Source organism: Macaca thibetana, chromosome 3, assembly GCF_024542745.1.
Source record: "Macaca thibetana thibetana isolate TM-01 chromosome 3, ASM2454274v1, whole genome shotgun sequence".
NCBI classification, from domain to species: Eukaryota; Metazoa; Chordata; class Mammalia; order Primates; family Cercopithecidae; genus Macaca; species Macaca thibetana.
The window spans coordinates 90,132,975-90,205,063 of NC_065580.1; the positions used below are offsets into that span (position 1 = coordinate 90,132,975).

A 72,089-nucleotide genomic window follows, 5' to 3' on the forward strand; every position below is an offset into this window, starting at 1 on the left:
GAGTAAACAGTTCTGTCTCTCTGGCATTCCAAATACCACTGGGGTATGAAAAAAAAACTCCTGTAGCTAGCTCGGTGTCTGCTCAAATGGCCACCCAGTTTCGTGCTTGAAACCCAGGGCCCTGGTGGTGCAGGTACCTAAGGGAATCTCCTGGTCTGTGAGTTGTGAAGACCACGGGAAAAGTGTGGTATCTGGGCCAGAATGCACAATTCCTCACAGCACAATCCCTCATGGCTTTCCTTGTCTAGGGGAGGGATTTCCCCGACCCCTTGCACTTCTCCAGGTGAGGCAACACCCCACCCTGCTTCTGCTCACCCTCCGTGGGCTGCACCCACTGTCTAAGCAGTACCATTGAGATGAGCCAGGGATCTCAGTTGGAAATGCAGAAATCACCTGCCTTCTGCATTGATCTCGCTGGGAGCTGCAAACCAGAGCTGTTCCTATTCGGCTATCTTCCCCATGAATCTATTATTACATTTTAATAAATAATGAAATAATTATACAACTCACCATAATGTAGAATCAGTGGGAGCCTGAGCTTGTTTTCCTGCAACTAGGCAGTCCCATCTGTGAGTGATGGGAGACAGTGGCAGATCTTCAGGCATTAGCTTCTCATAAGGAGTATATAACCTAGATCCCTTGCATATGCAATTCACAATAGGGTTCACCCTCCCAAAAGAATCTAATGCCTTTGCTGATCTGACAGGAGGCGGAGCTCAGACAGTAATGTGCATAATGGGGAGTGGCTGTAAATAAATACAGATGAAGCTTTGCTGGTTCACCACTGCTCACCACCTGCTGTGTGGCCTTTCCTAACAGGTCACTGGCGCTGGTCTATGGCCAGGGGGTTGGAGACCTCTGAGATAGAAGGATTGTGTATTATTGTTGCATTGCTGTGCTTAATTGTATTTTAAATAGCAAAATAGTATGTCTGGAATTGATTCCTTCTGGTGGGTTCTTGGTCTTGCTGACTTCAAGAATGAAGTCGCAGACGCTTGCAGTGAGTGTTACAGTTCTTAAAGATGGTGTTTCTGGAGTTTGTTCCTTCAGATGTGTCCGGAGTTTCTTCCTTCCAGTGAGTTTGTGCTCTCACTGACTTTAGGAGTGAAGCTGCAGACCTTTGCAGTGAGTGTTACAGCTCTTAAAGGTGGCACATCCGGAATTGTTTGCTCTTCCTGGTGGGTTCGTGGTCTTGCTGACTTCAGGAATGAAGCCGCAGACCCTTGCAGTGAGTGTTACAGTTCTTAAATGTGGTCTGGACCCAAAGAGTGAGCAGCAGCAAGATTTATTGTGAAGAATGAAAGAACAAAGCTTCCACAGCATGGAAGGGTACCCAAGAGGGTTGCCACTGCTGGCTGGAGTGGCCAGCTTTTATTTCCTTATTTGTCCCCACCCATGTCCTGCTGATGGGTCAATTTTACAGAGCGCTGATTAGTCCGTTTTGCAGAGTGCTGATTGGTGTGTTTTTACAGAGTGCTGATTGGTGCGTTTACAATCCTTTAGCTAGACACAGAGCTTTGATTGGTGCGTTTTTACAGAGTGCTGATTGGTGCATTTACAGTCCTTTAGCTAGACACAGAGTGCTGATTGATGTGTTTTTACAGAGTGCTGATTGATGTACTTACAATCCTTTAGCTAGACACAGAGTGCTGATTGGTGCATTTACAGTCCTCTAGCTAAACAGAAAAGTCCTCCAAGTCCCCACTTGACCCAGGAAGTCCAGCTGGCTTCACGTCTCAATAGCACACTCCTTATTTACTTTCCTAAGGTGAGTCACTTGGTAAAAACTCCTTTTTTAATACCAATGATGCTGGATTCCAATATTATTGCTTTTATATCAGAGATTCTTAAATGGAGACACATGTCTATCTAAAGAACTTATTCATAACCTAAGGCAATGGATTGATAGTGATGAAAAAATTAACTGAATTACCAAACTAGTGGCCTCTGAGGACCATTTTATTTGTTCCATACAATTATATAAAAATTTGGCTCATTTGTAACTTTTAAAGATTGAAGATTTCACTGAAAATCAGATTCTCAATTTATTTTGAAGGATCACATATCTTTAAAGGCTGAGTTTTGCATGCATTACGCAGAGGCAGCAATCAGTTAGAATTAAGTGGCCCCCTTTTGCCACTGAGTCCCCAGTCCTCACTGTAGTTCCCTGTTCTGCCTGCTTGACTCATTCACATTGCCTGTCCCCAATGGTGTTTGAATTCGTGACATCCAATATAGTCTTATCTTTATAATACTTACTAATAGATCATATTTTTCACCTTCATTGAGGTGTAATGAACAAATTGAAATGATATATATTTAAGAGGTATTATATATCATTTAAATGGTATATATCATGTAATCACATATATATGTTAAATGATCTATGAATATAAATATATATTTAAATGATATATAAATATAAATATGTATTTAAATGATATATATAATTTAAAAATGATATATATTACATATATAAAACTTGACATTTAGATATACCTATAGGCTGTGAAATGATCACCACTTTCAAGCTATTTGGTAAAAACATTTAAGGTCTATCCTTCTAGTAAACTTCACGTATACAATGCAGCACAGAGATGAATGGTAGTTACCAAGGTCTGTGGGCTGGGGAAAATGGGAAGATGCTGGTCAAAGGGTACGAAGTTTCATTTATGCGAGATGAATAACTTCTGGAGGGCTAATGTGCAACATGGTGACTATAGTTACCAACTGACCACTTTTTAAAGGTTGAATCAATTCAGATGAATGACTGATATAAATAATACCAGTTTTGGTTTTGTTTTATTCTCTCTCTCTCATCTAATTAATGGATGTTCATAATTGTGTTCTTACTGTTCAATAAATTTGAGGAATGGCTAAAATAGTTAAATCATTATCTGGAGGTTAATCTTTAAGTAGGTCCTTTATTTGTTAAGAGATAGCCTTTCATGTAAACTTAAAAGACCATATTCTTAAAAAAAAAAAAAAAAAAAGGGCTTCCAGTTAAATATATTGTCCTAGGATTTCTAAGTAAAAGTTATTGAGAAAGTTATGGACTGCAGTATTATATAAAATTTTGGAAAATTCATATATTGTAAGTAGTAATGATGATAAAAATTTAACATAGAAAGAATGAATTAGAGTAGAAAAAACTAGAAAACCTATATAAAGCAAATCAGTCATAGGTGAAAAACATAAAAGATGTTTTATAAAATGACTTACAGTTCATTTTATGAATATGCTACTTTTCTGAGTTCTTTTGAAAAAAAAACCAGCCTTGGATATAATGCTTTAGAATTTGTAAAACGTAGCCACATATATTTCATCTTTATTTTTTTATTTTTTATTTTTTTGAGACATAGTCTCGCTTTGTTGCCCAGACTCGAGTGCAGTGGCACGATCTTGGCTCACTGTAACCTCTGACTCACAGGCTCAGGTGATTCTCCCATCTTAGCCTCCTGAGTAGCTGGGACTACAGGCATGCGCTACCACCTTCACCTAATTTTTGTATTTTTAGTAGAGATGGGGTTTTACCATATTGGCCAGGCCTTTCTCAAACTCCTGGCCTCAAGCAATCAGCCTGCCTTGGCCTCCCAAGGTGCTGGGCTTACAGGTATAAGCCATTGTATCTGGCCTATTTTATCATTTAATTTTAAAAACACATTTGTATAAAATGGCCAAGAAATAATTTTCCCTTTTTCAAGATGCAGAAACTGAGTCTCAGATATGTTTTGAATTGCTTGCTAGAAGTCACACAACTAGTTAATAGTAGAGCCAGACCTAGAACTCTGTTCTGACTTTCAATCCAGAGGTCTTTCAACTACATTACCCAGGCCTTCAATTTGCAATAGACTCTTTCCCAAAGTAACACAGGAATAAAATGTCTAGTCCCAAAGGTGCTACAATGTTAAAATATGAGATGTGATTTAAATTAATTGTCACGTTCTGTGGTAAAGAAATGAAAATATTATTCAAGTTTAACCTTTGAGAGAAATTCAAATAAACTCCGCCAAATACTTGGGGAAAATTCCGCAAACTACTCCATGGAAGGTGAATTAAACTTAGCCAAACCATCAGCAATGTCCTTCTACTGTTCAAAGTGGTAGCCATACCGCTGTGGTACTTTGTATGCCATTTCTAGGAATGTATTTTTGTATCATTCTTAACTTGCAGTCATGGTTTGCTAAGAAATATCTTGTCCATTTTTTAATTGCTTGAGCAAATGGAGAGAAAACAAGTTTTGCAGAAGTCAGACTAACAGTCTCCTTAGATTTCCTGGTTCTCACGTCTTTTATGAATTGACTAGTATAAATGAGCAGTCACCACAAAAATGTATTGCATCTATTCCCACTCTTTCATGATCTTAAGACCTATGTTGTCGAGTACAGTGGATAAGAGTTTGTCTTCTAAGATCAGACGTTTCTAGGTTAAAAACCCAACTTTCTGTTTTCCAGCTGTGTGGGTAAGTTGCTTAATCATTTTAAAATTCCTCCATTTATTTCTTTCAAAATATTTATTGAATGCACACCATATGCTATGAAATATGTTAGATGCTAAAGACATGACAGTAAACAAAAAAGACAAAAATTTGTGCTCATGGAGTTTATATTTTAGTGCCTCAATAACACTGAATATAAAATGGAGATAAAAATGATATTTCATTTCCTGGATAATTCCTGGGATTTTATAAAATTAGTCAGGCTAGATGTACAGTTGTGCACATTAAAGGCTCTACTGTCCACCTTAAGCATGTTGGAGAAGGGATTCAAGTCCAGTATACCTTCCTATGTAATTAAGCTATGGCCCTTACTCACCTGTAGGAAGTAAAACAAATGGCGAAAACCCATAAAGGAAAATATGCTATAAATGAAAAATGTTAATTCATCCTTTCCCTATTTTTTTAAACTTTGATATTGATATCTTTTTTTTTTTTTTTTTTTTTTTACTTATAGAACAGTTGTAACAGTAGTACAGAGAATTTTAGTATACCCTTCACCCAACTTCCCTACATTAATATCTTGATTACCCATAGCAAATTAACAAAACCAAGAAATTAGCATTGATAAAATACATTAACCAAACTGCAGACTTTATAGTATAGGCCAGTTTTGTTGTGGTGGTGGTTGTTTTTTTGTTCGTTTTACTAGTGTCCTCCTTTTATTTCAAGATCCAATCCTGGGTGCCATATTGTACTTAATTGTCATGTTTATTTCCTAAATCTGTTTCAATCTGTGTCAGCTCATCATTTATTCTTTATGTTTCATGAGCTTGACAAATTTGAAGAGTACTGGTCAGGTAGAATGTTTCTCAATTTGGCTTTGAATTTTTACTAATAAATTAGATTGAAGTTGTACATTTTGGTAAGTGTAACAGAAGTAATGTAATCGCAGAGTATCATGTGAAGGGGTACAATATATTGATATGACTTACTTCTAGCAATGTTAATCTTGATAACTTGGTTACGAAGCTGTCTGCGGGTATCTCCCTTGCAATTTAGAAATACCTTAGTGGTAGATATTTCTAAATTTCAAAGGTTATACTTTGAGATAATACCTTGAGACTACGCAAATACCGTTTTTCCTCAAGCTTTTGCTCGCTAATTTTAGCATCCATTGGTAGAAATTGCTTGCAACAATTGTCATTGTTTTCTAATGGTGATCATTACGATGGCCTTATCCTTTCTACAGTTATAATTGGAATTCTTCTGTAAGAATGAACTATCTCTTCTATTTCATTTGTTTATTGGTTGAATTATGATTAGCTTTGGATATTTATGTATGTGAGGTATTTATTTTATATAATAGTTATAATCCAGTAATATTTCACTTACTTTTGCCCAGTTAATTCCAGTTTTGGCCACTGGGGAATATTTTCAGCTTGGCTCCTGCGACATTTTGACATAAGCCTTTCCTTTTCTGAGTACATCCTTATGTCCTGGCACCACAAGATGCTTTTGTTATAAAGAGAGGCAATCAGAGATCCTTTAAGAATGTAATACACGTAAAGCTTTTGTGTATTTTTTTAAAAGCTAAAACCAGGAAAATATTATCTTCTGAGACTGTCACAGACAGATGAATGTCAATGAATGTCTCTGTTCCAATATTGTACCAAACATTTACCTGTTTTCATGCTAAGTTAATCCTGTTGAAGAATCTGAGTATTCCTATTACTGCACTTTATGTAAGAATGATGGCTTAAGTATGTCTGTAAACATTGGCATTGGAATAATTTCTGAACTCCATTTTCCTCCCTGACTTGGTGGGGATATCATTGCATCCAATGTGCAGCAATGTGTATTTTGGTACATAAAATGAATGAGGGGAACTTTATTCACTTGATGTTGCTCACTAACACTCCTTAGTTCTGCTGGATCAGGAAGTGTGAGGTCAAGCCAAATAAAATGCTATTTCCAGAAGTCTGTGAGTGGACTTGTTGGCTCTGTTGTATCTTAAGAGAATGAGAAAAACACACCCACTCTGCAGAAGGGAGGCTTTAGTGTGATTTGCCTGTAGTCTGTATCTTCTTCTAGAACAGAGGTCAGGCAAGCTACAATCTGTGGGCCAAATCTAGTCAGCTGCCTGTTTTTTATAGCCCTCAAACTGTTTGTTACATTTTTCAAATGGTAATATTTTATAGTAATATGAGTCCCTACATAATATCCAGAATTTTCCTCTTGGCTCTCAAAGCCTACTATTCTACTCTCTGGCCCTTTAAGAAAATCTTTGCTGGTTTCTGTTCTAAAAGAAGTCATCCCTCCTTGCTTTGCACATGCTATTTCCTGTGCCTGAAATACTCTCCTCTGCTTTGCCCACTTGACTGATGCCTCCTTGTCCTTTAAACATCAACCCCAATAGTCCCTATTCTGCCATCTTTTCCTGACCTAACACATAGAGTCAAATGTCTGTCTTCTGACCACCTTTGCTGTGTACCTGTGGTGTTAAGGCATTTCTCTTTTCTAATTCAGTGGTGTGCTGGAACCAGCTGGTAAGAGCCAATTATATGCATCTCTTCTCAACTCCACATTCAGTGATATCACACTCATGTGTTGAAATTGACCACAGTGAGAATATTTATACCATGGAAATTGGCAAACACCACAAACCAGGGATTCTGCCTTCTCATAGAGAGTAGAGCATTTAATGTTACTAGCACATTGCTATTTATCACACTGGTTTTTGTTTATTTGATTTTTATTTTTTTTTCTGACTCTTCCAGCAGATTCTCAGCTACTTAAGGAATGAGTCTGAATTTTGTTAATCTTTTGTACCTTATAGTGCCTTAAATAGAACAGGCAATTCATACTCCTTGAAGTAATAAGAAATTAATTGAGGAATGAATGTTGTATATCTGGAAAACATTCTGTTCTATAATTACTTGTAAATCCAAGGAATAATAATTTAAGGACTTGAAACTATATAAATCAGAGACTTTTACTTAAAATAACTGTATTTCAAAGCCTAAATTTAAAAATTAATGACAAAAGACATTCAAATAGGAAAAGAAGTCAAACTAGCTCTCTTCAATGATGATATGCTTCTGTATGAATCCCCAAAGACTCCACCAGAAGGCTTCTAGAACAGATAAATTACTTCAGTAAAGTTTCAGGATACAAATTCAATGTACAAAAATCAGTAGCACTTCTATATACCAATAGTGTTCAGGCTGAGGGTCAACTCAAGAATGAAATCCCATTTACAATTACCTCCCTTATACACACACAAAATACCTAGGAATACAGCTAACCAAGAGAGTGAAAGATCCCTACAAGGAGAACTACAGAACACTCCTGAAGGAAAACAGAGATGACACAAATAAATGGAAGAATATTCCATGCTCATGGATTGGAAGAATCAGCATTGTTAAAATGGCCATACTGCCCAAAGCAATTTATATATTCAACTCTATTCCTACCAAACTACTAGTGTCATGTTTTACATAACTAGAAACAACTATTCTAAAATTCATATGGAGCCAAAAAAGAGCCCAAATAGTTAAAACAATACTAAGCAAAAAGAGCAAAGGTGAAGGCAGCACACTACCGAACTTCAAACTATCCTATGAGGCTACAGTAACCAAAACCATATAGTCCTGGTGTAAAAACAGACACACAAACCAATGGAACAGGATAAAGAATACAGAAATAAAGCTACATAACTATAAACAACTGATCTACAACAAAGCTGAACAAAAACAAGCAATAAGGAAAGGATTCCCTATTCAACAAATAGTGCTGTGATAACTGGCTATCTATATGCAGAAGAATAAAACTTGACCCTTACCTCTCACCATATGCAAAATTAACTCAAGATGGATTAAAGATTTAAATGTAAGACCTCAAACTATAGAAGTCCTGGAAGAAAACCTAGGAAATGCCATTCTTGACTAAGTCCTTAAAGCCAAAATTGACAAGTGGGATGTAATTAAACTAAAGAGCTTTTAAACAGCAAAAGAAATTATCAATAAACAGAAAACGTATAAAATGGGAGAAAATATTCACAAGCTATGCATCAGACAAAGACCTAATATCCAAAATCTATAAGGAACTTAACTAGCAAAACCCCCAAAGAAACATATTAAAAAATGGGCAAAAGACATGAACAGACACTTCTTTAAAGAAGACATACAGGTGGCCAAAAAATGTTAAAAATAAAAAAAGTTCATCATCAGTAATCATCAGAGAAATGCAAATCAAAATCACAGTGAGATACCATCTCACACCAATTAGAATGGCCGTTATTAAAAGCTAAACACACTGCAGGGTGCAGTGGCTCACACCTGTAATCCCAGCACTTTGGGAGCCTGAGGTGGGCAGATCACCTGAGGTCAAGAGTTCGAGACCAGCAAACTAACAGAAGAACTAACACATTCTCAGCAAACTAACACAAGAACAGAAAACCAAACACCACATGTTCTCACTCATAAGTGGGAGTTGAACAATGAGAACACATGGACACGGGGGGGGGGGGGGCACATCACACACTGGGGCCTGTCAGGAGATGGGGGACTCTGGGAGGGATAGCATTAGAAGAAATACATAATGTAGATGACGGGTTGATGGGTGCAGCAAACCACCATGGTACATGCATACCTATGTAACAAACCTGCACATTCTGCACATGTACCCCAGAACTTAAAGTATAATAAAAATAAAAAAAGTAGAGAAAGTGGGGCACATAATTTACATACAAAGATAGAAAAGTAACAATTAGTTTTGGTCACAGATGAGAACCCAGAGGGAAAAGTCTATTTCTACAAATAAAAATTAGGACGATGAAAGAACTGAAACTGGAAAACGGTGCACCTATGTCTAAATGCAATATCCGAATCTTCCCACAATGAATGGTTTGAAACCCACAATTACTTTTCACTTTGTTTTGTGCATAGTCTCATCAACTGAGAAAACTTTACAGAATTTATATAAAATGTGTGTGTATATATGGGGGGGTGTGTGTGTGTGTGTACACACATTTCCCCTGCTCACTCCAGCTAATGACACACAATCTGCTTTCCAGAAAGGCATTCTCTCATTCCTCCCATCAATGCAAATGACTGGCTGGTCTGTGATGAGTAATGATTTTTCATTTCCTATTGCATTCAAAATAATAATGAATAAGACTGGTAAATATATAGACTGCCTTTATATTTGTATGACTTATTCAACATTATGAAAAAACATCTGGAATATGCATTGTTCACGGTTAAATAAAATTGCTTTCCAGTTTTAAATACAGAATCATTTTTGTAGTCCCAATACTCATAAGTGCTACTAAAACTATTTTGTAAGTGCAGTCCCAAAATCTTCAAGAAGTTCAATAGTCCATGCTGTCTCAAAGCAAATGACAGGCATCCAAGTGATGGTGTTGCCAAGGCAAGAGGGTTGTATTTGGCTCCTCTATTTGAATGACAATCTAGCTACTGTGAAAACCTGGGGATTTGACTTCTGTTATAATTGGATCAGATCTTTCCAGCAGCTCCTTCAAGGGGATATTAGTTTCATATGGAACCTGCAGTTCTTCCAATTTAAGGCTTTGATCGTACAAATAAATGTTGAAATGCTGATTCTGATCCTGTCAGGCTAATAGAATTGGTGACTGGATTTGTATTCAACTGTGTTGAAGACACAAGGGAGTGGGCAAATAACTAAATAGCCCATTTACTGAGAAGGCACGGTGATGATGAAAAGATGGTCCAAGATTAAGATTTGCAGGAGATTTGCTTTTATTACTAAATTAATAGGCAGCCTGTATTATCATAAGATCTGAAGTTGCTACTGAGCTGTGAATGATCAAACTGCAGATTTCTTGAGGAAATGTTTTGCAGTGTTAACAACCTTCTGGAGATATCTGTCCCATCGTTATTCTTTATCCACCCTGTGGTTAAGGCTGATGCATCTGAAAAGTATGTGGAATCTTCTTTCAAAATGTATTATATTTGATGACTGTGCTGCAGCATATAAGTATCCCATTCAGGATGTATTTAAAATTAAACATGACATTTTACTTTTAAAAAGAAACATGCTTTTTTATTTCAGAATACTTACAGATTTATAGAAAAGTTTCAAGGATAGTATAGAGGTTGCTTGTACCCTACACTCAATTTCTCCTGTTTTTAACATCTTACATTGTTTCATACGTTTGTCACAAATAATCAATATTAAGGCATAATTATTAACTAAAAGTTGTTCCTCATTCAGATTTTCTTAGATTTTAGTTAATGTCCTTCTTCTCTTCCAAGATACCATTCTGGATACCACATTATATTTAGTTTTCATGTCTCCTTCGGCTCCTCTTGGCTCTGATTTTTTCTCAGACTTTCCTTATTTTTGATGACTTGACAGTTTTGAGGAGTACTGGTAAGACATTTTACCAGGAGACTGGTAAGAATGTCCCTCAATTTGTTGATTTTTTTTTTTGTGATTCCACTGGGGCTGTGGATTTGTGGGAGGAAGACCACAGAAATAAGCTTGACATGCATTTGCTAGATGAGGCAGACCATATTAAAATTGTCCATTGTAAAGTTAATTCTTCTTTCCCCTCTTTTCATATTGGACTGTGGAAAGAAGTCACTCTGTATACAGCCTACACATAAAGACTGGAGGTATAGGAAGTTACATTCCACATCTTTGAGTGGGGGTATATCTGCTTTATTAGAGATATTAAAATTATATAGAATTTTTCTGCAGATAAAATTTGTTTATTCTCTTCCATTTATTTATTTATTTTTATTCTATCACTATAGACTCATGGATATTTATTTTGTGACCTAATATAGCATTGTCTATTCTGTTCTTCAAATTGTGTCAGCTTTGGCCATTAGGATCTCTTTTAGTTATCTCTATGTGTATTTGACATACCTCACCTGCATCATTTTGTTGTGTTTTATTCTGCTTCCACTGCTTGCTTATTTTTTGGCACAACAAGATCATCCAAGCTCTTTTTTTAAAATATTTTCTGAATATAAAAAAGTCATCCATGGCTTGGGATTTAATTATCAAAATTAAATTGCAGTCAAGATTTCAACAATCTGCAGTCACGTTTTAATCTCCATTGCTCATCAATGTAAACTGTATTTGTAACCACAAAAAAGAAGTTTCTGTGTGATAACAGATTATATTTTTAAATGTTTCTGTCTGGTTACCAAATTAAAAAAAAAAATCTGGCTAACAGATTATTTTAAAACTATTTTTAACTTGGTGGGTTAAAACAATCATAAGTGAATGTGTATTACTCTAATCACCTCTGTTCAAGGCCAAAGGACAAAGTGAGATAAGTCTAATTAGGCTAATTCAGTGAATTATCATCTGATCAAATCACAACTATAAGAAATTATCCCTGGCTAAAAGTGGTGTCAAATTATTCTATGAAATAATTGGGAATATGCCCCGTGGCACAAAAGGCTAGCTGTTTCCAAGGACAGAGTTCCCAAATACCCTGTACTTTAATTTCATGAGTAGGCAAAAAAAAAAAAAGGAGACTGTTCAATGTCCTCAACTTATTTATTACCTGATGGGAAATGGAAAATTAAAAGTGACATTGTGATATTTCACTTGTGAATAGATTAATAGAAGACTTGTATGAAATTCTAAAGAAATATGACAGGAAGCTTTATGAATTTAAAATTTAACTTAAAGAGAATATTAAGGTTCCTTTAAAATTATGTGAAACTACTATTTTGGGCCAGGGGTTGGGGGAGAAGAAACCATAGGCAGTAAATTCCTTCTACTCACTTCTCCTCAGTGTAATCCTGTGGGTTTATCCAGAACATTAGGTACTGGCTGGGAACTTCTGTTGGTAGTCTCATGTTGATGAATCATCTCTTGGGAACATATTTGTCATGATTTAAAAGAAGATACTTGGTGCTTGTTAAGGTTCTTTGACTTTCTTCTTATTTTACTTGTTTTATTTTAAAGGTCAACTTCGTTTATACCTTTAGAATTCTGTTAGGCTAGACTCTATTTTGTCATACCAGTATCATTGATGTTTTTATTTGGAGGGTTGAGTCAGCAGCATTGTTTTAAAAGACCACTTCTGTTTTCCCCCTTGTCCCTTTACATATTTTTTTAAAGTAAGTCAACTAGATCTTAACTTTTTATCTCTCTTTCAATAAAATTTATGCTTTTTCTTTCACTATTTAAAATAAATGTATTTTTCATTGTGTGTTTAATTCTAAATTTCTCTGATATAACAGCTTGAGCTAAAATATAGCTCTTTATTTTTAGAGAATACTTTAGAGTATTTAATAAAATAAAAAGAACTAACTAAAGATAAATCCATGGTATACTATCAGGAATCTACTGGTAACATTTAGTTTTCAGTTATTAATTATTTTATCCCTCCACCCATTTATTTATTGTGCTGAGACCTGTTGTTTCGCAATGATACTGTGTGAAACACTACACTAAAGGAATTTCAGTTAGTACAACTGTGAGGCAATTCTTGCATAAACAAGACAGATAGCTTACTTTCTAATGGAGATTAGCATGAGCATATTTCTAAATGGTAGGATATATTGTGTACCGGATGAGTGATACAAAAACATTCAGTGCTATAGACAGGCAGACAAAGGTTTTGAGATTCAGGCAGTCTGATCAGGTCAGATATACAACATAAAATGGCACTTGACGTAATCCTTAAGGGATAGATTTGAATTTAAAAGATTGAGAAAGAAGCATGGATTCAGGAGTTTATGCATTTACTCATTCATGGGTTTAGAAAGTGTTCAATAAACATTTGAGTGAAGGGCATTCCACTAGTTCTGAAGCACAAGGCAAGATCTTTATTTGAGGAACTGTTGATGATCCAGTTTTTATGAAGAATCAGATTTATGTTACAGTGAAATATGTGGCTAGTATTTGAAGTTGGGTAATGGCCATGTAAGAAGTTGAATGCTAGAGTCAGGAGGAGTCCAAATGTTAATTAGTGGATTTTAACTGATTTTGATCAAGAGATGATGGCAAATTTTACACCTCAAAGAGGGATAAAGAAAGTGATGTTACCAGAGATTTGGTTTATGAAGATTTCTGTCACATTGCTGTAGAAAACAGGGAATTTATGAGAAATGAATAAGAAGCTTCCCAAGGAGTTTCCCAGAGAACTGATAGCATGAAATTTTATCTGATACAAGGAAACAATTTTTACTCATTACCAGCCATACACTAGAAACAGAAAATATGAAGTAAAAACGACCCAGAGTTGGAAAGGAGCTTGTTAGACATGGAAGAAAATGAGGACTAATCTTGGAAAACTCAACAAGAAAAGTATGGAAAGGGAATAAAAAGTGGTGGGTTCAAGGAACTCAAGAGCTTAATGAGGTGGTTTTTGAAAGGAGAAAGGATTGACTTATAGATGTGGCACTATGTGTGTAGTATACTGTGATTGTTAATTTTATATGTCAACTAGGTTATATGGTGTCCAGGTATTTGATCAAATACCAGTCTAGATGTTGCTGTGGATACACTTTTTAGATGTGATTAACGATTAAATCGATAGACTTTGAGTAAAACCAATTACCCACCATAAACTGGATGAGACTCATACTCAGTTGAAGGCCTTAAGACAAATCAATGAGGCTCCCCAAGGAAGAAGAAATTCTGCTAGAGGACATTTGGTTTATTTCATTGTTATAAACAATGTTCCTATAGATATTTCTATGCATGTGTTAGTGTGATGATAGGTTTTCATTTTTCTTGGGTAAATACCCATGAATGAAACTGCTAAATCATGTCTGTTTGTAAAAACATACCAATCTGTTTTCTAATGTGGCTGTCAAATTTTAAATTCCCACCAACAATGTCTGAGAATTCTGATTGCTTCATATTCTTACCAATACTTGGTATTGTCAGTGTTTTTTTTTTTTTTAATTCAACTATTCTATTGTATGTGTAGCAGCATCTTACTATGTAATTGGTTTGCATTTTTCTAATAACTAGCAAAGGTTAGCATTTTATCATGTGCTTATTTGCTATTTGTATACCTTCTTTAGAAAAGCATCTATTCACTATCCAAGTGGTAGCATAATTAGTAATTTTTATTAGTGGTAATATTTATTATTATTACTTAAATATTGAAGCTTCTTTTCTCTAATAGTAATATAGCCACTCCAGCTAAACTATAATTTTTTTGCATGGAACATCTTTTTACATGTTGTACTATCAATTTGTGACTTTGTATTTAAAATACATCTCTCGTTGAAAACATCTACTTGAAATTTTTTTTCTATACAGTCTGACATTCTCTGCCTTTGCTTGAAATATTTATTCAGTTCATGTTTAATATAATAATAGGTAAGGTTGGACTTAGGTTGGACATTTTGCTTTATTCTATTTAACTATTTTGGTTTCTCCATTCATCCTCTATTAGCTTATTTTTTGGTAAACTTTTAGTTTGCCATTTTAACTCTTCTGACACTTAGCTGTGTAACTTTCAGTGTTTGATTACTCTAGGAGTTAAAATATGCATCTGTAACTTAATACAATCTTCAAGTTAGCACTGACTTCATTTCCAATAAAATATAGCAACTTGTCTCTGTATAGCTCCATTTTTTTCTCTTTCTTTTATTATTGACATATATATCATGTTTGTATGCATTATAGAAACAACAATTGAGTGAGTTTTTTTTTTTTGGATTTTAATTATAATATGTTTAAATTAAGGAGAAAAAGAAAATACTTAGGTACACCTACCCAAAATCTTTTATCTATGTATTCATCATTTTGTCCTATGGTTTCTAGTTACCATTTGATGTCCCTTCCTTTCCATCTGATGGAATTTTAAAATTATTTCTTGAAAGGAAGGTCTGTGGCAACAAATTCTGTTCTTATTTTATTTTTCTAAACCTGGAAATGTATTTATTTTGTGATGAATAATTTTGACATAAAATATTTAGTTGACATTTTCTTTTACTTCAGGACTTTTAATATGTTACTATCTCCTGGATTCCATTGTTCTGATAAGTCTGCCTTTAACCTAATTATTGTCTGTCTGTACATGATGAATTGTAGCTGTCTTGTTACTTTTAAAATTTTTGTTTTGTTTTCTTTTAACTTTTGTCTTTTAGGAATTTTATTATAGTATTTCTTTTTTTTATTATAATATTTCTAGGTGTACTTCTCTTTGTATTATCCTACCTGGGGTTTGTTGAGATCCTTGGATCTATAAGTTAATGTTTTTGACCAAATTTGGTAAAGCTCTGGCCATTTCTTTCAAAATAATTTTTCTGCCTCTCTCTTTCTCAACTGCTTTTCCCGGAATTCCAGTTACACATATGTTAGGGTGATTGATATTATCCCAGAGATCTCTGAAGTAATGTTTATTTTTTAACCTTTTCTATTTTATTGGATAAAATAATTTCTATTGGTTTATTTTCAAAGTTATGATTCTTCTGTTATTTCAAATCTATTGGGTTCATTGAGTAATTTTAAAATTTAATTTATTATGCTTTCCAGCTCTAAATTTTCTACTGGGTTCTTTTTTATTCTTTATATTCCTCAGTAGAGATCCTCTGTTTGTTGTCTCATTGTTAAGATATTTCCCTTTAATATTTAAGATATTCTTTCTTTAATTGTTTGAACATACTTATCAGTCCTACTTTAAAGTCTTTGTCTGCTATATCTAATATCCATGCCCACTCAAAGTCAATTTCTTTTTATTTTTTTTCTTAAGTACGCATCACATATTTTTGCTTATTTGCATGTCTGGCATTTTTTGTTTGCAATTAGCATGATAAGTAATATGTGACAGCGACTAGATTTTGTTCTGTTTTTCTTAGGGTTGTTGATTTTTAAAATAATAATCCCATTTTTAGTGTAGTCTTAGATTTACAAAATAATTAAGCAGATATTACAAAGAGTTGCATACATTCATACCCCATTCTCTACCATGACTGTCACAGTTTCCCATGTTACTGACATCTTGCAGTAGGATGGTACATTTGTTATAATTAATGAACCAATGCTGATATACTATTATTAGCTAAAATTCATAGTTTATATTAAGGTCATTCTTTGTGCTGTAAAATTCTACAGGGCTAGGCAAATGCATAATGATATGTATTAACCATTACAGTTTTATACAGGATAGTTTCACCATCCTAAAAAGTACCATGTACTTCATCTACTTATCCTTCTCCTCCCTCGCTGCTGACTGCCACTGATCTGAAAAGATCTGTAAAACTGAGTCATTAAAAATCACAAAATTTTAAAAGTGATCCATTAAATACTGTAAGTGAAAACGATTTCTTTAGTTTTGCCTTTTCAAAAATTTCATATAATTGAAATCATATAGCATGGAGCCTTTTCAGACAGGCTTCTTTCACTTTGCAATATGCATCTAAATTGTTTTCATGTCTTTTCATGGTTTATAGCACATATGTTTTGTGTTGCTTTTATTATTTTTAATTGAAACATAATTTTACATATTTATGGAGTATAACATTTTGTTACATGTATACAATGTACAATGATTAAACCAGTGTAATTAGCATATCCAGCAACTCAAGCATTTATCCTTTTTAATGAAAATATTCAAAATCCACTCTTCTCGCTATATGAAAATAAACAACAAATTGTTAATTATAGTCACCCAATAGTGCTATTGAACACTAGCAGGTTTCTTTTTATTGCTCAATATTTCATTCCATAAATGCACTACAGTCTGTCTTTTCATCCTCTATTATAGAACATCTTGGTTGCTTTAAGTTTTTGGCCTTTATGAATAAGGCTGCTCTAAACATTTATGTGCAGGTTTTTGTGTGGACATAAATTTTCAAAACTGAGTAAATACCTAGGAATATGGTGGCCGGATCATATGGTAAAACTACTTTTAACTTTAAAAGAAACTACCAAACTGTCTTCCAAAATAATCGATCTGCTTGCATTGCTGCCAGCCGCGATTGAGTGTTCTTGTTGCTCAGCATTCTCACTGGCATTTGGTATCATGTTTGTTTGTTTGGTTGTTTGTAGCTTTAGCAACTCTAATGGGTGTGTAATATTTTTTTGTTTATAATTTCTTAAAGATACTTCATATGAGGTATCTTTTCCTATGCTTATATGTCATCTGTATAATTTTCTTTACTGAGTTGTATTCAGATCTTTTGCCCATTCTTAATTGTGTTGTGTGCTTTTGGCTGAGTTTTTGAGTCCTTTGTATATATTTGTGTACAGATTCCTTATCTGATATGTTTTATAAATGATTTCTCTCAGTCTGTGACTTATTTCCTTATTCTCTTAATGAGCAGGAGTTTTTAATTTTAATAACATCTAAATTATCAATTTCTTCTTCCATGAATAGTGCTTTTTGTGTGGTATCTACAAACTCATCACCAAATCTGGTTGCATGAATTTTACCCCATTTTATCTTCCACAAGTATAATAAGTTTGCATTTTGTACTTAGGTTTAAGATCCATTTGAGTTAATTTTTGTGAAAGACATAAGATGCCTATCTGGTTGTTTTTCATTTTGTTTAGTTCTGTTTTGCCTGTGGATGTCCAATTGTTTCAGCACCATTTGTTGAAAAGACTATCCATTGTCTTTTGGAATTGCCATTACTCCTTTGTCAAAGATCAGCTGACTCTATTTTGGTGGGTCTATTTCTGGGCTCTCTATTACATTGATCTATTTGTCCATTCTTTCACCATACCACACTGTTGTGAATATCATAGCTTTATGGTGAACCTTGAAGTTGTTAGTGTCAGTCTTTGGACCTTGTTTTTCTTTGTATTGTGTTAGCTGTTTTGGATCTTTTGCCTTTCCATATAAACCCTAGGTTAAGTTTATTAATATCTACAAAATAACTTGCAGAAATTTTGACTGGGATTGTGATGGTTTTTAATTTATTTGGGGAAGAAATGACATTTTCATGAATCTTTCTTTCCATGAACATAGACTGTCCTTATTTATTTAGATTTTGATTCTTTATTGCATTTTCTAGTTTTTCTCCCATATATCCTGTATATAATTTGTATGATGTGTACATAATTATTTCTTTCTCACTCTCTTTTCTTGGCACTAATATAAATGATACTGTGTTTTAATTATAAATTATAATTGTTCATTGTTAATATATAAGAAAGCAGTTGATTTTGTATATTAACCTTTTATTCTATAACCTTACTGTAATTATGTGTTAAAGTTTTTTGTTTCTGTTAATTGATTAGATTCATCCTGGGAAATCCGTGTTTCCTCTTGTATATAGCTGCATATATCTCCACTCAACATGTTTTAGCTTGATCCCTAGAGGATTGAATATTTTCACATTTAACCAGTGATTTGGGCAGAAACTATGCTGAATCACCTCAAACTTGTAAGGCTTCCACTCTCTGCTAACTGGGCTGTGTAGGTAGAGGAATATATTCAAAGTCACAAGTGACTTGGATTTTACTCATGTCTCAAGAATCTCTTCTACTTTTCATTGGTCAATCACAGGTCTCCCACTTAAGGCATAGTTTAGCAGTCCACCAAACATGTGGAGAGTTGGTTATTTGATGGCTTCTATAACTCTCTCAATTTCAAGATTTCTCCCTTAAATTTCTAATGTTCTGCCTCCCACCCCACATAATACCTGGCCATTATAGTTGCCGATTTTTGCCTCCTATATTCTCTTCTTGAATGAATCTACCAGTGTGGCTAGTAAACCTTTGTGTCATCAAGCTTGAACTGTGTGAACCATAACTCACCACTTATAAAGCTACAGTTTTTACTGTCTGAGTTTGGGTGGTAGTGGTGGATGGAGGTCGGTGGTATTTTGAGCATCCCTGAGTAAGAAGCCCACAGATATTCCACTGGTTTCCTCCAATGTAGTAGCAGTTTTGTTTGTCTGTTTTTTTTTTTTTTTTTTTAAATAGTCTCACTCTTGTCCTCCAGGCTGGAGTGCAGTAGTGTGATATCGGCTCACTGCAACTTTGATCTCCCGGGTTCAAGTGATTCTTATGCCGCAGCCTCCTGAGTAGCTGGGATTACACGTGCCTGCCACCACACCCAGCTAAATTTTTTGTATTTTTAGTAGAGACAGGGTTTCGCCATGTTGGCCAGGCTGGTCTTGAACTCCTGACCTCAAGTGACCCACCCGCCTCAGCCTCCCAAAGTGCTGAGATTACAGGCATGAGCCACGACACTGACAATAGCAGTTTTTAAAGAGTAAACACGTATCTCATTTTGTTGTATGCCTTTGATCATGTTGCAGTACCCAGAAATATGTATTTATCTATTTGTTTCTATTTTGTGATATTTTATTCTAACTTTTTGTGGTGGAGAATGGCTTAACTTCCTTAGACAGCCGTTTTTGGAGGCCTATCACCTGAAGTTACTCATGAGAAAATATCAGACAAACCCAAACATCATCGCTCCTGCATTAAATATACTTGTTCCCTGTGGGTGGTGTTAGTTAACTGCTTCCCAGATAAAGAACTAGTAAAATAGCTTCAGATTAGGCAGAGATGTTTAATGATAATATGTGTTTTATGATACTTAGACTAGATGATATGTCTTTTTTGAACAGAGGAAAACTCCTGTCATTACAGGCTTAGAACCAGATAAGAAGGTGAGAAATTTGACACAACTAATTTAGCCCATAGCATTACCAGATGTAAGATGGCAAGCTTACATTCATTACCTCAAATTAATGAATAAGCACTAAAATTCCCATGAGAGAATTGAACTGGTATCTAGATATTCATAATCTGGTTATGATAAAGTCTTAACAATTATGGGAAATGTATCCTTAATCTACACTCACTGATTATGCTTTCTATCTGGTCTTGAGGTTATGAGACCTGTAGGTCTCTGATAAATTTGGCTCATTAGATTCAGCTATGTCATTTAGGTAACCTACATAGAGAAAGGCCTTGTATAAAAAAATGATGGAGCCATATGGTTTTAAAAAGTTTAATTCTTTCTACCAAATAAGCACTAGAACTAGAAAAGCTTAATTACCTACAGAATTTCTTGGAGATAGGGTATAAAGCATTCTGATTAAATCCACATTTTATATCACTGTCCAGAAGTAATACATAAATCCTACAGAGCTGCTAAGACAACACAAATGTCCTAACACATTTCAATTAATCACTAAATTAAGTCTGCATGTGAAAAAGAAAGGACTAATTAATAGCAGCAAAGAACCATTCACAAATTCAAGAATTATGTTCTATTTATAGTTGATGAAAATCTGTTCCCGTCAGAAGTTTTTATTAAGTCCACTAGTCACAAAGAATAAATGAAAATGAGCTTGAACTTTGAAAGTATATTTGCTCTTACACTCTATAATAATGTCTAGGCTGAACAATTCAGGCACTGCTATTACCAGCGATGTGATAAATATTTTTCTTTGTGGGCACATTTGTCAATGTTAATCTTTAGAAATAGGCTTACAGGCAGTAAGATCATTGAATCCTACAAATGTTATATGTTGTTGGTATTTTAGTGTCTCCTTACTTCCCCTCTCCCCGCCCCCACAACCCACTACTTCTTTTTGAGACAGAGTCTTGCTCTGTCGCCTGGGCTGGAGTGCAGTGGTGCAATCTCGGCTCACTGCAACCTCCGTCTCCCGGGTTCAAGTGATTCTCCTGCCTCAGCCTCCCAAGTAGCTAGGATTACAGTCACCTGCCACCACGCCAGGCTAATTCTTATCTCCCCTTTACATTACTTAAATTCCATAGCTCCACATTATAGACATTCCTTGGTGAATTTCCTTAACTCACTCTCCTTTTCTTCCTTTGTCACACTGACTGTCAACAATGAAATCCAGGAAAAACCAAACTCTGTCTTCTGCCTTACTGAATGTGTACAGCTGGGTAATGATGAAAATTATCACATATCCTGAAAAGTTGGTATTACTATAGCTTCATGACCAAAACCTCAAATTAGTACACAATCACAATGTTCTCAAGCAAGCTCACTCCCTTACTGTAGTACCATGCTTTTGTTACACCTTTCCTTCATATTGCAAATTTTTTATCTCCCCATCACCTATTCCTAGTATTTTTTCTTCATATTAATAATATTTCCTGAAAAAACATGTTCCAAGTAGAGCATCCACATCTTATTTGCTGGCAACTCCTTATGAGTTTCTCGGGCTAAAAGATTTGAGACCAACTTCTGTTCCCCTTTTTCTCTCACATTCCGCCTCTGATCCATCAGCAAGTTCTCTTTATATTCAAAAGAGTTTCAGAATCTATTCATGTCTCATATCTTCTACTGCCAATTCGATCTGACCTACAATTTTGATTATTGCAATATTTTCCCAGTAGGTCCCCTATTTCTGTCTTTACACTGTTAGACTCTATCTCAACTTAGCTATCAGAGTGATCTTTTTGGAATGTAATTTATTTTTTAAAACATTTTGTTTTTGACACTTAACTTGAGACCTACAAACAAACTATATGACATGTAAAATCCTTTGTGCAAGTAGCAAATTTTAAGAGAAACTTTTCTAATTACATTGCACTTAAAGTCATATACTTTAATTTCTGGATAATTCAGTTATATGATTTTCCCCCACTGCCGGAAACATTGATAATCATGTATATGAAATTTCCTCTCAACTTTAGAGATTTTATAAATGTTAGCAATTAAGGTGATGGATGGTGATTCAGTGCTCCATTATTCCTATCTTTCTAACTCTCCAGAAGGTATTTTGAGAGTCCTTGTAAAAGGTCCAATGATCCAGTAATCCCTTTAATTGTTTTCAAAGGCATATGAAATCCTCTGACTTCCTTAGTTCATACTTTTTAATTGCTGTGCAGAGCTTATGGTAAACTGAAGAGAAAAAATATATAAAGGACATAAATATTGATTTAACTTTTGATTTAAAAAAACAATTTTTTCCCACAAACTGTTTAATTTGTGAAACATGAGCACTGCAACTACCATTATTAACACCACTAATGGTTGAACAGCATTTAAACAAGTGTATAGTAATTTGGACTGATGCTTCTCAGTGTTTGATGTGCACATAAAATACAATGTTACAATGCAGATTCCAGTTCAGTAAATATGAGTGAAGAGCTAGGAATCTGTGTTTTTAAGCTCCTAGGTAATGCTCATACTGATAGCCTTAGATTACCCTTCAAATAAGTAGGATTTTGAACACCTTGACTTGTGTAAAGAAATTTGAGCAAAAAAGAAAATCATCAAACTTCATTTAACATTAAAAAAATGTGGGCCATGCAAACAAGTAATCTCCAAGAGACCTTTATATTCTCAGAAGGCAAACGAGAGAGTGAGTAAATATGTGCAGGATAAATTCATCCAGTATACTGGAGGTGTGTTGGATTTGGTGCTAGAGATCTGGCTTTGAATTCGTCTGGACCACTCACTAATAGTGTGAGCCTGGATAAAGCTACCTAAATAACCTTGGTCCTCAGGTTATTTATAAAATAAGTTCAATAATAACTACTTATAAAATTATAAGAATTACATGAAAAAACATGTCAATAGCATTATGAAAAATGAAAATATTTGTTTCCCTTCTTCAATATATGGAATTGGTTTTTAAAATGCTGTCTGTGTTTTATACCATATGTTAATACTAGCAGTATTTACAGAATGGATATGCCAAAGTCTTTTTGTTTTAAATAATCATACAAATCATACATATTGTAACATTGTGATTACTAAATAATTCATATGTCAGTCATAGCTAAATTATTTAATGGTGGGTATTTGATAAGAATCCAAAGACCAAATTATAGAATTTGTTCTATGTTAACATACAATTATCTTTTTATAATACAATGTCTAAAACACACTGTCCCGAAAATGTAAATTGTCTGCAAATTTTCTATATGTACAGAAAATCAGCAGATCTTCATTCAAGGCTCAGTTTTCTACTAATTTATGTTCCTTTGGGAAAGCAGTTAATTTCTGTAGACCTTGGTTTCCTTTCCTTGAAAATCATATTAGATTATAACTAAAACCTTTTCTCAAAGAGCATAATGTAAACCCTATTATGTTTCTTGCAGCTTCATTGGCTGTAAGTTTAATCCTGTATATGCATATACCATGTCACATTAGTAAGATTGTGTTTTTGAACAGTCAACTGTGAAATTAGCTATGTAAAGTCAGCACCACATGACTACATTTACATTCAGTTAATATTTTATATTGATACAATCATTTATATGAATCTAAAATAATTCTTATTGAGCATTTGCTAGCAAATCTTCTAAGCCCTTTAAAAAAAATAAGTCATTTAATTTTTATTATAACCCTATTAGGTAGCTACTATTATTATCTTCATTTTACAATTGAAGAAACTGAGGCATAGGAGATTAACTTTCCCATGGCCACTCAGGGTTTTGATCTCTATGACTAAACTCCAGAACTCACTTTCTTAACCACTATGATAAGCTCCCTGTGTCACCATAACCATGAATATTTCCTAATTCATTATTTAATCTGTCAGACAGAAGTACTGAATTGATTTAATATTAGTTGATTTATATATACAAGGTTCCTATAAAATAATTCTTTCAACTATATTAAAGATTGCCCTTACAAATGTTTTGAACAAAACGTACAAATTTTGGTCCAGGACCTTGTGTAGACACACGCTTAAGAGATTTTTGATACCTACTTTCCTCCATCGTTCATTACCCTTAATATACTACCTTTCCCTAAGATAGGGAAAAACATAAAGAGACCCAAGAAATAAAAATGACCTATCATTCATTGTTCTATTATTCTTCTTGGTAGTTTTACAACACATTATGCAATTTCTAGGGAAAACAGTTCGCTGCATTTTGTTGGTAACAAGTCAAGTAAACATAAATTTGAGTCCAAGTTAAGTATTATGCCTTTTGAAGATTTTATTTCTGGTGTTCTGCACAGTGTCACCAGGTTTCCACGGCAATATAGCTGTAACATTCCTTCTGAGAGAGCTTGCATCAGGCACACTGGATCGGATTTATGTCATGGACTCCCACAAGGTATTAATCATTCTTTGAGGTCATTTTCAGTTATGAAAGCAAGTGAATTTGGAAAAAACAATGGCATGAACGAACTTTAAATCAGGTCCCATGGCTTGCTTCAGGTGGTAGAAAAGCAAATGTTGAAGAGTCACAAAACAAATTTCTTGGCAGAGTGAGTATGAAGATTGAGAATCAGATGGGTAGTTACCATTCATTAGGACACTTACAAACTGTCTGTGTTACGAAAACCAGGGCACTCTTGAAGGAAAATAAACAAATTTATCAAGCTGGTTTCAATTTTCTGAAGTACAATGTTGAAAGGTTTCCACTTGGTCTGTGTGAAATTCTGAGAAGATAATTTAGACATGGCATACTGATTTGTCACTTCTGTCAGGTCTTAGAAAAAGTGTTAAGAGCCTGGTACACTTTTTTGATTGAGGCCTGGACAGTTTGCATACATCATTGTTCCAAAAGCATGTGCTCACTTTGTGACTCTGTTTTACATCTTGGAAATTCTCGCAGTATTTCAAACTTTTCATTTTGTATATGTTACGGTGATCTCTGATCAGGGTCTTTGATGTTACCAGTAGAAATATTTTGGGGAACCATGAACTGTACCCACGTAAGACAGCAAACTTTAATAGATAATTTTGGTGTGTGTTCTGACTGTTCCACTACCCAGTCATTTCACCATCTCTCTAACTCTTTCCTCACGCCTTCCTATTCCCTGAAACATGACAACACTGAAATTAAGCCAAATAATAAAACTACAATGGCTTCTAAGTGTTCAAATAAAAGGAATAACTGTACATCTCTCATTACTTTCAGTGAAAATGTAGAAATAATTAAACTTAGCGAGGAAGGCATGTCAAAACCTGAGACAGGCCAAAAACTAAGCCTCTTCCACCATACAGCCAAGTTGTAAATGCAAAGGAAAAGTTCTTGAAGAAAAGAGTGTTAATCTATAAGAAAGAAAAGCAGACTTACTGCTGTTTTGGAGAAGCAGCTGATATGGAGAAAGTTTTAGTGGCCTGAATAGAAGATCAAACGAGCCACAACATCCCTTTATGCCAAAACCTAATCCAGAGAAAGACCCAACCTCTCTTTGATTTAATAAAGGCTGAGAGAGGTACGGGAAGCTGTAGAAGAAAAGCCTGAAGCTAGCTGAGGTTGGTTCTTGAGGTTTAAGGGAAGAAGTTGTTTCCAAAACCAAAGTACAAGGTGAAGCAACAAGTGCTAATGGAGAAGCTATAGCAAGTTATCCAAGAAGATCTAGCTAAAATAATTGATGAAGGTAGAATAAACAGAGTTTCAATGTAGGTAAAATAGCCTTCTACTTGAAGAAGATACCATCTATGATTTTCATAGTTAGAGAAGAGAAGTAAATGCCTGGCTTCAAACCTTCAGATAACAGGCTGACTCTCTTGTTAGGAGCTAATGCAACTGGTGAATTAAGTTAAAGTCAATATTCATTTGTCATTCTTCAAATCCTAGAATCCTTAAGAATTATGCTAAATCTACTGTGCCTGTGATCTGTAAATAAACAATAAAGCCTAGATAAAAACATATTTGGTTATAACATTATTTACTGAATATTTAAAGCCCACTGTTGAGACTTACTACTCAGAAAAAGAAAAAGAAAAAGATTTCTTTTAAAATGTTACTGTTTATTGACACTGTGTCTAGTCACTCAAGAGCTCTGATGAAGATGTACATGGAGATTAATGTTTTCATGCTTGCCAACACAACATCCATTTAACAAACCATAGATCAAGGAGTAATTTTGACTTCCAAGCCTAATTAATTTCACAGATACATTTTGTAAGTCTGTACCTGCCATAATCATTCCTTTGATGGATCTGGGTCTAGTAAATTAAAAACATTCTAGAAAGGATTTACCATTCTAGGTACCATTAAGACAACATACCAGAATCTCTGGGACACATCTAAAGCAGTGTGTAGAGGGAAATTTATAGCACTAAATGCCCACAAGAGAAAGCAGGAAAGATCTAAAATTGACACCCTAACATCACAATTAAAAGAACTAGAGAAGCAAGAGCAAACACATTCAAAAGCTAGCAGAAGATAAGAAATAACTAAGATCAGAGCAGAACTGAAGGAGATAGAGACACAAAAAAACCCTCCAAAAAATCAATGAATCCAGGAGCTGGTTTTTTGAAAAAGATCAACAAAATTGATAGACCGCTAGCAAGACTAATGAAGAAAAGAGAGAAGAATCCAATAGACGCAATAAAAAATGATAAAGGGGATATCACCACTGACCCCACAGAAATACAAACTACTATCAGAGAATACTATAAACACCTCTACGCAAATAAACTAGAAAACCTAGAAGAAATGGATAATTTCCTGGACACACTCTCCCAAGACTAAACCAGGAAGAAGCTGAATCCCTGAATAGACCAATAGCAGGCTCTGAAATTAAGGCAATAATTATTAGCCTATCAACCAAAGAAAGTCCAGGACTAGACGGATTCACAGCCAAATTCTACCAGAAGTACAAGGAGGAGTTGGTACCATTCCCTCTGAAACTATTCCAATCAATAGAAAAAGAGGGAATCCTTCCTAACTCATTTCACGAGGCCAACATCATCCTCATACCAAAGACTGACAGAGATACAACAAAAAAGAGAATTTTAGATCAATATCCCTGATGAACTTCGATGCAAAAATCCTCAATAAAATACTGGCAAACCGAATCCAGCAGCACATCAAAAAGCTTATCCACCATGATCAAGTGGGCTTCATCCCTGGGATGCAAGGATGGTTCAACATACACAAATCAATAAACATAATCCAGCATATAAACAGAAGCAAAGACAAAACCACATGATTATCTCAAGTGACGCAGAAAAGACCTTTGACAAAATTCAACAGCCCTTCGTGCTAAAAACTCTAAATAAATTCGGTATTGATTGAATGTATCTCAAAATAATAAGAGCTATTTATGACAAACCCACAGCCAATATCATACTGAATGGGCAAAAGCTGGAAGCATTCCCTTTGAAAACTAGCACAAGACAGGGATGCCCTGTCTCACCACTCCTATTCAACATAGTGTTGGAAGTTCTGGCTAGGGCAATCAGGCAAGAGAAAGAAAGGGTATTCAGTTAGGAAAAGAAGAAGTCAAATTGTCCCTGTTTGCAGATGACATGATTGTATAAAACCCCATCATCTCAGCCCAAAATCTCCTTAAGCTGATAAGCAACTTCAGCAAAGTCTCAGGATACAAAATCAAGGTGCAAAAATCACAAGCATTCTTATACACCAATAACAGACAGAGAGCCAAATCATGAATGAACTCCCATTCACAATAGCTTCAAAGAGAATAAAATACCGAGGAATCCAACTTACAAGGGATGTAAATGACCTCTCCAAGGAGAACTACAAACCACTGCTCAGTAAAATAAAAGAGGACACAAACAAATGGAAGAACATACCATACTCATGGATAGGAAGAATCAATATCGTGAAAATGGCCATACCGCCCAAGGTAATTTATAGATTCAATGCCATCCCCATTAAGCTACCAATGACTTTCTTCACAGAATTGGAAAAAACTGCTTTAAAGTTCATATGGAACCAAAAAAGAGCCCACATTACCAAGACAATCCTAAGCCAAAAGAACAAAGCTGGTGGCATCACACTACCTGACTTCAAACTATACTACAAGGCTACAGTAACCAAAACAGCATGGTACTGGTACCAAAACAGAGATATAGACCAATGGAACAGAACAGAGCCCTCAGAAAAAATACCACACATCTACACCATCTGATCTTTGACAAACCTGAGAGAAACAAGAAATGGGGAAAGGATTCCCTATTTAATAAATGGTGCTGGGAAAATTGGCTAGCCATAAGTAGAAAGCTGAAACTGGATCCTTTCCTTACTCCTTATATGAAAATTAATTCAAGATGGACTAGAGACTTAAATGTTAGACCTGAAACCTAGTAGAAAACCTAGGCAATACCATTTAGGACACAGGCATGGGCAAAGACTTCATGTCTAAAACACCAAAAGCACCGACAACAAAAGCCAAAATTGACAAATGGGATCTCATTAAACTAAAGAGCTTCTGCACAGCAAAAGAAACTACCATCAGAGTGAGCAGGCAACCTACAGAATGGGAGAAAATTTTTGCAATCTACTCATCTGACAAAGGGCTAATATCCAGAACCTATAAAGAACTCAATCAAATTTACAAGAAAAAAACAACCCCATCAAAAAGTGAGCAAAAGATATGAACAGATATTTCTCAAAAGAAGACATTCATACAGCCAACAGACCCATGAAAAAATGCTCATCATCACTCGCCATCAGAGAAATGCAAATCAAAACCACAATGAGATACTATCTCTCACCAGTTAGAATGACAATCAGTAAAAAATCAGAAAACAACAAGTGCTGGAGAGGATGTGGAGAAATAGGAACACTTTTACACTGTTGGTGGGACTGTAAACTAGTCCAACCATTGTGGAAAACAGTGTGGTGATTCCTCAAGGATCTAGAACTAGAAATACCATTTGACGCAGCCATCCCATTACTGGGGATATACCCAAAGGATTATAAGTCATGCTGCTATAAAGACACATGCACACGTATGTTTATTGCGGCACTATTCACAATAGCAAAGACTTGGAATCAACCCAAATGTCCATCAGTGACACATTGGTTTAAGAAAATGTGGCACATATACACCATGGAGTACTATGCAGCCATAAAAAAAGATGAGTTCATGTCCTTTGTAGGGACATGGATGCAGCTGGAAACCATCATTCTCAGCAAACTCTCGCAGGAACAGAAAACCAAATACCGCATATTCTCACTCATAGGTAGGAATTGAACAATGAGATCACTTGGACACAGGAAGGGGAGCATCACACACCGGGTCCTATTGTGGGGAGGGGATTGGGGGAGGGATAGCATTAGGAGATATTCCTAATGTAAATGATGAGTTAATCAGTGCAGCCCACCAACATGGCACACATATACATATGTAACAAATCTGCACGTTGTGCACATGCACCCTAGAACTTAAAGTATAATAAAAAATATATATATAACCAAAAAAAGAATATTCATGATTAATGGGAGGAGGCAAAAATATCAACATTAATAGGAATTTGGAAGAAGTTGATTCCAGCCCTCATGGATAACTTGAGGAGTTCAAGACTTCAGTGGAGGAAATCAATGCAGATGTGGTAGAAATAGCTAAAAGAACAAGAATTAGAAATAAATCTTGAAGGTGTGACTTATTTGCTGCAATCTCATGATAAAACTTGAATGGAAATTAAGGAAAATGGTTTCTTGAGATGAAATTCCTGGTTAAGATGCTGTGGACACTGTTGAAATGACAACAAAGGATTTAGAATATTACATAAACTTAGTTGATAAAGCAGCAGCAGGATTTGAGAGTATTGACTCCAATTTTGAAGCTCTAATGTGGGTCAAATGCTATCAAACAGCATTGTATACTATAAAAAAAAAGTTTTGTGAAAAGAAGAGTTAATCAATGCAGCAAAATTTATTGTTCTCTTATTTTAAGAAATTACCTTAGACTCCCATCATTCAGCAACCCTGATTGGGAAGAAGCCATCAACATCAAGGCAAGATTCTCTACCAGCAAAAAGTTTACAACTCACTGAAGGCTCAGATGATCATTAGCATTTTTTAAGTAATAGAATATTTTAAAATTAAGAAATGTACATTACTTTTTTAGACATAATGCTATTGCACAGTTGAAGAGTACAAGATAGTGTAAATGTAACTTTTAAATGCATTGGGAAACAAATTTTGTGTGACTTGCTTTATTGTAATATTTGCTTTATTATGGTGATCTGGAACCACTCATTCCCAGTATCTGTCAGGTGTGCTTGTATTTTCAGGATTTTATCTTTGTAGAAGTCAAACAACTAGCTATGGTACATATTTGGTGACTAGTTCTTAACTAGCTAAATATTTGTAGTTCAACCTTGGAAAATGAGTGCTGACATGTAATCAGAAGCTTTTCATTAAGTGCCTTTAAATTTGGCAAACAAGGGACTTGTATCTCCACTGAATAGCTTAGAGACCTGAACTATGCCTCAACCTGGGCTTTTGGTAGAGGGAGAAGATACAGATATTAGGTCAGCAATGATGTCTAAGAATTACAGTGGGCGCAGGAAATACAGACTTCTCAAATCTTTTTAAATTGAGGCTTTTGTTTGTGTATGTGCCTATGTGATGTGCTTATATATACATAATTTCATTAAAGAAATAGTTACAGAAATTTTAACCAGGGTGGCCAACTAGAAGCATTTTATATGTCCTTCAAAATTGTTCTCTCCCACCACTCTCCGTTTTGCCCCCAAGTGACATCTTTTTGCAAAATGGTTTAGAAAGCCCTAATCTAAGAGGGAGAGGTTGGCATCTTCAGTGAAGTGACTCACTTTAAAACAAATACCTGTTTCTACATGTATTTAAGATGATTGGGTATGTGAGTCATCTATTTTTAATCAATTATATTCATGGCATTTCTCATTCCCAGTAGTATTGTCTTGAACTTGAATAGGTTTTTTAACTATGCAAAAAATATCCAATGGTATGTTCCACATTTTCTAAGAACACTAACTAGTGTCATATATTCTCTTCCAGACTGGAAGACAATTTAAACTTCAAGCAGTATTGACTTACCTATCAATCACTAAGTATATATGACATTCTCAGAGAAGAAATCATAAACATTGGGAGTTGCCATACATAATGATGACCTTCAACACATATGAAGTAAGATACAGCATTCCTTTTCCCCTTAAGTGACTACCTTTTCCTAACTTAAATATTTAACTTTATTTCAATTATTTTATATCAATGTACAAGGGAAACATTTGGGTTGAAACAGCACAACATACATTGAAGTGATCCACCACCTTTCACTTAGCCCATATATAGTACAAAATGCTGCGCATGAGAACCTAGCTTCTCACTGGCTCACGACCTGCTTTCATAATCGGAAGTTTTACGTAGTAGCTGTATTTGAAGAAAATGGCATATTTCTTTATATTTGAATTTGCAAATGTTACATGTGTGTAAGCAAGGGTTCTCCAAATCTTGTCATGTGATATCTACAATGTACTTGATTTTCATATAGTCTTTTGTTTTAGATATTATATGTAGTAAAAGAAAAATCCAAATTAGGAAATTAAATAGTACCATTTTATAACAAACAATATACTTGGATATCTGGAAAAAGTGTCATTGTTTTACTAGCAGCTTTTTTAAAAGTCTCACTACAAACATATACATCAATTATAAAAAGTACATCCAAATTTTAGAAATAGAAAAATGTGGAAATTTTAGAAATACAAACAAACATTTTTTTTTTGCTTTTTCTTTATATACCAAATGTTTTGCTATACATGTCATAATACTGTTTCATAAATCTATGTTGCCCATTTATGCTATAACACTATTATTCTTGGTGGTCAGTCATAGAGAAATTTAGACAATAGAGTTTTAAGATGAAAATAATTGTGCTCTCCCACTGTCCAAATTTCTTGGAACAGTCCTGCTTTCAGCACTATAATAATGCTAAGGTTCACGAACCTTCTCTCTGTCTCCTCAGGAAATTACCAAGATCAGCATTTCCCTGTCTTTCATGGAATAAAAGGTGGGGATGTGGTCAGTCTTTCTGAGACATGTTGCCAAAATATTAAGGTTATATCAATAACAGAATGAATATAAGAATGAGCCATCCTTCTATTAAAATAGAAGGAAAAGACCCAACTTAATTTAGAGGTTTGTTTTGAACATTTTCTCTGTGTTCTGTAGTGACCTAGAGTTGCTTCTAACACCACACCCAATCCCACAAGGGTTTTAATTGACATGCTGATAATATTGTTTTAAATTTAGTAGGGAAGGCCTCCCACCACTAACTGTTTCTATAGAGCATTATTGAACTCTTGGGGAATTTTTCTTCCAAAGAAAGCATGGAATTCCTCTCTGAAATATTTATTTCTCTGGGACTCTAAATGAAAGTGTCTGGAATAAAAAAAGAGAGTGAGAGCAAAAAAAAAGTAAAAAGGAAGAGAGACAGAGATGGGGAAGGAAGGAGAGAGAAAGATTTTTGACAAATGATCAATTTTTATTATTATAGTTCATTTAGTGACTCTGTTATTGCCTATCAAAAGTAAAGTAAGGCAATTGTACAGCTATAAAGTTTGTCATTTAAATTTTACATTTGCCTTGTAATTCAATCAGCAGTATCCATGCCCATGAAAAAATCCTTTTGCTTATTTGCATTTCCCTGAGTATATATTTGACTCTTACCAAGTGAGATTGGAAGATACTAACAGAAAAATCCAGTAATATGAATGAAAAGTTTACTGATTATTCCTCATTTCTTCAGAAATTCTTCTTTTCAAATTACCCAATAGTAAGTCAATAAATGACTGTTAATTCCTTGTTTGTTCTCTAATAAGCAGATATTATTGAACTTAAAACTGTCTTTTCTTCTTGAACTTTTAGGTTGCATCTAAACTTCAGGCTACAACAGACAACTTATAATTGGGTGTCATGCTAACATTTTTCTTTTTTCTGATAGTAATTTTCCTTTAGCCTCTGTACTGAATCTGAAGATGTCCAGAATATTTGGGCCATGTCAGGATAAGATATCTTCTTCTGTTTCGCCGTTTAGATGGGTGACATATCTCCAAGTCTGCTCTTACTGGAAGAGTCTAATAATCTGCATTTCTTTTAATTAGCTCATTTTACTGTAAAATATTACTGTTGGATACTTTTAGGAAATGTATACTCATGTTTGGTTTCCTTCCTATCATATCCTTCAAATGATCTCAGATGACCCACATCCTTTCTTGTGCATCACATAGAGACATCACCAAGGATTGGAAGTTGGCTGATAAAACTGGCATCAGAAAGACCATTCAAAACGAAGAACCAGTGTCAAGATCCTGGATACCCTTCTTGCCATTACTCCCAAAGTAGCCTTTACATGGATCCAGGTAACACTTGAGCCCTCAATCCAAGATTAAAAACATCTGTGAGAGAAATTGTCAAACAGTCTTGGAACACTTAGTCGAATTCACAGGGACTCCATCTGGGACTGGTGATACTTGCTGCTTTCATATCTTTAATTGTTTCTAGCACCTCCGTAGATCAAAGTTCTCTCTGTAATGTGTTCTTTCCATCATGCCGTATTTACCCATTTTATATCAAAATATATAATCTTTACCATCTGGTTTCATACGGGAATATAAATCTTTATCAAACTAGATTAACATTAAGTAACATTTTTCAGCTACGTGTGACTGTAGTTTGTTCTTATGTGCAAATTTCAGAAAATAATCCCCTCTTTCATGGCATACTTTAAATTTAGAAACAGGCTTCCTGGGTTTTTCTAACTATAGAGTATTTTTACATGTTTCTTTGTTCCTGAATTTTAATGTTCAAAGAAAGTAATTTTTTAAATCTTCTGTACTATAATAATATATATTGCTCTTACAACACATATCATATAATCTTGGTTATAATTTTGTACTTGTTTGCAAATCTATGTCATGTCATGAAACTATAAACAGCTACAAGACATTATTGAGTTTTAACAATGTTTAGTATTTGCTCTAGTGTCTGATTCATAGTAGATAATAAGTTATATTGATAACATAATAAATTGTTATTTTATGCTTAATAAGGATTATGTTAAAGTAAAAGTTGTGTTAAGATGAAAAATAGTAAATTAGCTAAATGTGACAGAACACTAAATAATAGAAGGCTAAAATTATTACATATATACAGTAATATTATGTAATAACCTGATTTATACAAATTAATGTATCACTGTTATTCTTCATAAAAAAGCTCCTATAAAACATTATTTATATTTGTATTTTCATACTCTGTTTTTATGACACTGTTTACACTTTCCTACTATTGTATATCCAATATACTCTGTTCTCTTGCATACCATGTAGTAGCTTATTGCTTCTATCCTTCCATTCCTTTTATCATGCAAACAGTGAGGGCCTTTAAATTGAATAATATATTATTTGTGAAAGGTATATGATAGAAGTCTAAATCTCAAAATATGTGTGCCATTAATTTATATATAATCTCAAGTTTCTAATGAGCTATGATGAGTTATTTTTGAAAGCAAAAATGAAGTTATTAATCACCATTGTATTACTCAGGATTCTCCAGAGAAACAGAAGCAATAAGATAGATAGATAGATACATAGATAGATAGATAGATAGATAGATAGATAGATAGATAGATAGATAGATAGATAGATAGATAGATAGATAGATAGATAGCCAGCCAGCCAGATAGATAGATAGATAGATAGACAGACTAGATAAAAAGAGTAAGCTACAATATGAGGAACTGGCTTGTCTGATTATGGAGCCTGAGGAGACTATCTACTGTCTACAAACTGGAGGTCCAGTAAGCCAGTGCTATCGTTTCAGTCCAAACCCAAAATCCTGAGATTCAGGGCAGCCAACGGCATAAGTCCAGGTCCATGTCCAAAGGCCCAAGAACCAGGAATGCCTATTGTCAAGAACAGAAGAAAATGGATATCTCAGCTCAAGTAGAGAGCAGATTTTTCCTTCTTACACCTTTTTGTTCTATTCAGACCTCAATGGGTTGGATGATGCCCACCCATGTCAGGGAGGCTGACCTTCTTTACTCCATCTACAGATTCACATGCTAGTGCCTTCCAGAAACACCCTCACAAATACCCCAGAAACAATGTTTGGCAGCTATCTGGGGTTCCCTTATGTGTCAACCTGACTGCTTACCCAGTCAAGCTGTGACTAAGATAATTTTATATTTTCTCTAATCTCCAACACTGGAAAGTAAACGTGGACCTGAGAAACACTTTTAAATAAGGAAATCCTCCTATAAAAATTGTTTTGGTTTTAGTAGATTTAACCTTTTCCTTCGTTTTGGATAGCTACCAATTCTCTAATCCTAGTGTTAAAAGTAACACCTCAAACTGGTTCTCTCATCCAAGACTAAATAAATGTGTCTGTCTAGGGCAAAGACCTCTTCCAAGGAGCACACCATAAAGTCTAAATATGCCCCATCTTCTATGATGACCACTTTTATATGCCACTATGAAGAATGAACTAATTTTAAGGTCAACTTTGAAAAAAAAATAGCATTTCTTGTGATGGCATCTTTTCTAATGAACTTCAAACAGTGAAGAATTCTAAGAACAAATTCCAAGGCAATGTTATGGGACTCTGTAGAAAGAAATGGGAAGAAATATTTTACTATAGGATCACGATATTACATCAATTTTTGTTAAAACTATAGTTCCAGAGGTTTGGGGATTTTGCTATAATATTTACATTGATATAATGAAGGGAAGCATTTATGTTTGGATCATTAAATTTACAAATACATAGTTGTCTAAAAGAGCAAAGTAATTTTTAAATATCTAGAATGGTACTCTTCCATCCCTTGAATTAATTGAGGTTGGACAAAGTGCCTGACAAAGGAAAAATAATATTGAAGTGGGAATCCAAACATTTTTGTTCTAATACAATATCTGATACTAAATAGAAATATTTATCATAAGCAATACATTTAATTTTTCTGGTCCTCATAAGTAAAATTAAAGAATTAAATGACATCATTTCTTAAGTTCCTTTAAACATTAACATTCTATGAGCCATGACAAAAAAAAACATTTAGATAATAAGTACTCTAGCCAAAAACCACATAAAACAGTAGGGCATCACCCTAAACCTCACTAGTAAAAGCTAAGTGGGTTGCCTAGAATTCACCTTCCTGAGGTTGCAACGAAGCACTACAACTCCCCACTGTGTGATGTCAAGAAAAGTCACAGAGAGAGCTGGGACTTTCATCTTTATTGGCCATTAGTGAGCCATCACTCCAAGCCTCAGTATCAGCAAAGGCCAGGAGTGGAGCCTGTTCATCCACACTCACCCAGCAGTATCAAGGCACTCCTTCACCCTCCCATTGGAGTGGAGTCAGTGGAGACCTAGTGGAGAGTTAGGACTTACACAATAGCTGCCCCATGCAGCATAATTAGAAGCTACCTCCCCTCTTGTGTCAATTGAAGATGAGTGGAGAATGTTGCTTTTACCACCAACTATCAATAATGATGCAGAGGTCCCTCTTCCCCTGCCAGAGAAGTGCTCGTGAAAGGTTGCTAAAATAGAAGGTTTAAATAAGATCCAGAATCTTAGAGCATATCACAAAAATACCCAAGTTGCAATAGAAAATTATTTGTCACACCAAGAATGAGGTCGATCTCATACTGAATGAAACAAAAAATCAGAAGATATTAACAGAAAGATTACGTAGATGTTAGAATTATCTAATAAATATCTTAAAGGAGCTGTCATAAAAATGCTTTGGTGGGCAATTAAAGTCACACTTGAAACCAATGAAAAGTTCAAGTCTCAACAAGGAAATAGAAGATATAAAGAATCACTACATGGTAATTTTACAACTGAAAAATGTAACTGAAATTACAAGGCCAGTGAATAAATGGCGTTAATAGTAGACTGGAGGGACAGGGATGGAAGAAAGCACTGTAATTGAAATTGCCCAATCTGAGTGAAAAAGAGCAACTAGGCTGACCATAAATGAACAGAGCCTCAAGGACGTTGGTGATCATAACAAAATATCTAATATCCTTCGGAGTCTTAGAAGAGAAGAGAAAGGACCGGGCTGAAAAAAATACCCAAAGAAATAATGTCCAAAAACCTTCAAAATTTGGCAAGAGACATAAACTTACAAATTCAAAGTACTATATATAAGACCCAAATATGATAAACACAAAGTAATCAATGCCAAAGCACATCAAAATTAAACTACTGAAAATTAAAAGACAAATTTAGAAAGCAATCAGACAAATATAATGCCTTACATATCGGATTAACTAGATTGACAAGATTTTTTAAAATCAGAAATCATGGAGATGAGAAGAAAATGACAACAATATATTTCAGGTGCTACAGGAAAAGAACTGTCAGCTTAGAATTCTGTAGACAGTGAATATACCATTCAGGAATGAAAGGGAAATCAAGAGGATGAAAAACTAAAATAATTCGTCCCATAGTTTTACCTTAAAATAATGGCTAAGGGAAATTCCCTAAACAGAAAGGTACCAATAAAAGAAACTTAGAATTTCAGGGAGAATGACAGAACATAGTAAGCAAAAATATGAGTACATACAATAGACTTTTATTCTTCTCTTGGGTTTTCAAAATGCTGTTTGATGAATGAAGAAAGAAATAATAAATTTGCCAAATATATATATATATGTTATATATATATATAAATATATATATATATATAAATATATATATATATATATAGACAGAAAATATTTAAGATAATTATGTTATAAATGGGTGAGACATAAAATGGGGAGATAAGTTTCTATACTCGAACTGGTAAAATAAGGACATTAATAAACTGTGGTAAGTTATACGCATATATTGTAATACCTAGAGCAACCACTGAAAAATCTTTACAAAGAGATACACTCCAAACACTATATAGATAAATTTAAAATAAAATTCTAAAAAGGTGTTTACTTAACTCAGAGATCGTGAAAAAGACAAAGAAGTGAAAAACAGAACAAACAAAAACAAAATGGCAAACTCGAGCCCTAACATATCAATAATTACACTAAAAATGACTAGTCTAAACTCACCAATTAAAATGAAAATTGACACATTGAATTAAACATTGACGCATCAAATTATGCTGTTGACAATGAAGTCACTTCAAATATAGTGATATAGTCAGGTTGAGAGTAAAAAGGATGGAAAAGTATTTCATAGAAATATTAATCAAAGGAAAGCAGGAGAAGCTATGTTAATATCAGATAGACTTCAGAGCAAAAAATAAAAAATTACCAGAAACAGTGATGGAGTTCATACAATTATAAAAGGCTTAAGTTACAAAAAAAGATGTAGCAATCCTAAATATGTATGCACTAAGCAACAGAGTTATTAAATACGTTAGGGAAAACCCCAGAATTGAAATAAAAATTATTAATAGAGAAATCCACAAGGGTATGAGAGCTAGGTCTAGACAATAGGTTCTCAAACTTAACAGAACAAATGCAATTCATAAAAGGAAAAACTGGTAAATTAGACTTCATCAAAACTAAAAAATGTATCTTTGTACAAAATACCCTGTTCAGAATATTAAAAAATAAGGTACAGACTGGGAAAAAATATTTGCTAACCACATACCTGACAAGAGAACGGTATCTAGAACTCTCATAGTAAAACCTAAAGGGTAGTGGGGAGGTAGGGATGGTTAATGGCTCCAAAAATTAGAAGGAATGAATAAGACCTACTGTTCAATAGCACAATAGGGTGACTATAGTCAATACTAACTTAATTGTACATTTTGAAATAACTTAAAGAATGTAATTGGATTATTTGTAACTCAAAGGATAAATGCTTGAGGGGATGGATACCCCATTCTCCATGATGTGGTTATTTCACCATTGCATGCCTATATCAAAACATCTCATGTACCCCATAAACATATATACCTACTGTGTACCCACAAAATTTAAAAATTAATTAATTAAAAGAAGAACATGGTTCAAACCATGAAAAGACATTTTACTGAAGAGGATATATATTTGGGAAGTAAGCACATAAAATCTTCAACGTCACAAGTCATTCAGGAAATGTAAATTAAACCAAATTGATGTATTATTGTATACCTATTAAGATGGCTAAAATAGAAACAGTGGCAATACCACATTCTAGTGAGAATAAGAGAAACTGGATCACTAGATATAATGCTGGTGAGAATGAAAGTGGTACAACCACTGTGGAAAATTTGTTTGGTACATTCATAAAGAACCAAGCATGCAGCTAACATACAACCAGAAATTGCAATCCTAGACATTTATCTCAGAGAAATGAAGACTTCTGTTCACACTAAGTCTGTATATGTTTATACTAGTCTTATCTATAATATACAAAAACTGGACACAACCCAGATGTCTGTTAATGAGTGAACACTTAAATAAATTGTGATACATCTATACCGTGAAATATCAGTCAGCAAAAAAATGAACAAGATATTGATAAATGCAACAAACCGAATAATGACCCACAGAATTAGGCTATAAGGGTTATATAGCATATGAGTCCATTTATATTACATTGAAATGAAAAAAATGATAGAAATAGAGAACAGGTTAGTGGTTGCCAGAGTTTAAGTTGGGAAAGCCCTGTGGCTATGAAAGTGCAACATAAGGGACCCGTGATATTGAAAATGCTTTGTATCTTGACTGTATCAATGTCAATATTCAGGTTGCAATATTGGATTACAGTTTTCAAGATGTTACCATTGGGAATAATTGGTTAAAAGATACATGAAATATCTTACTTTTTTTACAATAGCATGTGGATATACAATTATATTTTAAATTAAATGAAAATTTAAAGAGAAAGTTTCGTGTTATTAAAGGCTGGTGATATTTTTCATAAGTTTTTTAGTACAAATTAGTAGCTGCTGAAAAAATTCTATGAGCGTATGATCTTGTGGACAGAGCACAGTTGCTATATGATCAAAAGCAAAAACACTCAATGCTGATATAGAGACTTGTGGCCGCAAATATTCATTATTGGGGCCATCAGTGATCTATTTCACTTGCTACTTTTTGAATTCCTTATTCAATCTGTGTACCAATACTATTGGTAAATTAAATGGCTTTTCAAAAAGTTAAATTCTTTCGTAATTACTTAGAATTCTAATGTGTCCTAAGATTTTAAAGTATATGTTGTCATTTTAAGGTTATCTTATTGTAATTAGCAAGTTTTCCTGCTAAGTACAGTTAAGAGCTAAGTATACTAAACAAGAGAAGACATTCTTGTTTTTATAAATCTCTGCTGCTGCTGCTGTAATTATATTTTGTGGTCTATAGTTGGTTCATTAAACTCACTCTATTTATTTGTTTTATGGCCTTTATATGTAATCCCAATTGGCCTAAGCTTTTCTAATTATCTGTTCAATATCCAATAGTCTAAAAAATCAATTTATGAAAGACGGGACAGGACACACTGGATTGTGAAGTGCTCCTGAGAGGTCAATATTCATTCTCACAATAAAGTTCATGGACTCCTAATGGTTTAAGGAGACAACCAAGTTAAGATGAGTGAACTACAGAAATGTCTGGGAGATAGTCATAGGCAACACTAGATAAAAGGAAGAGGAAAATGACAGATGGGAGGCAGGATTGTGAGGACTGTTAAGTTCATTTTGTTGCTAAAGTAAATTTCAGTTTCATTTGAATACGCACAGTTAAAGTAACACTGAACACCATATAAAAGATTTGGGGGTTGGAGAGGCAAAAGGAAGGGATATTCCTAAAGTTATATTTCATATAGTCATATTTTGTTCTTGATCTGTCCTTTTTGCATCCAAATATATACTCCTCTCTACCCACTCTCTAATAACTGATGTCTCTGGTGGTTGTGCAATAACACAAGGAATGGATAATGCAAAAGGAGGTAGCTGATAGACCTGATAAATGCAGCTATCCTATAGCTATCTGGTCTCATGACTCTAAGGGGGCTCCCTTTCCAAACACAGAGTTAGCTGAAGGAAATAGTCAACTTCTTTCCTCCTTCATCCAATACCTTGTACAAAGAAACCTATCTTTATAGATCAAAAGTTTAAGAATTACTAATTTTTTTACAACCCACTACTGTCTTTTAGCGGCACTACACTATACCATCTCTATCAAATGGCAGTAACTCCTGTTTCAAAGCATTGCTTATCCTGCTAAAGTTACTCCTTCCAATAATAACAACAGGTATTACAGGAAGTTTTTCATTCTACAGATATTTTCTATTATGCCTGTTATGGGATGCTAACCATTCATTGTTATTCAATAAATACCCAATAATTACCAAGAATATCATTTGAGAATTTCAGATAGTGGTTTGTGTGGTTCTTGAAAAAGTCAGTTTAAATCCAGAGTTTTACTTACTATGTTTCTTTTTCTATAACTTATAAAGGTGTACTGCAGAAATTCTAACCACTCTGACAAGATATTTTTGTGTATTGTTATTTGTATCATGACACATTGGGAAGAGTTTTTCTGATTTTAGCATAATTTGGTTCATTAATAAAGTTATTCAAATTTTATTTATAATGGTACACATAAATATATTTTAATATACTGTAGGTGATTTCATTGAAATGTACTAAATGGTAGAAATGACACTGAATTTTGATGATAAAAGTCCACAAATACAAAATGATATTGTAAGGACTTTCTCTACCTTACTTTTCTTATCTACAAGATGTACAAAAGGTTTTTTAATGAAACCCCTGAAGTTATAATAACCAAGGAGATGGAAGTAATAACATTATACAAGCACAATGGATGAGGCAAGTCCCAGGAGAATGTTTATGGTGTATCTTAAGTTCAAAATAAGTGAAATGAAATATGTGGACATGTATATTGGTAAAAATGTTAAATATTATGAATAATAAATGAAATTTAGAAAGCTATCTCTTAGCAGGAAGATAGAATGTGGAGGTACATTTTGGTAAACATTAATAATTATTACTATGCTATGCTTCTTGAGTTGAACAGGAGGTTTGTACCTATTCATTATAGTATTAAATAAATGTAAAAGTAAATTAATTAAAGTAGTCATACATGGGACAATAATGATGATGAGTTTTGAGTTAAGCATATGATTGTGGAAGGCAGAATTCTAAGATGGCCCCAATATCCCCACCCCTCTGTTATACACATTTTCTTTCATTTATTGACTTAAATACTAATCTAGGTGTGTCTGTAAATGGATTTTACAGATATCATGAAAGTCTCATATAAATTGAGTTTATATGAGAAAGGTTATCCTGGATGGGCTCTGTCTAATCAGGTGAACCCTTAAAATAAGTCAGAAGGATTAAAAGAGACAGAGATACTCCCTTGTTGGCCTTGAAAGAGCAACCACCATGTCATTAATAGACTGAGGCTGAGGGATGTGGCAAGGAGCTTTGGGTGACTCCTAGGAGCTGAGTGTGGTCCCAGGCCAATAGCCACCAAGAAGAAGGGAACCTCAGTTCTACAGCTGCAGAAAATTTCTTCTAACAACCTGATTAAATCTGAAAGAGTACCCCAAATTCCAGGTGAGACTTCAGCCATATGGATGCCTTGTTTTTAGCTTTGTAAGATGCTAGGAAAGGACCCATGTACACTGTGCCTAGCCTTTTGACTATAGATGTTGTGAAATAGTAAATGGGATGAGACCAGAACTATAAAGTTAAGACTCATTAGAGGACAAATTTCAGACCAAATGCAATTTGATGTAATAATAATGATAAATAACATTTTATTTTGCCTTATTATTATGTTTAGGTTCTTTACTTTCTTTCTATTTTTAGGGTGTCTCTCTAAATGAAATGATTTGCCCACTTTTTTCAGGAGTCAGATATGTTTTTCTTTGCAACAAAACAATGTCATTGCGAGTACACCTGGACAAAAGTATGTTTCTGAGAAAGGCGTTTAAGGGAACTGCGTATCTAGATTTGTTGTGACTCATCACCAGCATCTTGACTCTCATAATCAGGGAGGTTCTATGCAGTCTGGGAACCTATATGCAGCAATTCATAGCAGTTTTTAAATTTAGGACTTGATGAAATTGACAAGCGGGTATGTTGAAAATGATTCCCCATATTCAGTTTACTTTGTATTTAAATCACAATAAATTATTTTTTAAAAAAGGATAATGTATCAGTTCTAATTTCTCCAGCATGGAACTGGTAGGAAGCCTTAACTAAATTGGGCAGGGAAGTAGTTCCTTTCTGTGCCTCCCTTGGTTCTTATCTAATCCTACCTACTGATAGATACTAGCCTTCCTGCTTCAGGGCCCCAAGTGTTAGTTTTTCTTTATGTAATTAATCAGTCTCAAAGCACTGAGATTTTATAAACTGATTTCTATTGAAGGCTTCAAATATATGCTTTGAAAACTGCTAGCTGTTAATGTGTGATTATGCATCTATTCTTTTTGTGGAATCAGTGTTTTTCTATACCCTGTGGTTATGAGAGGAGCATGTTAGACATATTGGGAGGAAGAATTGCTTTCTCCTTGCCACCCAGGTTAGGAGGAGATTGCTACTGTGGAGAAGTAGGAGGCACAGATCCCCTGAAGTTCCTGTAGAAAACTTTACAATTCGTTCCATCGTTAGTAACTGACAAGAACACTGTGGCTACCATATTTGCTGGATTTTTTCTTAAAAGACAATCTCACAAATGTCTTCTTTGTTTCCTTCTTATACCATTTGAAGTAACAAGCAATTATATGTAATACTGGAATTTTAAATAATGATTCTGACTACTGAACAACAGGGCTGACAGTAGATATAAGCTTTAACTTTATATCACAAACTTTTGATTATATAAAGTACTCCTTAGGTGACTTGGCCTTTTTTTTTTTTTAGTTTGTTTAACATTTCTAGGGTCTGAGTATAAAACCACCAATAATTTTTAAGAGGAATACTAAAAATTCTAAAATTAGAAAATATGTAGTTGAATACTTACTTGCTTATCTAATTTCCTATCAGCTTTCGGGATCTGTAAAGAGACACAACTGTTTTACAGTTCGATTGGAACTGGGGAGGAATTTAAAAGAATCACAGTAAGCCGTCTGGTCTTTTCCAGGAGGATAATCAACAACATTGACTGATTATGTTTGTATGGGTAAGTATGTCTGTTTATAGATAATGTTAGTTCTCCTCCAATGAACGTCTTCTATGTAAATAGACATGAAATTCATACTGTTCAAAGCTGTCTGTTGGTTTAGACTATTCTAAATTACACTGTATATATGATACTGAAACATGCTGATCCCTTTGCAGACCTGTCACATATTAGATGGGTTTCCAAAGAAGCTGTCCAGGGAGCTGGGCTCCAGAAAAATAAATATTAAGAAAAAATACTAGCTAAGACATTGAGGAAGATTGCACTAACATTAATGTTTATAGAAATATGATTGCTATTTTTAGTATGATTTTTCTTCCACTTTATTTTCTTTTAAGAAAGAAACTTAAGAAAATAAGTGTAGCATGATGCCAACTGCACATTGGATACAGATGGGAATTTCCAAGTAACTCATGCTGTAATTAGAGAAACTTCATAAACAGATAATTCATGTCTAAAAATGTAAAGGGAATCTATTTAAAGAAATTGCAGTTTGAAATGATTTTGTAGTGAATAAAGGTTACAATGAGCAGCCAGAAATAGCCCTGGTGAATGAAGCTGTCAGCATTCAGAAAAGGGGGGTAAGGGAAGGCAGAAATAATGCTAAAACAAAAAATATACATGGTAAATGAATGTAAAGAAGTGGTAGTAAACATTTCAGAATGACAAGGGGTATGCTAAAATATCAATATATGTATTTGCAAATAGTTTTAGGTTCAGGGTATATGTGCAGTTTTATTATATAGGCAAACGTGGGTAATGGGGGTTTGTTGTACAGATTATTTTATCCTCAGATACTAAGCCTAGTACCCATTAGTGGACTTTTTTCCCCTAACTCTCTCCCTCCTCTCAACTCCACCCTCCAATAGGACCCAGCGTATGGTGCTCCCCTGTATAAGCCCATGTGTTCTCATCATTATCTCCCACTTACAAGTGAGAACATGTGGTATTTTGTTTTCTGTTCCTGCATTAGTTTGCTAAGGATAATGGTCTCCAGCCCCATCCCTGTTCCTGCAGAGAGCATAATCTTGTTCTTATTTTATATAGCTGCATAGTACTCCATGGTGTTTATGTACCATATTTTCTTTATACAGTCTATCACTGATGGGCATTTACGTTGATCCCATGTCTTCACTATTGTGAATAGTGCTGCAATGAACTTACATATGCATGTGTCTTTATAAAAGAATGATTTATATTTCTTTGGGTATATACCCAGTACTGAGATTGCTGGGTTGAATGATATTTCTGCCTCTAGGTCTTTGAAGAATCACCAAACTGCCTTCCACAAGATCTGAACTAATTTACACTCCCACCAACAGTGTATAAGCATTCCTTTTTTTCTGCAACCTCACTATTGTCTTTTATTTTTTGACTTTTTAATAATAGTCATTCTGACTGGTGTTAGATGGTATCTCATTGTGTTTTTGATTTGCATTTCTCTAATGATGAGTGATATTGAGCTATTTTTCAGATACTTGTTGGCTGTATGTATGTCTTCTTTTGAAAAGTGTCCATTCATGTCATTTGCATACTTTTTAAAAGGGTTGCTCATTTTTTTTTCTTGTAAATTATTTTAAGTATCTTATAGATGCTGGTTATTACACCTTTATAGGATACCTAGTTTGCAAATATGTTCTCCCATTCTATAGGTTGTCTGTTCATTCTATTGATAATTTGCTGTGCAGAAGCTCTTTTATTTAATTAGATCCCATTTGTCATTTTGTGGTTTTGTTGTAATTGCTTTTGGCATCTTCATCATGAAATCTTTGCTCATTCCTATGTCCTGTATAGTATTGCCTAGGTTGTCTTTCAGGGTTTTTATAGTTTTGGGCTTTACATTTAAGTCTTTGATCCATCTTGAGTTAGTTTTTATATATAGTATAAGGAAGGGGTCCAGTTTCAATATTCTGCACATGGCTAGTTATTCCAGCATCATTTTTTGAATACGAAGTCCTTTCCCCATTGCTTGTTTTTATCAGGTTTGTTGAAGATCAGCTAGTTGTAGGTGTGCAGCCTTATTGCTGCATTCTTTATTCTGTTCCACTGGTCTATGCGTCTGTTTTTGTATCAGTGCTATGCTATTTTGTTTACCATAGCCCTGTAATACAGTTTGAAGTCTAGTAGCACAATGACTCTAGCTTTGTTCTTTTTGCTTATTATTGACTCAGCTATTAGGATTGCCTTGGCTATTAGGGCTCTTTTTTGATTCCATGTTAATTGTAAAATAGTGTTTTTCTAGTTCTGTGAAGAATTTGAATGGTAGTGTAATAGGAATGGCGTTGAATCTATAAATCATTTTGGGCAGTATGACCATTTTTACAATATTGATTCTTCCTATCCATAAGCAAGGAATGTTTTTCCATTTGTTTGTGTCATATCTGGTTTCTTTGAGTCATGCTTTGTCCTGGTTAGCTCTATTCTTAGGTATTTTATTATTTTTTGTGGCACTTTTAAATGAGATTGCGTTCCTGATTTTGATCTTGGCTTGACTGTTGTTGGTGTATAAGAATGTTACCGACTTTTGCACATTGATTTTGTATGCTGATGCTTTGCTGAAGTTTATCAGCTTAAAAAGCTTTTGGGCTGAGACTAGGGGGTTCTCTAGCTATAGGATCATTTTGTCTGCAAACAGGGATAGTTTGACTTCCTTTCTTCCTATTGGGATGCCTTTATTTCTTTCTCTTGCCTGCTTGTCCTGGCCAGGACTTCCAATATTATGTTGAATAGGAGTGGTAAGAAAGGGTATTCCTGTCTTCCTCCAGTTTTCAAGGGGATTGCTTCCAGCTTTTGCCCATTCAGTATGATGTTGGCTGTGGGTTTGTTATAGGTGGTTCTTATTACTTTGAGGTATGTTCCTTCAATACCTAGTTTATTGAGAGTTTTTAACATTAAGGGGTATTGGATTTTATCAAAAGCCTTTTCTGCATCTATTGAGATAATCATGTGGTTTTTGTCTTCAGTGGTATTTATGTGATCAATCACATTTATTGATTTGCAGATGTTGAATAAACCTTGCATCCCAGGGATAAAGCCTACTTGATCATGGTGGATAAGCTTTTTGATGTGCTGCTGAATTTGGTTTGCAAGTATTTTGTTGACTACTTTGCATCAATGTTCATCAAGAATATATGTCTGAAATTTTTGTTGTTGTGACTCTGTCAGGTTTTGGTAGCAGTGTGATGCTAGCTTTGTAGAATAAGCTAGGGAGGAATTCCTTCTCCTCAACTTTTTGGAGTAGTTTCAGCATGAATGGTATGAGCTTTTCCTTGTATATCTGGTAGAATTCATCTGTGAATCCATGTGGTCTTGGGCTTTTTTTGTTGGTAGGCTATTTATTACTGACTCAATTTCAAAGCTCATTATTGGTCTGTTCAGGGATTCAGTTTCTTCCTGGTTCAGTCTTAGGAGGGTATACATGTCCAGGAATTTATTCATTTCTTCTAGACTTTCTGGTTTGTGTAAATAGAGGTATTCATAATAGTCTCGAATGGTTATTTGTATTTCTTTGGGATCAGTGGTAATCTCCCCTTTGTTAAAGTTTCTGATTGTATTTATTTGAATCTCTCTTTTCCTCTTTATTAATCTAGCTAGAAGTCTAACTATTTTATTCATTTAAAAAAAAAACAGCTCCTGGATTCATTAATCTTTTGAATGGTTTTTAATGTCTCTGTCTCCTTCAGTTCAGCTCTGATATTGTTTTTTTCTAGTCTGCTGCTAGTTTTAGAATTTGTTTGCTCTTGGTTCTCTAGTTCTTTAATTGTGATATTAAGTTGTTAACTTGAGAAATTCTGAATTTTTGATGTGAGTGTTTAGTGCTATAAATTTCCCTCTTAACACAGCCTGAGCTGTGTCCCAGAGATTCTGGTATGTTGTAACTTTCTTTTTATTAGTTTCAAATAACTTGTTTATCTCTGTCTTAAATTCAGTATTTACACAAAAGTCATTTAGAAGCAGGTTATTCAATATTCCATGAAATTGCATGGTTCTGAGTGAGTTTCCTAGTCTTGACTTCTAATTTGATTATTCTGGGGTCTGAGAGATTGTTTGTTATAATTTCAGTTCTTTTGCATTTGCTGAGGAGTGTTTTATTTCTGAATATGTGATCAGTTTTAGAATATGTACCATGTAACTATGAGAAGAATGTATAATTGTTGTTTTGGGGTAGAGAGTTGTATATATATCTGTCAGTTCTGTTTGATCCAGTGCTGAGTTCAGGTCCAGAATATCTGTTAATTTTCTGTCTCAACAATCTGCCTAATATTGTCAGTAGTGTGTTACATTTTCCCACTGTTATTGTGTGAGAATTTAAATCTCTTTGAAGGTCTTTAAGAACTTGCTTTATTAATATGGGTGCTCCTCTAGTGGGTGCATATATATTTTGGATAGTTAGATTTGCTTGTTGAATTTAACCCTTTACCATTATGTAATGGCCTTCTTTACTTTTTTATCTTTTTTCGTATAAAGTCTGTTTTGTTGGAAACTAGAATTGCAACCCCTGCTTTTTTCTGGTTTCCATTTGCTTGGTAGATTTTCTTCCATCTCTTTATTTTAAACCTGTGTGTCATTGCATGTGCGATGGGTCTCCTGTAGACAGCATACCAGTGGGTCTGGGTTCTTTATTCACCTTGCCATTCTATGTCTTTTAATTAAGGCATTTAGCCCATTTACATTTAAGGTTAGTATAGATATGTGTGGATTTGATCTTGTCATCAGGATGTTAGCTGGTTATTTTGCAGACTTGTTTATGTGGTTGCTTTATAGTTTTGCTGGTCTGTGTATTTTAGTGTGTTTTTGTAGTGTCTGGTAACATTCTCCTTTTCGTATGTAGTGCTTCCTTCAGGGGCTCTTGTAAGGCAGGTCTGGTGGTAATGATTTTCCTCAGCATTTGTTTGTCTGAAAAGGGCCTTATTTCTCCTTCACTTATGAAGCTTAGTTTGGGTGGATATGAAATTCTGCATTGTAATTTCTTTTCTTTAAGAATGTTGAATGTTGGTCCTCAGTCTCTTCTGACTTGTTGGGTTTCTGCTGAGAGGTCTGCTGTTAGTCTGATGGGCTTCCCTTTGTAAGTGACCTTTCTCTCTAGATGTCTTCAACATTTTTTTCTTTCATTTTAACCTTGAAGAATCTGATGATTATGTTTCTTGAGGATGATCTTCTGTGAAGTATCTTACTGGGGTTTTCTGCATTCCTGAATTTGAACGTTGGCCTCTCTAGCTAGATTGGGGAACTACTCATGGATGTTGTCTTGAAATATGTTTTCCACGTTGGCTGTATTTTCCCCATCTCTTACAGGGACACCAATGAGCCATAGATTCAGCCTCTTTACATAATCCCATATTTCGTGCAGGTTTTGTTCATTCTTTTACAATTCTTTTTTGTCTATTGTGGAACTGCCTTATTTCAGAAAGCCAGTCTACAAGCTCTATGATCTTTCCTCCACTTGGTCTATTCTGCTATTAATATTGTGATTGCCTTATGAAATTTTTATAGCGTGTTTTTCAGCTCTATTAGGTCATTCACATTCTTTTCTATACTGGCTATTTTGTCTGTCAGCTCCTACATTGTTTTATCATGATTTTCAGCTTCCTTGCATTGGATTTCAATGTACTCCTGTAGCTCAGTGATATTCATTGCTATCCATATTCTGAATTCTATTTCTGTCATTTCAGCCACCTCAGTCTGTTTCAGAACCCTTGCTGGAGGGGAGATATGGTCATTTGGAGAAAGGAAGACACTGTGGTTTTTCGAGGTTTCAGGGATCTTATGCTGACTCTCCCTCAACTTTGTGTGGTTATTTACCTTCAATCTTTGAAATTTCTGACCTTTAGATTTTTTTTTTTTTTTTTTATTATTATACTTTAAGTTCTAGGGTACATGTGCACAACGTGCAGGTTTGTTACATATGTATACATGTGCCATGTTGCTGTGCTGCACCCATTAACTCATCATTTACATTAGGTATATCTCCTAAAGCTGTTCCTCCCCACAATAGGCCCCGGTGTGTGATGTTCCCCTTCCTGTGTCCAAGTGATCTCATTGTTCAATTCGCACCTATGAGTGAGAACATGCAGTATTTGGTTTTCTGTTCTTGCGAGAGTTTGCTGAGAATGATGGTTTCCAGCTGCATCCATGTCCCTACAAAGGACACGAACTCATCCTTTTGTATGGCTGCATAGTATTCCATGGTGTATATGTGCCACATTTTCTTAATCCAAGGTGTCACTGATGGTCATTTGGGTTGATTCTAAGTCTTTGCTATTGTGAATAGTGCCGCAATAAACTTACATGTGCATGTGTCTTTATAGCAGCGTGATTTATAATCCTTTGGGTATATCCCCAGTAATGGGATGGCTGCGTCAAATGGTATTTCTAGTTCTAGATCCTTGAGGAATTGCCACACTGTTTTCCACAATGGTTGAACTAGTTTACAATCCCACCAACAGTGTAAAAGTGTTCCTATTTCTCCACATCCTCTCCAGCACCTGTTGTTCCCTGACTTTTTAATGATTGCCATTCTAACTGGTGAGAGATGGTATCTCATTGTGGTTTTGATTTTCATTTCTCTGATGGCCAGTGATGATGAGCATTTTTTCATGTCTCTATTGGCTGTATGAATGTCTTCTTTTGAGAAGTGTCTGTTCATATCCTTTACCCACTTTTTGATGGGGTTGTTTGTTTTTTTCTTGTAAATTTTTTTGAGTTCTTTGTAGGTTCTGGATATTAGCCCTTTGTCAGATGAGTAGATTGCAAAAATTTTCTCCCATTCTGTAGGTTGCCTGTTCACTCTGATGGTAGTTTCTTTTGCTGTGCAGAAGCTCTTTAGTTGAATTAGATTCTGTTTGTCAATTTTGGCTTTTGTTGCCATTGCTTTTGGTGTTTTAGACATGAAGTCCTTGCCCATGCCTATGTCCTGAATGGTATTACCTAGGTTTTCTTCTAGGGTTTTTATGGTTTTAGGTCTAACATTTAAGTCTCTAGTCCATCTTGAATTAATTTTCATATAAGGAGTAAGGAAAGGATCCATTTTCAGCTTTCTACTTATGGCCAGCCAATTTTCCCAGCACCATTTATTAAATAGGGAATCCTTTCCCCATTTCTTGTTTTTGTCAGGTTTGTCAAAGATCAGATGGCTGTAGATGTGTGGTATTATTTCTAAGGACTCTCTTCTGTTCCATTGGTCTTTATCTCTGTTTTGGTACCAGTACCATGCTGTTTTGGTTACTGTAGCCTTGTAGTATAGTTTGAAGTCAGGTAGAGTGATGCCACCAGCTTTGTTCTTTTGGCTTAGGATTGTCTTGGCAATGTGGGCTCTTTTTTGGTTCCATATGAACTTTAAAGCAGTTTTTTCCAATTCTGTGAAGAAAGACATTGGTAGCTTAATGGGGATGGCATTGAATCTATAAATTACCTTGGGCAGTATGGCCATTTTCACAATATTGATTCTTCCTATCCATGAGTATGGTATGTTCTTCCATTTGTTTGTGTCCTCTTTTATTTTACTGAGCAGTGGTTTGTAGTTCTCCTTGAAGAGGTCATTTATATCCCTTGTACGTTGAATTCCTCGGTATTTTATTCTCTTTGAAGCTATTGTGAATGGGAGTTCATTCATGATTTGGCTCTCTGTCTGTTACTGGTATATAAGAATGCTTGTGATTTTTGCACCTTGATTTTGTATCCTGAGATTTTGCTGAGTTGCTTATCAGCTTAAGGAGATTTTGGGCTGAGACAATGGGGTTTTCTAAATATACAATCATGTCATCTGCAAACAGGGACAGTTTGACTTCTTCTTTTCCTAACTGAATACCCTTTATTTCTTTCTCTTGCCTGATTGCCCTAGCCAGAACTTCTACCACTATGTTGAACAGGAGTGGTGAGAGAGGGCATCCCTGTCTTGTGCCAGTTTTCAAAGGGAATGCTTCCAGCTTTTGCCCATTCAATATGATATTGGCTGTGGGTTTGGCATAAATAGCTCTTATTATTTTGAGATATGTTCAATCAATACCGAATTTATTGAGAGTTTTTAGCATGAAGGGCTGTTGAATTTTGTCAAAAGCCTTTTCTGCATCTATTGAGATAATCATGTGGTTTTTGTCTTTGGTTCTGTTTATATGCTGGATTACGTTTATTGATTTGTGTATGTTGTACCAGTCTTGCATCCCAGGGATGAAGCCCACTTGATCATGGTGGATAAGCTTTTTGATGTGCTGCTGGATTCGCTTTGCCAGTATTTTATTGAGGATATTTGCCAGTATTTTATTGAGGGTATTTTATTGAGGATATTTATTGATGTTCATCAGGGATATTGGTCTAAAATTCTCTTTTTTTGTTGTGTCTGTGCCAGGCTTTGGTATCAGGATGACATTGGCCTGATAAAATGAGTTAGGGAGGATTTCTCTTTTTCTATTGATTGAAATAGTTTCAGAAGGAATGGTACCAACTCCTCCTTGTACCTCTGGTAGAATTCGTCTGTTAACCTGTCTGGTCCTGGACTTTTTTTTTGGTTGGTAGGTTATTAATTATTGCCTCAATTTCAGAGCCTACTATTGGTCTATTCAGGAATTCAAGTTCTTCCTGGTTTAGTCTTGGGAGAGTGTAAGTGTCCAGGAAATTATCCATTTCTTCTAGATTTTCTAGTTTATTTGCATAGCGGTGTTTATAGTATTCTCTGATGGTAGTTTGTATTTCCGTGGGGTCGGTGGTGATATCCCCTTTATCATTTTTTATTGCATCTGTTTGATTCTTCTCTCTTTTCTTCTTTTTTAGTCTTGCTAGCAGTCTATCGATTTTTTTGATCTTTTCAAAATACCAGCTCCCGGATTCATTGATTTTTTTGTAGGGTTTTTTGTTTTTCTATCTCCTTCATTTCTGCTCTGAGTTTAGTTACTTTTTTTTCTTTTATCCTGTCTGATGACCTTGAGGGTTCGATTGTGGTATAAGGTGTATTCATCCAGCTTCATTTCTGGAAGATTTTAGGGGGCCAACACTCAGCTCCCAGCTCCTGGACTGCATGCTCTAAGTCTGTGGGACTTGTACTGGACCACAACTTTGTTTCTATGTCTTCTCAAGGTCTGAAATCCACTGAGCTGTGGGTGGGAGGAGTGGAGGTGCAGTAGCTGTGGCAGAGTGCTAGTGGGTGCCAGGGTGCCTGCCTTCCTGAGGGCATTCACCACAGTGGCAGAAACAATGCCATTGGTGGTGGTGCAGGAGACTGTGTGTTTAGTCATGCTGGAGGTGGCGTTGACTTGGAAGTAGGGTGCTCATGAGTACAGGCCTGGATGCCTTTTCTGTGCCCTGCAAGCAGAAGTGATTGCTCAGGGTGAGGGAGATCCACTGTTCTCTGAGCAGTGTTAGTGCAAGGGTTGGGTCTTGGTGGGGTTGGGGCTTTCTGGCTCTGTGTTGCCGAAGCTCTGTCTGCAGTGACAGCCAGCAGGGGGTAGACTGCTGGACTGCTGGCAGGGGAAGGAAAGTAAAACCTGCCTGTGCAGACATGCACATGCAAAGTTATGTAGATAGTTGCTGTGGGCCTGGAGGAAGCTGCATTATAGGGAGGGAGTGGATGGACTGGTGTGTGTCCATAGGGCTGCCTCACTGGAGCTCTCTACTGCTCAGGCACAGTCTGCCAGGGTAGAAGCTATGGTATGGGTCCCAAGGGCACCCAAGGCTTCCCTGCAAGCAGGGGTGGCCAGGCTAGGGCCCAGGAGTGGGTAGTAGACCAAGGGTTGCCCAGGTTGGAGCAGCCCCATCTGATGTGCAAGACTACCCTGCAGAGATCAGGTCCAGCCGTTTTCTTAGGGCTAAAGACTCCTATGGGAGCAAGTTGAGCCTCGAGAGATGGCTGTCCCTGGCTATGCTCCACTACTGATGCTACTGCATCAAACCCTCTGGGCTCCACATCAGCTGTCTTGCTGGCCCTACCACTTCTCAGAGATATGAAGACAGTGGATTTATTTTACTAGTAGAAATGTCACATGAAATATATAGAAAAGCTTGTATTTACTGAGACATAGTTTCAGACATTGTGGCAGTCTACAGCTACTTTTCTACATATCTCACGAGAACAAAGATATTCTACTTAAATAGAATAGAATGATCAAACTCAGGAAATCTGACATTGAATATGGATGATATATTTAATATATGATATGTATTCATATATTCCCAATAATAACAATAGTTTCCTTTATAGCTTGTATTTTAAATAATTTTATCTTTTATTTTAGATTCAGGGAGTATATGTGCAGGTTCATTACATGAGTATATTGTGTGATGCCGATATTTGGGATATGAATGATCCTATAACCCAAATAGTATGCATAGTACTCACACTTAGTTTATCATTTCTTGCCTCCTTTCTCCCTCCCCACTGTGTAAGTCCCCAATGTCTGTTGTTGCCATCTTTATGTGTATGAGTACCCAATGTTTAGCTCCTACTTATAAATGAGAACATGTGATATTTGGTATTCTGTTAATGCATTTATTTTCTTAGTATAATGGCTTCCAGCTGCATCCATGTTGCTGCAAATGTCATGATCTCATTCTTTTTATGGCTCTGTAGTATTTCATGGTGTATACATGCCACATTTCCTTTATCTAATCCACCATTGATGGGCACCTAAGTTAAGTCTTTATCTTTGCTATTGTGAATTACACTAAAATGAATGTACACGCCATATATCTTTTTGGTAGAACAATTTACTCTCCTTTGTATATATACCCAGTAGGGGGATGGCTGGGTCAAATGGTAGCCCTGCTAATTGTTCCTTAAGAAATCTCCAAACTGCTTTTCGTAGTAGCTGAACTAATATATACCCACCTACAGTGTATAAACATTCCCTTTTATCTACAACCTTCCTAGAATCTGTTATCTTTTGACTTTTTAACAGTAACCACTCTGACTTCTGTGAGATGATATCTTATTGTGGTTTTCATTTACATTTCTCTGATGATTAGTGTTTATGAGCATTTTTTTTCATATCTTTGTTGGCCAATTGTATGTCTACTTTTGAGAAGTGTCTGCCCATGTGTTGCCAATTTTTTCATGAGTTTATTTGTCTTTTTGCTTGTTGAATTGTTAAAATTCTTTATAGATTCTGGATTTTAGACCTTGGTTGAATGCATAGTTTGTCAGTATTTCCTGCCATTAAGGAGATTGTCACTTTAACCCTATTGATAATATCTTTTTCTGTACAGAAGCTCTTTAGTTTAATTAGATCTAACTTCTCATTTGTTTTTGTTTTTGTTGCAATGACTTTTGAGGACTTAGTCATAAATTGAGTACCAAGGCCCATGTCCAGAATGGTGTTTCCTAGGTTTTCTTCTGGAATTCTAGATGATTTAGACTTACATCTAAATCTTTGATCCATCTTGAGTTAATATTGTATATGGTGAAAGATAGAGGTCTAGTTTCATTCTTCTGCATGTAGCTAGCCAGCTATCCCAGTATCATTTATTGAATAGAGAATCCTTTCTCTATTGCTTATTGTTGTCAACTTTATCAAAGATCAAATGGCTATAGGTGTGTGGCTTTACTTCTGGGTTCTCTATTCTGTTCCATTTGGTCTAGGTGTCTGTTTATATAACAGTAACATTTGGTTTGGGTTACTGTAGCTTTATAGCACAGTTTGAAGTTGGGTAATGTGATGCCCCTGGAGTTACTCTTTTTGCTTGGGATACTTTGGCTACTGAGGCTCTTTTTTGATTCCATATGAATTTTAAAATAGTTTTTTCTAATTCTGCAAAAATGACATTGGTAGTTTGATAGGAATCGCAATTAATCTGCAAAATTGCTTTGGGTAGTATTGCCATTTTAATAATATGGCTTTTTCCAATCCATAAGGGTGGAATGTTTTTCCATTTGTTTATGTCATCTATTATTAGTTTCAGCAGTATTTTGTAGTTCTCCTTGTAGAGATATGTTATTCCACCTCCTTGATTAGATGAATTCCTAGGTATTTTATTTATTTTGTTGCTATTTTAAATGTAATTGCATTCTTGATTTGGCTCTCATTTGAAGATTATTGGTATATAGAAATGTTACTATTTTTTGTACACTGATTTTTTTGTATCCTGAAACTTTACTGAAGTATTTTTTCTGTTCCAGGAGCCTTTTGGTGGAGTCGTTAAGATTTTATAGGTATACTATCATATCATTTATGAAGAGAGATAATTTGACTTCTTCTTCTCCTATTTTGATGCCCTGTATTTCATTATCTTGTCTGATTGGCCTGGCAAGGAATTCCAGTATGATGTTAAATAGGAATGAGGACAATGGGCATTCTTATCTTGTTCCAATTCTCAAGGAAAATGCCTCCAGCTTTTGTTCATCCAGTGTGATATTGGCTGTGGGTCTGTCGTAGATGGTTCTTATTTTTAGTTATAATCCTTCAATGCCTAGTTTATTGAGGGTTTTTGTTATGAAGTGCTATTGGATTTTATCAAAAGCTTTTTCCACGTCTGTTGAGATAATTATATGATTTTTGTTTTTAATTCTGTTTATGTGATTAATCACATTTATTGACTTGCATCTGTTGAATGTACCTTACATCCCAAGAATGAAGCGTACTTGATTTCGGTAAATAGCTTTTTCTGTGCTACTGGATTGGGTTTGCTAGTATTTTGTTGAGGGTTTTTGCATCTGTGATCATCAGGGATGTTGGTTTTGTTTTTGTTTTTGTTTGTTTGTTAGTTACGTTTTTCATTGTTTCTTTGCCAGGATTTGGTGTAGGGGTGATGATGGTTTCATAGAATGAGAGAATGAGTTAGGGAGGAATCTCTCCTTCTTGATTTTTTAGAAAAGTTTCATTAGAATTTGTAACCACTCTTTTTGTATATCAAGTAGAATTCAGCTGTGAATCCATCTGGTCTAAGGCTGCTTTTGGTTGGTGGGATTTTTCTTACTGACTCAATTTCAGAACTCAATATTAGTCTGTTCAGAGTTTCAGTTTATTCCTGATTCATATGGAGAGCTTGTGTGTTTCCATGAATTTATTCATTTTTTCTAGGTTATCTTGTTTATGTGCATAAAGTTGCTTATAATAGTCTTAGAGGATCTAATGTATTTTTATGGGATTGGTTTTAATATCCCCTGTGTTGTTTCTGCTTATGCTTATTTGGATCTTCTCTCTTTTTTGTTTGTTAATCTAGCTAGTGGTCTATTAATCTTGTTTCCTTTCAAAGGACAAACTTTTGGATTTATTGATTCGTTGTATGGATTTTTGAGTCTCAATTTCATTCATTTCCACTCTGATTTTAGTTATTTCTTTTCTTACAGCTTTGAAGTTAGTTTTTGTTTTTCTAGTTCCTCTAGGTGTGAAGTTAGATTGTTAATTTGACATCTTTCTAACTTTTTGAGCTAAGCATTTAGTGGAAAAGCATAAATTTTCCTCTAAACACTGCTTTTCCTGTATGTGGGAGACGTTGGTATGTTGTGTGTCTATTTTCATTTATTTTAAAGAACTTTTTGATTTCTGTCTTAATCCTATTTTTAACCAAAAGTCATTCAGGAGCAAGTCGTTTAATTTCTATGAAATTGTGCTATTTTTGGAGATGTTCTAGGTACTGATTTCTGTTTTTATTCCACTATGGTTTGAGAATATGGTTGGTATAATTTCAATAATTTTGAATTTGTTGAAACTATGGCTGAGCATGTGGTCAGTCTTGGAGTATGTTCTGTATACAGATGTATGTCCTCTTAATGTATATTATGTGGTTGTTGGGTGGAGTGTTCTGTAGATGTCTATTGAGTCCAATTGGCCATCTAATTAAGTCCGGAATTTGTGAATTTTCTGCTTCAGTGAACTACCTAATACTGTTAGTGGGGTGTTGATGTACCCCACTATTATTGTATGTCTATCTAAGTCCTTTCCTAAGTCTAGAAGTACTTGTTTTATGAATCTGGGTGCTCCAATGTTGGGTGTGTCTATATTTACAATAGTTGAGTCTTCCGGTTGAATTGAATCTTTTATCATTATTTAATGCCCTTCCTCCTCCTTTGTTGGTTAAAATCTCTCTTATCTGATATAATGATAGTGACCCCTGCTGTTTTCTGTTTTCCATTTATGGATAGATCTTTCTCCAATCATTTTATCCTGTGTGTGTGTCATTATCTGTGAGGTGGGGCTCTTGGAGACAGAAGACAGATAGGTCTTGTTTTTTTAATCCAATGAAACTCTGCCTGTAAATGGAGCCTTTAGACCATTTACATTCAAGGTTAATATTGATATGTGACATTTTGATCCTATTGTGAAGTTGTTAGCTGGTTGCTTTGTAGTTTCTATTGTGCGGTTGCTTTGTAGAGCCTATGGGCTTTGTACTTAAGTGTGTTTTATGGTAGCAAGTATCATTCTTTCATATACATGTTTAGAACTTCCCTAAGGAGGGCTGATCTAATGGTAATAAATTCCCTTAGTGCTTGCTTCTCTGGAAAATATTTTATTTATCCTTTGCTTATGAAGCTTAGTTTAGTGGGATATGTACTTCTCAGTTGAAATGTATTTTCTTTAAGAATACTGAAAATACACCTCAATCTCTCCTGACTGGTAAGATTTCTGCTGATAACTCTTGTTAGCCTGATAACATTCCCTTTGTACATAATCTGACCTTTTTCTTTAGTTGCCTTTAAGATTTGTTTCTTTAGCATTGACCTGGGTGAGTTTGATGACTTTATACCTTGCTGTTGTTTGTTTTATACAGTATCTCACAGGTGTTCTTTGGATTTATAGTATCTGAATGTAACCTCTCTAGCAAGATTAGGGAAATTTTCTTGAAGTATTTCCTAAAATATGTTTTTGAAATTGTTTTTTTCTCCTCTCTCAGGATTGCCAACACTTTATAAGCTTGGTCATTTTATACAATCTCATATTTCTTGAAGACTTTTCATTATTTAAATGCTTTATTCTCTCTCTCTCTTTTTTTTTTTTTTTTTTTGTCTGACTGAATTAGTTTGAAAGACGTGCCTTCAAGCTCTGAAATACTTTCTTCTGCTTGTCCACTCTGTTCATAAAAGTTTCATTGATATCTTTGAAATTCCTTAAGTGAGTTTTTCTATTCCAAAATCTCCAATTGGTTTCTTTTAAAGATATTTAACAGTTCCTTCATTTCCTGATGGAGACGTAGTATGGTCCTTTTTTTTCAGGTATTACATGGCATAATTCTTGCACTGGTTCCTTTTCATCTGGATATACTGGCCCTTCTAAATTTGGTAATTATTTTTGTGTGAGGAGAATTTTGTTCTTTCAGTATATTTTTTCCTTTATCTTTTACCCCACCCCCTCCCTTGGGGGTTTGACTTTAGAGAATGTTGATTAGGGCCTTTTGGCTTTGCTTTTATAGCCCTATGCAGTTTTTTTTTCAGCCGGTTTTATATTGGGCTGTGTGGTTCAACCTGCAAGTCAATATATAACACTTATGGGTAAGAGCCAGCTGAAGATCTCTGCACAGGAATTGTGGGGCAAGCCAGTCCTTTGAATACCCGAAGATTTGCCTAGGCATGGAGCAGAGTGGATCCCACTGCACAGTGATCTATACACAGGAAGGGTGGGGTGGCTGCAGCTGCTTATCCAAGTGAGCAGGTACTCTGAATGCCTGGAGATCTGCCTGGCCATGGAGCAGAAAGGGCTCCACCACACCATAATATATGTCTAGGACAGGTAGGCTGGCTCAGGCTGCTGAACTAGGAAAGTAGTTGCTCTGAATGCCTGGATATCTTCCTGGTGATGTAGTAGAGAGCACCCCACTGCACCACAATGTATGCACATGAAGGGTGGGGTGACTCAGGCTGCTGATCCAGATGAGAGGGTGCTGCCAGTACCTAGAGATCTGCTTTTATCAGCTGGATACCATCGCAGGGGTTCTTCATCCCTGTTGTTCTCCCTGAGATCTAGGGTATCCTTCATGATTCTGGTGGATTCTTGTCTTTCTTCTTAAATTGAAACTGAGAGTTGATCTTCATGTACAATCTTATTATTTCCAACTGGCCGAGGCGCACTAAAAGCCTTGACTCCACCAATTTTTAGGGAAAAGCTGTTTTTCATTTAATTCAATAACGAGTCAAGAATCATGCATTTTATTTGTGATGTCTGTAATCTTCTATAATCTAGAAGACTTCAGCATTTTTTATGTCTTTCTTGAAACTGACATTTTTGGAGAATCAAGGTCAGAATGACACATATTTTGGACTTGTTAGATAATTTCCTAGTAAGCAGAAACATTTTTGGCAGAAATTTTATGTTAGTAATATTTGATCTTTCTCAGTTTATCACATTGGGAGTACATGATGTCACTCTTCGCCATAACTGTTTATGTTAAGTTTGATTAGTTAAGATATGATTTCTTCATGGTAAAGATTTATTTAGCATTTTATAATTGATAAGTATAGTTTCTTCAATGTTTATTAGTCTGCTTTAAAAAATCGTTTACTCAAATCATCCCTTCCCAACTCATCTATTTTAAAATCAGTATCAATTTGTAGATTTTGTGTGTGTGTGATTCTATTTCTGTGAGTATTTATTTTGAGGCAAAAAATTGTCCCAAATTTGGCCAGTAAAAGACTCTTAATGCCGGTTTCCTCAGAATATGTCTCTATTAGTTCTCCAGGTTTTTCTTATTTCCTGGCACCACAGGATATTTCAGGGTCACACTATAATCTTCCTGCTCTAGATCTGGAATCAGTCTTTTCTTCAAGGAGCTCTCATTCCTTTTAGTGTAAAATGATATTTCAAAGGTGATACTGGTAAGCTAGGAATGATTATTGCTACTAGGGTGCCATTTTGTTAGACCCTTTTTGTAGACAGATACTTCCTATTCCAATTCTAGCACCACAATATGTTTGTTCTTTTTCTCCTATCCCACAATTGTATCTTTCTTCTTCTATAGCAAAAAAAAAAAAAAATCCTAATTTATCAGCAATATCAATATATAATAACTTATTTTCTCAATTCTACAATAAATACAAAATAGTGTTGGAATTTCTGTGTTAGTAGCACTGCAAATAATAAACCTAAGAAGGACAACTCAAGGTATCTTAATTTTTTTTGTCCTTAGAATATTTACCATTGGAATTATACAGTTAAATTATTGTATGAAAAATTTATTTGGATAAATTTTTGTTTTTCTATCTAAGTGAATATGTTATCTCCTTGATACATAGTTATAGGCCATTTCTTTCAATATTCAATTTTAGGATTTCTCCCCTTATCTTTGTTGAAATAATTTTATTTTTTGCTTATGTAAAATATTAGCATGTTTCAAAATCCAATTTCCTTCCCAATCTCTTTTTCTGGATTCTTAATCACTTCTTCTAAGTAAACAATTTTATTAGTGGCTAATTTATCCTTACTGCATGTCTTTTTGAAAAATGAGCATAGAGTGATGATAGACATATAGAAGTAAATATGCAGACGTACATACGAGCTTGTGTTCACACAAAAGGTAGTGTTCAATAGATAACCTTTCCCTATTGCTTCTGTTTATCCAATGTATACATCCTATGAAATTTCTCAATATCCATTCATAAACATATTCCTCACTTTTTAAATACCGTATTAGCCTCCCATTATAGAAAATTACCATAGTTTATTGATCGCTTCCATATGTATAGACTTTTAGGTCATTTTCAATATTTTGATATTGCAAATAATGCTGCCATGCATAAGCTTCAACATGTTTTTGTATTTGGGAGGATATTTCATCAGGTTAAGTTACTAAACATGGAATTGCTGGACAAAACTAAATATGAACATCTTTTCATGTGTTTAAGAGTTATTTACATATCACTCCTTGTGAATTTTGTATTTATATGCTTTGCTCAGTTTTGTAATGGATTTTGGCTCTTTTATCTCTAATTTTTTAAAGAGTCCTTTACCATTTATAGTGGTTCTTGAAAGTAAATTTGCTATACATTGGTATATTATAAGGTATGTCCAAGCAATGTGATATTGAAAATAACTTAAGCTTGCCAATTATTTTTCTTCTTTTAAAGTAAATGAGAGGATTCTGGAAAGATGGCAGAGTAGGAACAACCATGAATCTATATCCCTACCTAGACAACAATTGCATTGGCAGTACCTGTCTGGTGTAATTATTTTGGAACTCTGGAGCCTATTGAAGATTTGCGACTTTTAGGAGAAGGCTTGAATGGTAAATTGCAGTTAATTTTTATCAATCTCAGCTGTTAGTATAATATAAGCTTCCTATCCCCCACCCCCAGCCAGGGGCAACCAGCTGTGCACACTTCTGTGAGCAACTTGCCACAGCTTGCAGGAGTAAGGGTAGGCAAAAAGCACCCTGTCTTTCAGTATTGGGGATCGGTGTTATGATCATTGATTGCTCCTTCTCATCATAGAGGTGCAAACAAAAAGGTGGATAACCATTGCTATGGCACCATCCACCAGCAACGAAAATGCTTGTCCCTCAGCTACAGTGACTTCCAGAGTATTTAAAGGGCTGGTGCCCTTCTCCCTCCTCCTTTTCACTTTTGTCTTTTCCCTCTTTTAGAAGCCAGATCATAAAGACTAGAACCCTCGGCCGGGCGCGGTGGCTCAAGCCTGTAATCCCAGCACTTTGGGAGGCCGAGACAGGTGGATCATGAGGTCAGGAGATCAAGACCATCCTGGCTAACACGGTGAAACCCCGTCTCTACTAAAAAATACAAAAAACTAGCCGGGCGAGGTGGCGGGTGCCTGTAGTCCCAGCTACTCTGGAGGCTGAGGCAGGAGAATGGAGTAAACCCGGGAGGCGGAGCTTGCATTGAGCTGAGATCTGGCCACTGCACTCCAGCCTGGGCGACAGAGCGAGACTCCGTCTCAAAAAAAAAAAAAAAAAAAAAAAAAAAAAAAAAAAAGACTAGAACCCTCAAAAACAACTGCATATAGAAGAAAAATTGGAAAGTACTGGGCAGGCTCAGAAAAAGGCACAAGGTCAAAAAGACCTGAGAAGACTTTAAGGGTCTCAGACTGATTCTCAGTAGAGACAATTTGCAAATATTCTTCTAAAATACAAAAACAATGTAGAACAACATCAAATAGCAAACCAGGAGAAGAAGAATAATCAGATTTCCAGGTACCACATTATTAGATTCAAATGTCCCATTTTCAACCAAAAAAATCACAAGGCATATAAAGATTCAGGAAAGTAATACCTATTCAAAGGAAATAAATAAATCAGTAGAAACTGTCATTTGAAAGCACCCAATGGCAGAACTAACTGACAGAAATTTTAAAACTGTCTTAAAGAGGTTCAAAGAACTAAAGGAAAATGTGGAAATATAGAACTTAAAGAGCACAGTAAAGCAACTAGATATAAAAGACATATGCAGAACACTCTCTTTAACAACATCATACACATTCTTTTCAAGTGAATATGGGACATTCTCCAGGCCAAAAGTTAAGTCTCAGTATATTTCAGAGTATATATCATACAAAGTATTCTCTGACCACAATAACATAAACCTAGAAGTCAAAAACAGAAGTAAAACTGGAAAATTTACAAATTGTAGAAATAAAACAACATACTCTTAAACAACCAGTGGATCAAAAAAAAACCACAAGGCAAATAAGGAAATAGTTAAAGATGAATTAAAAAACAACATACCAAAACTTATGGGACTCAGTGAAAGTAGTACTAATGGAGAAATTTTTAAATACTTACATTAAAAAACAAGAAAGATCTCAAGCCAACAATTTAACTTTACACCTTAAGGAACTAGAAAAAGAGAAGAAACTAAGCCCAAAGCTAGCAGAAGTAAGACATGATAAAAATTAGAACATAGATAAATGAAACAAATAATAGAAAAAAATAGAATCAATAAAGTCAAAAGTTGTTTCTTTGAAAAGATGAATAAAGTCAACAAGACTTTAGCTAGATAGACTAAGAAAAAGAGTAAGAGGACTAAAAAATACTAAAATTAGAAATAAAAGTGGAGATGTTACTACTGATTACACAGCATAATAAATGATTATAGGAGAGTTCTATGAACAATTGCATGTCAAAAAATTGGATAACCTAGATGAAATGGACAAATTTTTAGAAACATAAAACCTGTAAAACTAAATCATCAAGAAACAAAATATCCAAATAAACTTCTGTAACGAGTAAGGAGATTGAATTAGTATAAGTTCAGTAATCAAAAACTTATAAATGATAAATGAATTCAGCAAAATAGCAGGACAAAAAGTTAACATGCAAAAACTAGGTGCATTAATATACACTAACATAACTAACATGAAAAGGAAATTATAAAAACAATTCAATTTACAATCATTTCTGAAAGAATAAAATATTTAGGGATTAATTTAACCAAGTAGGTGAAAGATGTGTACAATGAAAACTAGAAAACATTGGTGAAAGAAATTATTGACATAAATAAATGAAAACATCCCATGTTCATTGACTGGAAAGCTTAATATTGTTAAGATATCAATACTACCCAAAGAAGTCCATAAATTCAATGCACTACTAAATTCCCAATAATGTTTATTTGTAAAAATAGAAAAACTCACCTTAACATGTATATGAAATTTCAAAGAAACCTGAATAGCCAAAACAGTCTTGAAAAAAAGAACAAAACTGGAGAACTCACCCTTTCTGATTTCAAAACTTACTACAAAAGCTATGGTAATCAAAACAGTATGGTGTAGGTATAAATACAGATGTATAGATTAGTGAAATTGAGCGCCCACAAATAAACTCTCATGTATATAGTCAAATCATTTTTGACACGAGTGTTAAGACCATTCACTGGGTGGAGGACAGTTTACAATAAATGATGCTGAGAAAACTGGATATTCACAAGCAAAGGAATAAAGTTGGAACTTTATATAACAACATTTATGAAAATTAAATGGATCAAAAACATAAATGTAAGACCAAAAGAAATAAAACTGTTAGAAGAAAATTTAGAGCACAGGCTTTACAGCATTGAATTTGGCAATGATTTCTTGGATGTGAGACCAAAGGCCCAGGCAACAAAAGAAAAAATACACAAATTAAACTTCATAAAAATTGAAATAATTTGTGCCATGAAAGACACTATCAATTGAGTAAAAAGACAACACACAGAATGAAAGAAAATATTTGTAAATCATACATCTAAGGAATTAATATCCAGAATATGTAGAGAATGCCTAAAATTCAATAACAACAACAATAACAAAATGCAAAAATGGGCAAAGTACTTGGATACACATATCTCCAAAGAAGATATGCAAATGGCTTATAAACACATAAAAAGATGCTCAGAATCACTAATCACTAGGGAAATGCAAATCAAAATGCATTAAGATACCACTTCACACAGACTACAATGGCTGCTATAAAAAAATAACAAAAATAAGTGTTGTTGAGGATGTGGAGAAATTCGTACACTTGTGTAGTGCTGGTGGGAATGGAAAATTGTGTAGTTGCTGTGAAAAACAGTATAGTGAGTGGTTCTTCAAAAAATTAGGAATAGAATTACCATATGATCCAGCATCTTCACTTCTGTGTGTATACTTAAAAGAACTGAAAGCAGGGTCTTGAAGATATATTTGCATGTCCATATTCATAGTAGCATAACTCACAATTGCAAAAATGTGGAAACAACCCTAGTGTCCTTCAGTGGATATAAGGGTAAACAAATGTGGTATATCCATACAATGAAATGTTATTCAGCCTTTAAAAAAGGAACTTCTGCAATATGCCATAATATGAATGACCCTTGAGGACATTATGGCAGTGAAATAAGCAAGTCACAAAAAAGCAAATACTGTATGAGTCCACTTATATGAATTATGTGGAGTTGTCAAAATCATAGAGATAGAAAGTAGAATGGTGATTGTCAGGGATGCGGAAGAGGGAGAAATGGAGAGTTATTGTTTGATAGGTGTAGAGTTTCAGTTTTACAAGATGAAAAGTGTTGTGGAGTTGGATGGTGGTGATGGCTATACAACGATATGGATGTATTTAATATCACTGAACTGTACACTTAAGAATGATTAAGATGGTAAATTTTATGTTATGTATATATACTACGATATATACCATGATATAAAAAATTAGAGAAAAAAGAAATGGTGGGGAACAAAACTAAAAGAGGGCTTAAAATTAAATAAAGGAATATGACATGTATCTCTTGACAAAAAAGAGAAGCAAATATAAGATAATTTCCATAATAATATTATTCTTCATTGGTTGCTTTCCAGTCTAGCTTGTTGGATAAAAAGGAATGAACAGGAGCTCACCAGTCATCAGAGAATTGCACCTAACTCTAGGTAAGCTTATTGGAAGAAATCCTATGGTCAGTTATATTTCTCATATAATGAGAAACAAAACTACTGTTGAACAGTTGTTAGAAATAATCCATGTAGAACTTTGAAATGTGTCCATTATATTTGGTTTATAGAAGCACCAGCCTCTACACAGCATTACAAATATACTGCTTATCAATGTCAAAGTGACTAGAACACTGCCTCCATAGAAACTTTCTGTGGTACCTCATTACGGTACAGATTATCTACCTTTACTTTCATATAATTCCCTAGAGCACACCTCTCTCATTTTTCCTGTATTTTCTAAATTTATGGAATACATACAACTTGAATATCTTTATGATTATCGGTCTATTGTTCTAACTTTTAATTATCTGAATCATAATATATAGGTTCTCTAATATATATTTTATATTATTATTTTACCATATATTTATACATTAGTAGCAGCAGCCAGCTTGCTTGCTTGTATCCTTCCTCCTTCCTTTTTTCTTTCCTCCCTCCCTCACCCTTGACCTTCCTACCTTCCTCCCTCTGTTCCTTCTTCATTTTTTCCTCCCTCTCCCCCTTTCTTACCTTTCTGTAACATGTTGGAATGACTTTCTGGCTCTAGGATTGTGCCATATAATGTCTTTCTCTATCATAGCTTCCTCATTTCAAAGATATTTTTCTGTGAATATGTAAAATAAATGTCCAATTCCAGAATGGCAGAATAAATGAGTATTCTTAGGATTTGGTAATTGGGTGCTACAGATCCTATTTAAAACTCTTACATATTTGTCTTATTTGTTACTACATATTAGTGATTCAATGTTTAAAGCCTGAATTTTTAATACAGGCTGAAGGTTTAGGTTTATGTGTTTGGTTTTTTTTTTTTTTTTTTCCTTTTGGAATTGGCTGGTAGATTATTTACTGGTAAAAACACCAACTCAATTAAAATAGATATCTGCATCAGGGCCGTATATCACATGTTTGCAAACTGTTATGTTCAGACCTCAGCAACTTATAGCTCCTAAGTACTAATACTTTGCTTAAAGACATTATCATCATTAATTTTGCTTTTTTCTTTTTGCTGCTATTCAAAGTCATCCCCATTTTGATTTAAAATTAAATAAGTCACTTCATGACATACATAATTACTCATATCTGCAACCTGAGACAGAATTTCTTTCAAGAGGAATCAGATTTATCTCAACTAATGAGTCATTAAGTTTCATTTCTCTTGCCAACTGTACATTATCTTTTATTCAATATGATATGCCAGAAACTTCCCTAAATGCCAAAATATCATTTATCCTCCCTCTACCCTCTTTCCCCAGGGAGCTAGGCATTTCTGTTCATTCACCTCAACCCTGATCCACATGCCTGCTGTTTCCATCCCAGCCGTCTCTGCAAGCTGCCAATCATGCTCCTCTTGGCCAGAAGGCTTAGGGCTTTTGAGTTTGTACAGCCAAATATCCAGAGACTAGGTTCACTCCACCCAACACTTTTGGATTTTGATTTCGGCATTATTTTTCACACAGACTTCCAGAAATGAAAGGTTGCTTTACCAAATCCCCATGACACCTGGATTTTTCTGTTTATTTATATTTTGCATTTTCCCAGCTACCACATAGAAGCCAACCTAGGAGGAGATAGCAGAGGTGATTGTAAGTGCACTGAGTTTCACAGTGAATGCATGCTACTTGACTGCTGGCTAGGGGCCTTATTTACTGAAGACATTTTACAATTTTCTGTTTCCTTCCAAGCCACCTCAGCAAGAGTTTTCTTTTGAATTTCGGTGGTGAGAGGTGATAGACTGATGACAGGTTGGCATGATGCAGCCTTTACCTGTTGAATAGAAAGAAGCTTAAAGTCTTTGAAGAAAATATCTAGGAATAATGAGAGAACTGTTTTCCCTTGAGAACTCTGAATAGTTCAATAGAATTATTGCAAGCCACTAAAGGTGCACGTTGCTTCTAACTGTGCCACACTTATCTATTCTCAAAATTTAGAGAGAAAAAGGTTTGGAATTAGAAGATTATTATGTTTTTATTATCTTACATTTGATAATGCTATTGCTTAAAATGTACAAATACCAGTCAACTTGACCAATAGGGTTAAAAAATACCATTTCATTATAGTCAATTTATTGTTTGTGCCTCATGACCTTTTTTAAAAAAAAATATTTATTTCATTTATTGAATCTATCTTCCCAAAATGACCTTTACCATTAATTAAAACTACATTCTCCTGCACTTAAAGAGTAGTTTGGCTACCATTTATAAAAGTGGTATTAAATCTTCACAGATACTAAAGGGAGACAGACTCTTAACATCCTCCTTATACAAGCTAAGAAACAAGAAATACAGCACCCTAACTCCTGATGGCACATATTTGAGATAATTTTCTCAACTTCAGCTGAACTGAAATACCCTTGTATTTTCCTCTTGCCATCATAGGAAGACAAGGCTGCAGGCCATATCATGATGAAATCCATGGAGTTGCTGGTGGAGTCATCTTAGTGGTCTAGTATGTGGTTCTTAGCTCTCTGTGTCCAAGATTTTAATATACTCGTTATACAGTAAAGTCTTGAGAAATTTGATTATATATGCATCTGAAATGCATTTGTAAAGCAATTTTTAGATATATGTATTTATATTGGAACATATCTTTCCAGTAATCAAAAAATATCATTTTTACTATACAAAATACCTCATTTCCAGTATCAAAGTATTTAGAAGTCAAATTAGCAAGCAGAAATTGAGGAGTGAGAAATCATAGAGAAGGACTGGAGAGAGATGGAAGCCTTCTTCATTTAAGCCCTTTCAACACTGCCCCCTTAAAGATTACATTGTTCTGGAGACCAGACTGTTTTACAGGAGTAATTGGAATTAGAAGTACCATCCACAGTGAAATTACATGGGGAAATGAACTGGCTTTGGCTCTCTTACTCGCAACCCACAATTATATAGAAGAACTAGAGGGGCAACAGTGTGTATGTTTCAGAAATCAGACTTTGTATCAGGCAAATTTGTATTTGAACCTCAGCTCCACTGTTACTACAGCTGTGGAACCCTAGATCAATTACCCTGATTAGCTTTAATTTTATCTGTACATGTAGGAAAAAAGCTCCCTCCCCTTCCTGCTCCCTTCCTACACCACACACAATACCATTAGGGTTGCTGTAAGGCTGAGGAAATACAACATAATGAACACAGGGACTGTCAGAATGGGTCATCAATAAAATGACCAACTTACTAATATATGAAACTGGGTAAGGCTGCTGGGCTGGATTGTCTACTGTCAACTCAGCATCATTACCACACCCTTCAAAGATCTGAAAATTGCATTCCCCAAACTCCCCTTCCCTATTATTTTCCAGGTAGAATTTCCTATTGAGAGGAAGTTGCATGAGATTTAGACAGCAAAAGAGAAAAAGCTCTTATTCTCTGGATGTGGTTGCAACCAAACTTGTAGGCAGGCAAACTTGTAGCAGCTACTCAGTGAGCACACGAGAACCATCCATATTGCGGCAGATGGCAGAGATTTTCCCCAGCATCCCTGACTTTCCAGCTTCAGCAGTCCCAGTTTTACCAGGGCAACGCTCTGACCTTCCCTCTCCAGCTCTTCCAACATCTGTGTAAAGCCTAATTTCTGAGCAAAACCTTTATTCTTGAAAGTGTTAGGATATCTCTGTTTCCTGACTGATTCTGGGTTGATAGAACTGGCTGTAGTCAGGATTAGGAAGCTGCTCCTATTCTCCATAGAGAGGATTTGTTTATAGATTATTTGATTAGTATTATTCTCTCGTACTAGACTATAGCACCAAGTCCAGTGCTTGGCACATTAGGAAGTCAATAGACACTTGTTGAATGCCAGCATCTATATATGTTTGCCTCTGTTTACCCTAACCCCCATCCCCTTTCTTCTAGAATGAGTTTTTTCTCACTCTGCCTCCACTGCATGGTTGAACGAGAGCCAAAGTCTGCTTTCAGAGCTTACTCCTCTGGACACATTTTATTGTTCCTGGTCACTGCTGGCCAATTACAATTTTTCTAAAGACGTCTTAAAGTAGATACTAACAGTACAGCCCCTTGCTGTATCATGAAAGCCTGGAAGCTACTAGCAACCATCATTTCAGTTGTATGGAGAATGTCTGAAGGAATGAAGTAGAAATAATAGTAGTACACATGTGAAATGGTGAGAGAATCTTGTCAGCATTCAAATTCCCTAGCAGCAGTAGTCCCCAGTAACAGTTTGTAGTGAAGGATAATACTTCACGTTTCTTGTCTAAGGAAGTTTGAGTTGAATTTCTGTCACTGCACCAAAAGAGTAATGTATACTTTCTCCACTTGTATACCAACAATCTTATGTCTCCAGTCCTGCCTTTGTCCTTGGCTCTGCCCTTACTGTCCAATTTTCGGAAGAGAAAAATGATAGAGGTAAAAGTCAAAGAGTTAAGTTAGAGAAGAAAATATGGGCCCCTGTAAAGGGAAGGCAGGGAGAACATACCTAGTCACCTTCAAAGCTCAGATGTGTGAAAAAATACTATTTTTTAAGTTTACAAATGAGTACATTCTATTCCATCAAAAAGAACCAAGAGCTAGTATTCAGACAATCATTCAGTGCCCCATTGTGTTAGTTATCTTATCCTCAGGATCTATACTAACTTACAACGTCACCATATCACACACTTGCCATGTTATATCACAGTGTATCTACCTACTAGTCATTCTACTTCATTAATCCATAATCTACGGAAAGGCAGAGATTATATTTTCTTTGTCTTCACATTCTCAGCATCTTTTGGCATATTACTTGCCTCATAATAGGTGATCAATAATCTTATGTCAAATGAATAAGATATATTTACACAAAGGAACATGTCTGTTTTGACACACCTTTTAAAAAGTCTCAGTTGATAATTTTATTTAAAGAAATATTTGACATGTTATAGTTTAATCAGGTAAGAAATCTGGCCAGTTTATTTACATTTTGATTATATAGAGAAATATATATAATTTTATATGCCAGCTTAAAAAGTTTTCTGGAATTCACAGTGAACAAATTGTAAAATACTGTAATGAAATTCTTTGTTGTCTCTTCTCCTTTCTTCTTTCTGAGTGCCAGGTTTTATGCTAGGAGCTAGGGATAATAAGACGCAGAAGCTCTCAGTTCTTCCTTAAGAAAGAGAGTGAAATCTAGTGGCATAGACTAGAGATGCCGACATTCTCTCTCTCTCTCTCTCTCTCTCTCAAATGCTTAGAGTTGTTAGAGATAATCAAATATTTATTTTATCACCAAATGACCAGTAAAGAATACAGTTGCATTAAGTATGTAAGAGTCTTAGTATTAATAAGTATGTAAGACTCTCAAATGGAAAAGAATATCCGAAGTTTCTGCTTTAAAATAATAATGATAATAATATCTAATATTTATAGGGTGCTTGCTAAGTACTATGAACTCTGCTAAATGTGTTACATAACCTATATTAGCCCTACAACGTTCATGTGCAGTACATATAAATTAATATATATTTTGCAGATGAATAAAATTATGCTTTGAAGTGTTAAGTAGTTTTCCCAAGGTTATATAGCTAACATGTGGCTCTGCCAACATTCTAACCCAAAGATGTTCATCTGTGGAGCCAGCACTCTTCTGTAAAGAGAGGCAATGTTTTAAAAGCACAATTAAGGAGGAGGAAAA

General features: G+C 35.0%; 1 long non-coding RNA gene across 1 annotated transcript; it reads left to right on the forward strand.

Annotated features, from left to right (window-relative positions):
• Nucleotides 1–24,193: 24,193 nt before the first annotated feature.
• On the forward strand, nucleotides 24,194–33,615 carry LOC126951348 (uncharacterized). The gene is made up of 3 exons (XR_007724442.1): nucleotides 24,194–24,421; nucleotides 31,061–31,192; nucleotides 33,263–33,615. It is a non-coding gene; the product is annotated as an uncharacterized LOC126951348 (long non-coding RNA).
• Nucleotides 33,616–72,089: the final 38,474 nt, after the last annotated feature.